The sequence below is a fragment of the Marmota monax genome, unplaced genomic scaffold, assembly GCF_021218885.2.
Source record: "Marmota monax isolate L192 unplaced genomic scaffold, Marmota_monax_Labrador192_F-V1.1 WCK01_AAM20220418_F8-fsc00024, whole genome shotgun sequence".
NCBI lineage: Eukaryota > Metazoa > Chordata > Mammalia > Rodentia > Sciuridae > Marmota > Marmota monax.
This window is the reverse complement of record NW_026695224.1, coordinates 11326139-11398227: the sequence shown is the minus strand read 5'-3', so window position 1 is coordinate 11398227 and position 72089 is coordinate 11326139. Positions and strand designations below refer to the sequence as shown.

Sequence of the window (72089 nt, the reverse complement as noted above, 5' to 3'; positions counted from 1 at the left end):
CCCAGGAGTTGACAGTGGCATCTTAGACCTCATGGTACTCCCTGGGCCTCATGCATAATAAGCAGTAATAACTCAGACATGAGCATTTACTATGTGCAGACACTGTCCTGAGAACTCAATGAGGTTTGTTTTGTTTTTTGGTGCTGGGGATTGAACCCAGAGCTTTGCACATGTGAGGCAAGCACTCTACCAACTGAGCTGTATCCTTAGACCACTTGATGAATTTTAATTCACTTAGCATGTGTCATTATGATCCCATTCCACCAATGAGGAAACTAAAGCACAGGGAGGTAAAGTAACTGGTCCCCAAACAATGTTTGTTGATGACCGTAGCATCAATAGTGTAGCAGAGTGCTTAAAACACTGGCTCTGGAACTCAAAAGACAATGGTGTGTGAGACAGGAGCATCACAGGTTCAAAGCCAGCCTCAGCAATGGTGAGGCACCAAGCAATGCAGTGAAACCCTGTCTCTAAATAAAATACAAAATAGGGCTGGGGATGTGGCTCAGTGGTCCAGTGCCCCTGAGTCAAATCCCCAGTATCAAAAAAAAAAGACAGTGTTATGAATTGGGATTTGGGGATTCTGCCTCTAGTAAGCATGTGACTTTCCTCAGTTTTCTTTACTATGAAGTGAAAATGATGATATTCACCTGAGCAACTTCTGCAGGAAATTATATAACGAATGAGCATTAGTGAAGTGGCAGAGCCCGTGTGTGTGTGTTTGTGTAGGTACCTGCAATGAAACACAATTTTACTATGTTTTATATTCATATATACAAGTTATATCTATATATAATATAAAATTATACTTTATCTCATGTATGTTATACTTTGATTTTTTAAATTATGTACTTATTTATTTATGACCATAAATAGACTGAAAATAAGTCACAACCTTCAGATTTTTTTTTTTGGTTGTTGATGGACCTTTATTTCATTTATTTATTTTTAAATGTGGTGCTGAGAATTGAACCCAGTGCCTCATACATGCTAGGCAAGCGCTCTACCACTGAGCACAACCCCTGCCCACAACCTTCAGATTTAATGTACAAACAATTACCTTGTTTTATCTGGTAAAATGATATATGTTATAAATTTGTCTATGTTATTCTAGATAACTTTCTTCAGGTCATTAAGTTGCTCTTTTGGGGATCACATTAATAATTTCAATATTTGAGGCATCCTTTTTGTTTGTTTGTTTGTTTTGGTACCAGGGATTGAACCCAGGGGTACTTAACCGCTGAGCCAATCCTCATGCCCCTCCCCCACTTTTTTTTTATACAGGATCTTACTAAGTTTCTTATGGCCTCGCTAAGTTGCGGAGGCTGGCTTTGAACTTGCAATTCTCCTGCTTATGCTTCCTAAGCCACTGGGATTACAGGCATAAACCACTGGGATTACAGGTGTGTGCCACTGCACCTGTCTCACCTTGACATTTTCAAAAAGTAAAGGCTGATTATTTGGGGCTTGTCCGTTGTTTCTGCATGATTCCATTCAGGTTTTGCATTTGGGCAGACATCTCGGGCAAGGGAAGTGTAGCATTGTGGCATGTCTGTGGTGATTTTAACTCTGATCCCTTGGTTAAGATGATTCCTGCCAGGTTGTTCTGCAGTAAAGTTACTTCTTTTCTGTATAATTTCTAAGTATCTTGTGGGAAGATACTTTGAGTCTATGTAAATATCTTGCCTGCTTTCACCCAGCAGTTTTAGCCTTCACTGGTAATTCTTGCCCAAATAAATTGTTACTGTGACAGCTGCCAAATGATGATTCTCCTGATTCCATCATTCCCTTGACATCTCTCAGGATTCTGCTTTGGTTGTTAATATCCACATGGACAATGGATTCTTATTTAATGAGCTGTAATCCCTTGCTATTGTTATTTTATCTGATGCTCCAATTATCCCAGTTTTGGCCAATGGATGCCCCTTTGGAACTAGAGCCTGTGTCCTTTTGACATGTCCCCATCATTTTTTGTGAACTTGCTTACTTTCTGGAGAACTAGATGTTCACTATATTTTCCTTATCCATATCTAGAGTCAGCCATTTCTCCAAACAGTCCTAATTCTTTTCAGTGGAGAATTTACATGTCAACTTTAAAAAAATAGAGGAACAGGAAGGGGAGAGGGGAGCAGGAGAAATTTTTTAAAATGCAAATGCTGCAATAGGTTCTAAATGTTTACATTTAATGAGCCAATTGTGTCTATGCCATTCAAATATTGTCTTTCCTGTAAATCTACATTTGCACCTCTTCTAGAATGTGGGTCTGAATGACCTCTACACTCCATAATGGACCCTATGCCATAGGTTGAACATCCCCATTCTGAGAATATGAAATCCAAACATGCTTTAAAATACAAAACTTTTTGAATGCTGACATAATGCCACAAGTGGAAAATTCCACACCTGACTTCCCATAACAGGTCACAGTCAAAACACAGGTGTAACTAAAACATTGTATGAATTACTTTCAGGCTATGTGATTAGGTTGGTGTATAATGGAACATACATGAATTTTGTATGCAGACTTGGGCCATATCCCCAAGTTATCTTGATATATATATATATACACAAATATTCTAAAATCTGGGGAAAAAATTCCAAGTCCAAAATACATCTGGTCCCAAGCATTTCAGATAAGGAATACTTAATCCGTGGCCATGCTCAGATGGGGAGGTGGAGGCAAGTCCAGGGTCATAATACATCTCAAAGAGCTCAGCTCTGGGGTTCTCTGATCCCTGGCCTTGATTCTTGATTCTAGAGCAGCTTTTAAAAATCTGTTTTAGACTGAGACCTCACTCAGCTTTATTTGGGGAAGTTTCAGGCGAGTGTGGTGGGGAAGGTGACTCAGAAGAGCTCAGACTACCTGAGTTCAAATCCTGGTTCCAATAGGTAACTGTAAAATGGGGATGTGGTGTCCCCATCATGTTTTGGACAGGGTGGCATTATTTGATGTAGGTCAGGCACAAGGAGCCATCCCTGGCAAACAAGAGTTTTAAATATGATGTTGGTAGTTATCATGACTTCACCTGGAGGCCACTTCTTTTGGAGAATCTTCCCGTTCTTAGATCATTACTTAAGCTCGCCCTTCAGGATGCCTAACCTGCAAGGATTGGTGCTCCCAGAACTGGAAGTCCTCAACTCTGGCCTGACTTCAGTTCTGAACACCTGCTTATAACTGTGCTTCAGGCACCTGAATCAGTCAAGGCCCTTTCTGGTGCAAGTGACAGAATCCTACCAGGTTAAAGAGAATGAGGATCCACTGGTTCCATGGTGCTTCCTCCACCTTCAAAAGCACGGATGACTCCAGGGACACAGTTAATGATGCCACCGGGATTCTAACTCCCTGCATCTCATCTGGACTAAGCTTTCCTCTATCTTGGTCCTGCCCTGAGGCAGGCTTTTCTTATGTGGCATCAAAATGGTCAGTAGCCATAGGCTCCTATCCCCTGATCTAAGCAACTGGAGCAAAGAGTGGCTGAGGGTCTTTCTCCATAGTTCCACCAAGGTCCTGAGGTTGATGCCTATTGGTCTGCTTGGGTCACGTGCACTTTCTGAGCCAAGCCCAGGCCACATGCTATGCTGGGTCTGTTCCCTTTGCCCCTCCGCAGCTGCTCTACACCTTTTCCATCCTGCGTTGTGCCCTGAGAAGCAGACCCAGCTAGGTGACAAAAGTAGGCTCCTTGCCTTCTGGGTTTAGGTCGGGGTCAATAATCAGAGGCACGTAGGCAGGTGACTAGAGAGTAAGGCAACTGTGAAGTCAAGGTGTGTGTTTTCCAGCTTCTTCCCTCCCAGACCTCCGCTGAGGCTCTGCATGGCCGTCGGAGTTCCCAGCTCCCGCCAGGTGCCTTCTCCTGCGACACCATTCTTCCTGGGGCCCAGTCAATACTTGCCCTCTGTTTCCCTCCAGGCTGGGGGATGATGGCTGCCTGCTCTTACAGGCCCAGGATACTGAGCCAGTTTGGGTTGGTCTCCCTAAACCCTTTGTAAGGAGACCCTTTTTAACACTGGCCTTGGTTACCCAGTTGAATGTGCCACGTGCTAACCCGCATGCTTACTTCTGGGTCACGGGTAAGGTTCACTCCAATTGACCACAAAAGGAGGGACAAAGCATGCAACAAGGCTGTGAATGTCAAAGTCATCTGTAAATGTTGAAGCACCAGACCATGTTGTCAGACTGCAATGCCAGAGGCCCTAGTAATGTTGATTTCCTCCTCCTTCCTCTTGTCAGTTTTTTTTTTCTTCCTGTACCAGGGATTGAACTCAAGAGCACTCGACCACTGAGCTACATCCAGCCATATTTTGTATTTTATTTAGAGTCAGGGTCTCACTGAGTTGCATAGCGCCTCATTTTTGCAGAGGCTGGCTTTGAACTTGTGATCCTCCTGCTTCAGCCTCCCGAGCTGCTGGGATTAAAGGCGTGTGTCAACTCTCCCAGCTTCTCCTCCTTCCTCTGCGGTGCTCTGAGTGATGGAGAGAGGAAGGGAACTGGACCTGGGGTCCAAAGCCAACCAAACCTCCTCTCTCCTATGACTTGCTAGCTGTGTGACGGGAACAAGTCACTGGGCTTCTCTGAGTCTCCCTTATTGCCTGCCTCCCCCATTGTCACTAACAGGATGAGAGGATGGCGGTAGAGAATTGCTGACACCCCCGGTTCTCTGTTCACTGTGTTGTAACCTCAGGACTTGGGGACAGCCTCAGGTGAACTTTCCTTCTTGCTGTGGTTACATTTGTTTCCCTTTGGCTATGGAAGATCCTCATCCTCCGGCAGCCTCTTTCTGCAGACTTAGAGGGAACCATTTGTACCCCCTCCCCACTGCCAGCACGTTGTGCAGTCACGTAATGACCCACGTTTCTGACCTCTCTGTCCCAGCCCAACCCTCAGGAGACTGCAAGCTCCCTGGGGGCAGAGATGCCATCTGCCTGGTCCTTTGCTGCATCCCTGTGCTCAGGAGAGGAGCACAGACCAGGGGATGCTCAGGGGTTGATGCTGAATGAGCAGCTTCAGATGGGAATCAAGAAAGACCCATGTCATTGTTGTTGAGAAACAAAAAGAAAGAAATTTCCTGGGTGGCCGGCCTAGCCATAGGAATAATAAGATCATCTAGACTAGGGGCTTCTTGGGAGACTGAAAAGGGATCCGGCATAGAAAAACTCTGCTCACTGCTTGACCAAGAACACATGCTAACTTATCCCTGGGCATATATTTCTCTCTCAAGGAGTTGCCCCAGGGCTGGTAGAAAGCCAAAGAGAAATTGATCTGGGAAGACGACTAACATACCTCTCAGATAAATGCGCAAGACTCTGTGAGCTTCTGTCTCTTCATCTGAAAGTTAAAGAGATTTACTCCAGTTCCATCTACTTGACAAGAGGTCCTGAGGGTCAAATGGAAAATTGCTAGAATTAGAAGCTCTTGGAAAATTAAGGGGCCAAAGAAACTCAAGGGATGACTAGAACCTTTCACATACAAAGGCCCTGGGGTGTCCAATCTCAAGACTCTGTCCCAGCTCCCTTTCCCTCTTTCTCTCCAATCAATGAACTTTGTGCTGCTTCCCCAGTTGGCTCCACGGGAACTCTGTGCAAGGCCCTGGGTTGAGATGGGTTTGGAAAGGACTTCTTCATTAGGGTTGTCAGAACAAGGCTGTCTATCATCCAGGGCTCCGTGGTGGGTGGCTAATGGGGTGGGAGAGGAGGGAGCCAACTCCACCCCGCCTGCACCGTGAGTCACTCTGTCAACATGCCCTTCTGATGTCACAGCTGGTTCTACCAGATCCCCCTGGAGCTGGGGCCTGCCCTTGCCCTTGCCAAGCCAGAACTCTGGCCCTCCACCCTCCTCCCAAGTCAAAAACAGGAGTCAAACACCAGGCCACAGAACCAGGGCTCCCAAACCTGGCTCTAGTCAAAGGTCTGTCAGAGACACTGAAACAACAGCAACCATCACTGGATAACTAGAGTAGAAAGAGAACACTTTCCCTCCCTGTCTCCCATCCCAAACTCAGAGGAAACCACCCCTAAGAGGTTGGTGTGGAAGATTCCAGATTTGGTCTAATGTATGTTGGTATTTTTTTAAATTAAAATTTTTTTGATATTTATTTTTTAAATGTAAATGGACACAACACAATGCCTTTATTTTTATGTGGTGCTGAGGATCGAACCTGGGTCCCGCCTGTGCTAGGCAAGCGCTCTACCGCTGAGCCACAATCCCAGCCCCTAAAATTAAAATTTAATTTTACAAGTAATACAGAGGGGTTGGGGTGTAGCTCGGTGTAGAGCACTTGCCTAGCATGAATGAAGCCCTGGGTTTGGTCCCCAGCAATACCTCCAAAAATATATAGAGAAATTTATCTTCTTTGAGAAAAAAAAAAAAACATGAAACAGAGTAAAATCTGCCTTGAACTTTACCTCCATCAGAATCCACTCTCATCATGGCCTGTTGGCTGTGACTGTATCTCTTCACACCTTTCTCTATTTTTGTTTGTATTTACATCTATTTCTACAGAAATAGAATACACAGCTCTATTTTTGTGTGCTTTTTTGTTGTTGTTGTTTGGCTGGTTGGTGGTTGGTTGGTTGGGTGTTTTTAATTTGTTAGGTTTGGTTTTGGTACTAGGGATTGAACTCAGGGGCACTTTACCCCTGAGCTATAACCCCAGTTCTTTTTATTTTTTGAGACAGGATCTTGCTAAGTTGCTATGGCTGGACTTGAACTCACAATCCTCCTGCCTCAGCTTCCCAAGTCACTGGGATTAAGGCAGGCACCACCAACAAACACTGACATTGCATTCATTTTTTGCTAGTCCTAGTCATCCTGAATCTTGACAATCCCCCCATGTTGGACAACCCAAAGATCTTGCTGTAGGCACAACATGATATTCTATTAAATGAACATGTCACAACTTAAATTATCCTTCTCCTATTAATGGATATCTAGGTTGTTTCCAATTTTTTCTTTTGTCTTTTGTTAAAAGAAATACTTTTTCAACTCTGATCCAATCCACGCATGTTCACAGTAGTAAGTCAAATAACATTACAAGGTTTATAGACAAAATCAGTGATGTCCCCCAGGACCCCCATCCATACACACATACTTTCCATCACTACAGGCTGTTCCTCTAAGAAAATGATTTGCTACTCTTTCAGCTGTTTCTTCTAGTATTTTCTAGTATATTTCTGAATAAGGTGCAATTTCTTGATGTATCAACTCCAATTGATTGATTGATCAACCCCAGACATGATTGACAGCTTTTCTATTGTGACAGAAGTAGTCTAATGCTTCCCACTCACCATCCCACCCTCTGCCTCACCTCTTTCTGCCCTTCCCATAGAGTCACACGACAATTTTCTGGCTAACTCAGTATTCCCTGTTTACATTATTGTGACCACAGACATCTTTCTTCCTGCCAACCAGTGGTTCTCAATTTTGCACACAGAGCTTTCAATAATCCCCGAGCCTTGGCTGCATCCCACATTCCTTAAGTCAGGCTATCTGGGTGTGGGACCCAGACAACAGGACTTTTTTGACACTTCTCAACTGATTCCAGTGTTTAGCCACAAGTAAGAGCCACTGTTGCTAAGCCAAGTATGAGTACATTATTTTCCTTGTTTAGTGTTTCTCCCTTGGAAATTTTTAGTCTTTTTTCCCCCATCTGCTTTCTCTGTCACGAATTCTTCCCAATAGAAATGTAAAACCCCTCTGAATGCCTGCATTGTCAACCACAACAGGTATAGGTTTTGTCCCCAGCCAGGACCTCCCTGAGTGCCCAGCACCCCACTCCACTACAGAAAGTTTGCTCTCCCTGCGTAGCCCACCACGCAGCTCTTAGGCATCTTTGGAGCTGTGTTCCCTGTTTCCTGGACCCCCATCTCTCCCTCCAAGTCTTCCCTTTGTTCTAGTGATGCACATCCTCAGGGAAGATAGTATATATTCTGAGACCTCAGATGCCCCAAAATGTTTTTATCCTACCTTCAAGCTTGATGGAATTTAGAATTCTAGACTTTTCCTCAGCATTTTTGAAGCCATTACGTTCTGGCTCCTAGTACGACTGGAGGAGTCCAATGCCACTCTTATTCCTGGTCTTTTGTGTAAGTTCTGTCTTGTTTTTATGAAGTTTTTAGACTGTTCTCTTAAACTCCTGTGGCTTGAAATTTTGTGACAATGTGCTCTGGTGTCACGAATCATTTTGATTTTTTTTTTTGTACAGGGGATTGAAGCCGGGAGTACAACATGGTATTACAACTGAGCCACATCCTTAGCCCTTTTTATTTCTTATTTTGAGACAGGTTCTCACTAAGTTGCTTAGGACCTCACTAAGTTGCTGAGGCTGGCTTCAGAACTTCCTGCCTCAACCTCCCGAGCCACTGGGATTATAGGCATGTGCCACAGTTCCTGGCTCATTTTGCATTTAAAGGACCCTTTGAATCTGGAAAGTCATGTTCTAATTTTTTTATTTTTATGTAAATTATTCTTAGAACAGATTCATGTACTCCATTTTCTTTTTCTTAAATTCCTATTAGTTGTATGTTGGACCTCTAAGATTTTTCTTCTTCCCTGTTTTTCTCTCTCCAACTCTCTTGACTTTCATTCTAATTTTTCAAAGGATTTCTTTCTTTTTGGGGGAGGGGGTATCAGGGATCGAATTCAGAGGCACTCACCCAATGAGCCACATCCCCAGCCCTGTTTTTTATTTTATTTAGAGACAGGGTCTCACTGAGTTGCTTAGTGCCTCATTTTTGCTGAGGCTGGGTTTGAACTTGCAGTCCTCCTGCCCTAGCCTCCCAATTCACTGAAATTATAGGTCTGCACCACCAAGCCCCACTCAAAGGATTTCTTTAAATTTTTCCTCTTCTACTTCCAATTGAATGTTTTATTTCTGCTCTCACTTTTCATTGACAAGAGCTCCTTCTTGTTTCCTAATTGCTTCTTGTAGCAGACACCATTGGCATCCTATCTGCACACCTTGGCCTTCCCCCTGTGTGCTGCCCAAGGCTGTTTGCTGTAAATATCTATGACTGTGCCCAAGGACTGTTTTCCTCCAGGTAGCATCCTTGGCCTGAGGATAAGTTGCAAGAAACAATGGCCAATTCCCTTGGAAGCAGTTAGTGGATCCTTGCCCACTGTTGGTACCTCCAAGGCATGTTCTTCCCATCATCTCCCAGAGTCCTCCAGCGAGATCAAGCCTCAGTTGTTCACAGTGATAAATGGCTTAATAATACACCTTTTATTGGTTTCCTTCCCTTCCTTATCTCACATCCCCAAGCCTCAACCAGTGTTTTCCTGGACTATGTGCCAAAAATTATAGTGGTGGAATCGTCGTCTCAGATTTCACTTCTGAGGAAACCCAAACCAAGATACCTTCCTTCACCTTTCAAAATTAGAAACTTATTCTTGTCTTATGGATGCAGCATCTTGTTTTCCAAGATATGGATTAAAGTGAAATCTAATATTTATGCATTTGTTGACTGACTGATTGATTGATTGCAGTTTCCCAGGGTCCTGTGCAGGCTAAGCAAGTACTCTACCACTGAGCTATTCTCCCAGTGCTAACAGTTTTTTTTTTGTTTGTTTGTTTGTTTTGTTTTTGTTTTTTGTTTTGTTTTAAGCTCACTCTTGCAGCTACATGGAGACTTAGTGTGGCCCATATTAACTACAGGTTAGTTTTCTGGGGTTTTTCTCAGTAAGGATTCTGCAATTATGACTAGATATGTGCCTGACTAGAAGAATCTTTGGAACCAAGTGGCAGGAGGGGACAGGGTTTATATGGACTATCGCATATTATCTCTTGCTTTTAGTATAGCATTTCTCCCTGCCCTTTGCCATATCTAGTGTCTTTAGGTCTGGAGTCTCCTTGGTTCCATTTTTCTATAGAACAAACCTATGTTGCAGTCCAGAAGCAATAGTTAGTGGCCTGCAATTTGATAGGGGCCCCAGGTGGTTACTTCAGTATAATTGCTATGCAAAACAAAACAAAACAAAAACACCCTGAACTAATGGAAAGAGCAACATTAGAGAATCACGGCTTCTGTGTCAAGAGTCCCCTCTGTTTCTCCTTTGCTAGTAAAGCAATAAGCCTTCTTTTACCTTTTTCTCAAAACCTTGTCCTCAGTATTGGATTGGCATTGGGAACAAAGACGAACTTTCAGTAAAAAGTTGGTACCCCAGCCAGGCATGGTGGCACATGTCTGTAATCCCAGTGGTTTAGGAAGCTGAGGCAGGAGGACCACGAGTTCAAAACCAGCCTCAGCAAAAGTGAGAGACTAACAACTCAGTGAGACCCTGTCTCTAAAAAAAATACAAAATAGGGCTGGGGATGTGGCTCAGTGGTTGAGCACTCCTGAGTTCAATCCTCAGTACCTGCCCCCACACAAAAAAAATTTTTGGTACCCCAGGTGGGACCCCACTTCAGCTTTCTTGGGCAGGCCTGGCTCTCCAAGAAACCCTACGTCCATGCTGAAGATTCAAGGTGCTGGTGAAGTTGTTGCGAGCCAACTGCAGGAGAATTAGCAGTTAGGTGAGTTTGACTTGGGTCTAACTGGAGGAGCTATTCCTGTGAGTAAAGGGAGGGGATGGAGGGACCATCCAGCTGCTGCCAAAGCTCCTTTTGCTCTGGGGAGCTCCCACTTTTCCTTCCTGGACCGTAAGGGTTACTCCATCGTGGTCCACTTTGAGAAAAAGGAAACTGAACTCAGGAATGTCGCAACACCCTTGGTCATCTGTTAAGTCCCTGGGGTGCACGCAGAGACCCTTGATTCTACACATCCAGTTTCTCTTTGTGGGAACATCTGGTCCCTCTTTGTGGGGACATCTTTGGTGCCACTGGTGTAGGAGTCACGGTTAAGCGAGACTGGAGAACCTAGGGATATTTACTCCCTTCTGGTCTGTTCTAGGTTGTCATCTGTTGGGTTTGGGAATTCCCTCTGGTTGTCTGTGTGTTTGTTTTGATGGTTTCTGTTAATGCCCATTGTAAGACATAGCCAATACTGCATTGATCCTATAGGTAGTCTCTTGGGAAAGATCTTGGCTGGCCAATCTGTTGGTCATGGTTTTGGGGCTCCTCTCTGGTTAGGTCTCTCTCTGTTCCTTGTTTGTACAATCTTGCAGTTGGAGTAGTCTGTCAATGGTAAAGTAAATTGAAGAATGAGCCACCTACAGGTGTACGCCTGTCGAAGATACTGTTTTACTGAAACGATCTGTCTTTAGAATAGCTCTCTGGATTATTGTACAATCTTACAGTTGGAGTTGGTCTATCAAAGGTAAAGTAAGTGGGAGAAATTTGTACACACAGGTATGTTTTAAAGGTTCCCATCTGTTAGCCCTGGTTTTGGTGATCCCCTCTGCATTTTTTTGTATGTTACTGACCCTTTAAGACATGGGCCATGATGCCTTGATCTTCCTGGTAGTCTCTAGAGCAGAGATATGTTGGCTGAATGGGCCACCTATAGGTATAAGCCTGTCTAAGAGAAAGACAGTTTACTGTAACAGAGTCTAGCCTTTTAATGGTTTTTCTGGATTATTATACAATCTTGAAGTTGACATTGGTCTGTCAGAGGTAAGTATATGAAAGAGATTTCTGAATATACAGGCATTTATACAGTTGCATCATAAGGGACCTGAACAGTCAGGAACTAAGTTGAAGGTGCCAAAAGGCACTACCTCGGGTGCATAAGGATAGCAGGACACTAGCTCCAAACTGCGGGGGAAATCCCCAAAAGCTGCCTGGGCTTTAGAATAATGGCCACAGAGAACCTGTCCCCTCCCCTGCCTCCCAGCCCCTATTGCCCACAAGGTGTGTGTGTGTGTGTGTGTGTGTGTGTGTGTGTTAGTTACTGGCCACAAAGGATGTGACAGTAGGTTCCAGCACTCTTAGTGTAGGACCTGGGGACAGGAATAGTTCTCCCTTTAAGATCTGACAGAACACCCCATTTGGCCAGGGGATACCCACCACTGGGGCAAAGCAATTCTTGCTATGACAGAATCCCGTCAAACTAAATGCATGGGGAGACTGGCAGAATAAACAACTGCACCCGGGGAAAAAAGACAGAAACTGGAGCCAACCTTTGTTTTGTAGGCAGCCTCTGCAAAGGGATCTTCAAGGAAGCCTAAAGAAATGATGGAAGGGACTCCCCATTGTGCATCAATGTGCATCGTACAAGAAAAAGGTCCAAAAGGAGTCTCTGGGTACAATTGATAGCGGAGAACCCACGTAAAGTTGATGGCATTGTGATAATGATAAGGGAGACAGATCAGGCTCAAAAATATCCTGTGCTCCAACCCCTTGAATGCAATTTGGGAAAAGAAAGATTGAGCCACAGTTTTTTTATAGGCTAAATTGTCTACCCCTCTCCTGGGATGAAATTTGTTGTGTAAATTAAATGCACAGATAATATCTATAAGGAGTGTTTCAAAAATATGAACTTAAGAAAGGGTTCCAAACTAAAAAAAGATAAAAGAAAGTTATAGGTATGGAAATATATATTAGTATAGAAAATTAGAAGGCAAAAAACATTTTTTGGACGAGAAAGTATATTATCAAAGTAATATTGGACGAGAAAGTAATATTATCAAATAATATTCTTGTGCTAAAGTCCAAGATGAAAGAGGACAAAATTAAGGATGTAAACAAGTTGTGAATGTCTAAGTAAGTCACAGAAGATTTGCAGAAGATAAATCTCAAAAAGTTGTGTTTGTGATTAAATTGGCTATAATTAGCACAAAGTTATTTGAACTTTAATGTACTGATATGAAGTAATCTTAAACATTGATCTGCTTTTATCTGTCTAGATAATTTTCTTTTATCTGTTAGGTTTTATCACTTAGGAAAACAACATCTTAAGGGAATTAGGGTTTGTATCTGTTTTAAACTATTTTAAATGATTGCCTTGTAACTTCTTAGACAAACAACTATTACTTTAGGTTATAACAATAGAGTTGGTACTCTAAATATATGTGACTAGATATAAGTATACATCTGAGAACTATATCTATCTGAGCCTTGTCTAATTGTTATGTAGAAGTTTATAAAATGAAAGTTTATATAGGATTACTGGCAAGGTAACCAATAAGTGCCTTTATACATTGTGTCTTACATAGAAGAGCCACACTGTCATTTGAAGCCCTCTCTTATGTCTGTTTGCTTTGACTAAGTCAATTTCTGATAACTAACACTGTTTCCTAAATGTATAAGAGATTTAAGGCTATTCTTTGATTTTTGTTAACCCATGTAGACCTATGATTATTGTTATTATACCACTCTGGAGTCTAAATTGTACTTTGAGAGTTAAACTTAGTTAAATGTAAAGCTTAGACGAGCCCTTTACCAAGTTGGTGTTCTCCAAACTCAAATGACAGGTAGCAATAGGTAATTTGTATAGAAGTAACACATTTGATTGGTATTTATTCATGTCATTTGAGGTTTTAGAGCTGGATAAAGTAACCTGTGTCAATAAGTTACATATACAATTTTGTATTACTCTTCACACTGGGATAGAAATTTAAATGCTTTTTTAGAAGGTAATAAGGAGAGCCTGATCTATTTAAAGGTGGCTTTGCATTTTGCCACTTTTTCCACAAAAAGAAAGTTAAAAGCTCTCTTACCTTTATTTGATGCATGTTTTGGATGTAATGTTGTATTGTGTTATTTGTCAAGAGCCCTCACTTACCTGAGATAAGGCCCTGCCTCTCACCTTACTCCATGTTAGAATGGCTCCAAAATAGGCTAGACCTGAGCTCATTTAAAGTTGTGTTCAAAAGATTGATTTTTGTTGTAAAGATTACTGTGATCTCAAAAAATAAGGGATATAATATTTAACTAAGTAAATGTTTAAGATTATAAAAATCATTTTTCTTGGTTCATAGCTATTATACAAATTGATTTTTTTTTGCTCTGTTAATTTCATTTTATATTTTCCCTGTAAAGTTTATAACTGTTGCCTGTTAGTGTTTTGCAGAGATACTGCTTCTAATAAAACAACTTGAGTTAATTTGATAAAATAAGCCATCACCTCTAGGATAGACAGTATATAATGCTGAATTCCAGTACTAATACTAACCCCAATTAAATGAAAGGGGTAACTATAAAAATTAGAGATATTGAAGTTAAAACCTGTTACTCCCACTTCAAGACTGGTGAAACTGACCTGCTTGGTGTTTAAAAACCAAAAACTTGGAGACCAAAGTCAAGCAAGTAAAAGGGCCAAGGAAAAAGCAGCCAACATTTTGGCCTTTGCCCTCTAAGGGACCCCTGCAACTCTGATGAGTCACCCAATCTACCAGTTAGGGAGATAAAGAATGTCCCCTAGAGAATGGGCACATTCTGCAAAGAGGAGGATCACTGGAGATGGAAATGTCCTTGATCCTTCCAAGAGAAGCCAGTATGACCCATCTTGGCAGATGGCACCACTGATAGAGGAAAGTTAAAGGATCCAAGAGTCTTCACACATGTCCCCAAGAGTGATCTCTGAGGAATCTCAGCTGACTCTTAAGAGTAGATAGGGGACTGAGGTAGTGGCTCAGCAGTAGAGCACTCACCTAGCACATTTGAGGCCCTGGGTTCGATCCTCAGCACCACATTAAAAAAAAAAAAAACAGATAAAATAAAGGTATTAAAATGTGTATCTTTTTAAAAAAAGAGTAGATAGGAACAAATCAGTTGTGACCAACTTGGTCTTAAGCACCCGGCAGGAGAGTATAGCCTAAACACAGTTCTACATGGACACTTAAAAGATTGAGAGTTCAAAGCCAGCCTCAGAAAAAGTGAGGCTTGTTAAGCAACTCAGTGAGACCCTATCTCTAAATCAAATACAAAATAGGGCTGGGGGGGGGGTGGTATGTGGCTGTGGCTGTGGCTCAGCAGTAGCACACTTGCCTGGCATGTGTGAGACACTGGGTTGTATTCTCAGCACCATGTATCAATAAATAAAAATAAATAAAAATAAAATTTATCAACAACTAAAAAAATATTTTTTAAAAAATATGTAGGGCTGGGGGTGTGGCTCAGTGGTTGAGTGCCCCGGAGTTCAATTCCTGCTACTAAAAAAAAGAAAGAAACAAAGAAAGAAACCTACCATATCCTCATTAGCAATCACTCCCCATTTCCTCCCATCCCTTAGCATCAGTAATCTACATTCTGTCTCTATGGAGTTACCTTTTCTGCATATTTCTATAAATGGAATCATACCATATGTGGGTCTTTTGTGTCTGGCTTCTTTCACTTAGCATAGTATTTTCAAGTTTCATCCATGTTGAAACACATATCAGTAGTTCATTCCGTGTGTGTGTGTGTGTGTGTGTGTGTGTGTGTATGTGTGGTGCTGGGGATTGAACCCAGGCCCTTGTGCATGTGAAGGAAGCACTCCACCACCTGAGCTATATCCCCAGTCCCTAGTTCATTCCTGTTTTATGCCAAATAATATTACAGTGGAGAGAAACTACATTTGACTTAACCTTTAATCCCGATGTGAACATATACACTGTTTCTACCTGTTGTGTATAATGGAAAATGCTGCCATAAACATCTGTTACAGTTTTTTTTTTTGGGGGGGGGAGGGTGCATATGTTAATTTCTTGTGGTTGTAAAGCCAGGAAGGGGTTTTCTAGGCCATGAACTCTGTGTTTGACCTTTCAGGAGCTGTCAATCTGCTTTCCAAAGGGACTGTGCCATTTTACAATTCCACCAGTATGTGTGTTCAAATTCTCTACATCCTTATTAACACTTGTCATTGTTTTTTTTGACTAGTAGACATGAAGTGATACCTCATGGTAATTTTATGACCTTATTTCTCAAAACAGTCTTGCATAGATTCCACTTGTGTGCAAGATTTTGGGCATCCAGAGCCATGGCCATAAGTCCATTAGTATGTGGAGTCACTACCTCAAGTCACTACCTCAGAGATGGGAGCTCACGAAGGGGAAGGGAGTTACACCAGGTCCTGCTCTTGATCTTCCTGCCACATAGGGATCCATGATTGTTGTTCAAGGCAGGGAGGGAGAAATGCGGCCTGGTCCTGGGCTGGGCCCCTTCCAGGAGGGCCCAGACATCTCTAAGGTGTCATTTGAGGGCTGCCCAGAACAAAATGACCTCCTTAACCACCCGGACATATAGTGTGAGAGATTCCACCACATTCACTGAAGTAAGTAAATACCTGGTGGCCTTTTTAAAAATGTGAATCCTACTGGGAGGAGTAGACATTTGCAAGTCAATACTTTATTGTTAATAAGCTTATAGGATGCCAACCCACACCCTGCCTGACCCAACTCAGAGGAAGTGGGAGTTTTGACTCATTGGGAAGGGTGGGGGAGGGATAGGAAGGAGCCCGAGTTGAAAGGAGGTAAAAGTTCCAGGACACAGAAGATGAATGGGGACAAGGAAATAGGAAAAGTTTTCACCTTCATTCACCAAGGGACAGACAGCGGTGGTGAATGTAGTTTATTATAGGCCACACATTATGCTGGGGGCTTTGCATACGTGCTAGGCTTTTCATTCCTACTGTCTTTATTTGTTTGCTTATTTTTACAAATACTTACAAAGCACACTGCGCCACCACCTGTTTCTTACACTTTGAGGACCACGTCCTGTTGGCTAGCCCTAAAAACTGATGCACGGATCTGAGCATTTCTCACCCCCTCCCCAAACACTCTTCTCCTTTACCTGGTTTACTGAAGGTTTCCGGCTCTCACATTGGCAGTCAGAGCAATCCTGAGTTCAGAATGCTCTGATGGCGCTCTACAAACCAAAGTCCTCACCATGGTCTATGAAGTGCTGTCTCCATTATCCCTTCTTACCTGGCCTCTGTCCTCTGCCTGCTGGTTGGCCACAGGACTCCTGCTGTTCCTCTCCACTCCAGTGTGCCACTTCTGGGGCCCTGGCAATGATGGCTGTGATCTGCCTAGAATACTCTGGTCCCAGAGTCTGCATGGTAGATGCTCTCACTGCCTGCAAATCTCAGCTTTAAATGCCTCTTCATACGGGACTTTTCCTAACACTTCCTCCTCCACTTAAGAGCCCTTCATTGCCAGACTGCTCACTGTCAGAAAGGAGGGTTACAAATATAGAAAGGGATAAAGCTAGAATGAATTCTACTGTGTTAGGCTGGAACTGGAGATACAGAATGAACTCATAGCTTCAGATATATAGACAGATAGATAGATAGATAGATAGATAGATAAATGTAGAAATAAATAAAGATGTAAATGTGTGTGTTTCTCTGGCTACTTGAGAAGGCTTAGGAGCAACAATAGGTCAGTAACAATGAGCCCACTTCATGTTCTGATTTGACTTCTAAATGCTATTCCCTGTGAAAGGGAATCAGAACCCCATGAAACAATAGTTGATTCCAGAGTTGGAGCAGGGAACATACAAAATGGGCCTGGAGTATCTTTTGTACTAAAAAAAGGAAAAAAGAAAAAAAAAAAAGGACTCAGAGGATGATGGGACTTGTCAAAAGGATTCAGAAGCTACTTGGGAGGGGTTCTTACTAGCAAAATAAGGGACATTTTGAGCATCAAAGTAACTCATGATAATATTTGATTATAACTCATTGAATAAAAATAGGAATCCATGATTCCATAATATAATAAATCAATAGAAAGTTTGACAAGGTTCAGGATAATTATATAGTTTTGAAAATACCTCCATCCCGGACACAGCCACATCAATGTGTAGAGCAGCACAACAGTTAAACTGTGGAACCAACCTAGACGCCCTTCAGTAGATGAATGAATTAAAAAAATGTGGCATATATACACAATGGAATACTACTCAGCAATAAAAGAGAATAAAATCATGGCATTTGCAGGTAAATGGATGCAGTTAGAGAAGATAATGCTAAGTTAGCCAATCCCCCAAAAAACAAATGCTGAATGTTTTCTCTGATATAAGGTGACTGACTCATAGTGGGGTATGGAGGGGGCGCATGGGAGGAATAGATGAACTCTAGATAGGGCAGAGGGGTGGGAGGGGAAGGGAGGGGGCTGGGGGGGGGGGTTAGCAATGATGGTGGAATGTGATGGACATCATTATCCAAAGTACATATATGATGACATGAATTGGTGTGAACATACTTTATATACAGAGATATGAAAACTTGTTCTATATGTGTGATAAGAATTGTGATGCATTTCGCTACCATGTATTTAAAAAATAAAATAAAAAAGAAAATACCTCTATCCCAAATATGTATTCATTGAAAAGGTAAAAACAAAAACTTTACAGTGGAGAAATCTGGCAGTCACCACGTTGAGAATCAACTAATTGAAGTTCCTATCTCCAGTAATGGGACAAAGAACATTGTGTGCCACCTGGTAGGAGGCTATGAGAAGAACACAATTTTTATTTTTGTGTTTCAGCCAAAGATACATAAGCTGAATTAAATTATTAAGAAACATCAGATAACCTCAAATTGAGTTACATTCTACCCAAAATAATCTATAATCTTCCAAAAGATGCTAAGAACACATGGTTCTAGAATGGTCCCTTTGCTCTAAAGACATGATTGGGGCAAGTGACAACGTTAGAATGGAGTCTTAGGATGAGACAGTCATGGCGTGTAAGTGTTGTGAGAGAATTAAGGTGGGACCCTCTTCCACTCAGCAATGGTTCCAGGTCTTGGGTGGTTGGTTGGTTGCCATGGGTGCCATCTTCTCCCTACCATCTCTCCCCGCTTTCTCAATGGCCACCTCCTTAGGCATGTAGAGTTTTGATTTTCTTTTCGGGCTTGGACTCTCTGGAGTTGACAGATCACCTCTGGAAACTTCTGTTACCCTCTCTGCTTTTGTAGGCAGCAGAGGAGATAGGTCCCCAGAACCAGAGGGCCCATTGCTAATATCTGGGCTCTTCTATCATCTTCCAGTTGATTGTGAAGATTTCTGCAAACATTCAGAATGGCACACTGTCAAAAGCAAAAAGCCCAACTTGTGTTTTCACCATCTTTTAGTTTAAGTTTTCTTTGGGTGGAGCAGCTAGTATCTATGGGGGGAAATAAAAAGCATCAAATCTCAGGCTAAGCTTCCTCTGAAGGAACATTTTGAGCTGAGGTAGGGTCTGGAATCCAGGAGAAAGTCCAACCTCAGCAGGGGTCCTCCATGTTCCAGCTGATCTTTCCAGAGAACAAACTTTTCTTCCTTCAAAATAATGTCAATTGTAATGTGACAAGCAAACACCTTCTATGTCTACAGTCACGGAGCCACAGGTACTGCTATTACTGCTGTGTTTTGTTTGGAGTTTTTCACTACATTTAGAATGAGAGGAAATGCTCAATTGTACTGAGAGGTTAGTGAATAATGATGTAAACTTTGTGTACAAATTTATAACCTACAAAGTTCTGGCCGTCCACCCAGTTTAAGGACCCCTGGGCTAGCATGTGGCAGGTCGAAAGAGCAGAGATAATTGCAGAAAGGGCCCCAGAGAAAGCTCACAAGCAGAGACGATATGGGCTTTAACTGGGGCAATGTCTGTGGGCACAGACAAGAGGGTGGGAGCGAGAAGCCATCTGGAGTGAAAGCCAGTTGGACTTGGTGATGGATGGAATGTGGGAGTTGATGGTGGTTCTGGGCAGTTTGGTTGGGTTATGAGAACCTATGGAAGAGCAGTTTGGCAGGAAGAGGTACCCTGGCTTTGCCAGGGGGTGTGAGTGTCTGCTACTGCAGAGTTCAGCCCACTCCCCCAAATGCTCATTCCCACCAAGTGGAGTGGGTGTCCCCTAGGGAAGTATTACCCTGAAAAACACTCCCTTCTCCTTTTTATCCCTTGAAATTCCAGGATTAAAGATATGTCTCCTAGACATCCTAGTCCTGACACTGTTTAAAATGCAAATCCCTTTGAGATCACTTTTATAGGCTGAGCATCCCTTGTCCAAAATGTTTGGGACTGAAATATTTTGGATGTTGTTAGATTTGGGAATATTTTCATATATGTAATGAAATCTCTTAGAGATAGCACTCGAGTCTAAAATACAAAAATCATGTGTTTCACACATATCATAGCATTTGTGTAGTCTGAAGGTAATTTTATACAATATATTTAGTGAGCCTGTGTTTAGACTGTGACCCAAAACATGAAGTCAGATGTGGGATTTTCCCCTCGTGGCATCATGTTGGCCCTCAAAAGGTTTGGGATTTTGGAGAATTCAGGAAATATATATATTAGTACTGGGAGTGAATCCGGGGGCACTTAACCACATCCTCAGTCCTATTTTTTATTTTATTTAGAGGCAGGGTCTCACTGAGTTGTTTGGCACCTCACCACCCGTTGCTGAAGCTGGCTTTGAATTCGCAATCCTCCTGCCTCAGCCTCCTGAGCTGCTGGGATTACAGACATGGGCCACGGTGCCAGGCTTCTAATTTTTTTTTTTTTTTGGTTAGGGATGTTCAACCTGTACTTACATATTAGTTCAAATGACTTTATTCATATTTCCCTGGTCTATTAGAAGAATTCAAGTTCATGAGCTTTGGGGAATAGATAGGTGTTGGGAAGATGCTAAAAATGTGCCCCCTAGCCCAGTCAGATGGACTGAGAGAAAGGTGCCCCCACTGGTGCACTAGCAGGAAATTTCAGTTCAATGGCTTTGTTGCCTGGCCAGGATGTGTCACTTCTCCTCCAGCCTCCTCAGGCACCTTCTGGATGGAGGACACAGTGGGTCACACTGTAAAGATGATGAGGGCATAAAAGAATCAAATACTGATATTCTTAAGGAGTGTGTGTGCAATGTGCCCAGGTGGAGTGCAGGTCTGCTGGGCTCCAGTTAACACATTTTCTTCACATGCCCCGGATTACAGAGAGACTTTACCTTCTCCTGAACCCACTTCCAGCTTCAGAGAGCCCTCATTAACTCACAAGTTGTTAGGGGAAGGGCTAGGCTCTGTCGACAGGCGGTAAACCTTGAGGTTCCCTCTACTTCCTAATGGTAAAAGTAAAATCTTAATATTCCAAGACCAAAAAGGATTTAATGCATTTCCTTCCAGTTCGTGTCATGCATTTGTTCCATGCCTGCCATCTTACCTATCAAACATTTTGATATACATTTGGTATTTTGCTTTGAAACTTAGCAACACAAAGCAGAAGAGCATACCTTGTATCATATATTCTTTTTTTTTTTTCTAGGCGGTGCTGGGGACTGAACCAAGGACCTTGTGCATGCAAGGAAAGCATTCTTCCCACTGAGCTACATCCCCAGCCTCCGTATATTCTTATTGTAGAAAAAGGCCTGGAAAGATACACACCAAACTGTGGGAGTATGAAAGGCAATGAGAAGCAAGTTTTGTTTTTCTCTGAATTCTTTGAAAAATTGTTTATTAATGTTAAAAAGAAATAAATATTCTCAATACTCATTAAAGATGGTAAGGCAGACTTCACTCAAAGGGGGCTATGGGATAGGTACAGGGATCACTGCTTTGGGGTCTGACTGTGGGGGAGAGAGATTGGGCTCAACTGTGACTACAACAAGGACACATGAGGATGTATAACCAAGGGGCTAGCTATCAAGAATAAGGGGCTTCTGGCCAAACAGACTTGACAGAGTTCTTGCTGAAGACAGGTGAGGTGATGCCAAGGTAGTCAAATACCAAAGGTGGAGAATTTATGCTCAATTTAGCCTGACCTGGATAGTTGCTCAAACTGGATTCAGCAAGGTCAGAGAGGAGAGCTCAAGATCAGGCTGGACAAAAAGGACTCAGGAGCCTGATTGATTAAAATTCTGGTCAAAGAAGAGAGTCTTTATCATTAAGTATGTATGAGTTTATTATTGCTGCTGTAACAAATGATCACAAAGTTAGTGGTTTGAAACCACACAGATTGTATTGAAATGGTCTCTTTGGACAAATGAAGATGTCAGCAGGGGTGTGTTTCTCCTGGAGGCTTTAGAGGAAAATCTGTTTCCTTGGCTTTTCCAACTTGGAGAGGTTGTCCCATGTTGTTTGGCTCATGGCCCCTTTCCATCTTTGGTGCCAGCAATCACATCATTATGATCACTGCTTCCATCAATATATCTACCTCTCTGACTGTCTTACCTCCCTCTTTCACTTATAAGGACCCTTATGATTACATTGGATGGCCCAGAATAATCTATCTATCTCAAAATCCTTAATTACATCTGCAAAGTCTCTTTTTCCATGGAAGGTAACATATTTACAGGATCTGGCAAATAGGAAGTAGGTATCTTTGGGATAGGGGTGGGAGTCATCATTCTGTGCAACTTAAAAAAAAAACTTATTAAAAATCTTATATCATAGCCAGGTGTGGTGGTGCCTACCTGTAACCCCAGAGACCCAGGAGGCTGAGGCAGAAGGATCACAAGTTCAAGTCCAGTCTCAACAACTTAGCGAGACCCTCAGCAACTTACTGAGCACCTGTCTTAAAAAATAAAAATGGCTGGGGAATGTAACTCAGTGGTAAAGCACCCCTGGAGTCAACCCCCAATGTCCACCCCCAAAACAAATCTTATATCATAAATTTTTTCTCATTATTAACAATTTCTCATAATTACCATCTATTTTACTGGTCCCCTTATTTGGGATAATGTAGGTTATTTTACATTGCCATGATAGTTATTTTCTTTATATACATCTTTGGGCCCTTTGGAGAACCCTAAATCAGAAAGGGGTGAAGAAAATGGACTTTGTGAGTTTAAATGCAAACTCTATCTCAAGTTATCCTTGACATTGGAGTCTCAGTTTCTTCATCTTCAATAAAAGGGGGTTCTTACAGCAGCTCCAAACCTACAGATGTTATCTTAGCTTCATCATACAATCCACCTATTTAAAGTGTAAGTTCAGTGGTTTTAGCTTTATGAGGTTTTTGCAGGATTCAATTACACAGAACTTATGAATTGTGTTTGCTTTTTTAGAACAGTTCTCACTATGATGGCCAAATTCATGGGCTCAAGTGATCCTCCTGCCTCAGCCTCCTGAGGAGTTGGAATCACAGGTGCACACCACCACATCCACCTCCAAGGCTAGGGTTTTTGTTTTTGTGGTGCTGTGCATGGGAGGCAAGCACTCTACCAACTGAGCTTTATCCCCAGCCCCAAGGCTAGGTTTTAAGAAGCAGCAATACAAGCTAGAAGCCTGTATGCCTATCAAATGCTTTGGAAATAGACCTTGTCAAGATATATGGGAGTCTTCTGAGTTCTCCAAAATGTATTTGTTTTGGAAGGAATTTTAGTGTTGGATAGAATTTGGGAACATATGCCGCGGTCTGGCTGGGCACAAAATCACGAGCCACTCAAGCAGGAACAAACTTTATTTCCAAAACTCCCGTGAATGCCACGCACGCTGTCTTTTCCCGGGACACACTACACCAACAGGAAATCCCTCCTCCGGAATTCCCTCCTACCTCACTTCCCCAACCAATGGGAACTCTCCTAACTTCCCCAACCAATGGGAACTCTCCTAGGGTGGGCAAGAGCTCCAAAGTAGCAGGCTGAGGTGGACAGCAGGGGTCTAATCTCCAATTGAATGCACATCTTAACATAATCATCATCATCTCAATGGCTTGCTGGCGTCACCTTTCAACCAAAAATGCCATGCGTCATTCCTACTTGGCTATGGCTCTCAGCAAACATAGAAGGAATTAATAGGAAGTTGTTGGGCTGTTTGATCCAAGATGGCCTCTCTTATTTTCCCTATAGAACTCTGAATTACACTCACCCCCAAATGGCACACATGGAATAACTGGGGAGGTCAATACTGGTTTCCTGGCCTGTCACCCACCCTGCAGAGCCACCCACTTGACTCTTCATATATCCAAGTGAAACTCCTTCAGTTTAGGCTGCATTGGTGCCATTTCCAATTGCCCATGTTAATTCACACCACACCAGCTACATGGCAGGAGCTACATGCCAATTTTGTGGGGTGCCCAACCTATCTACCAACAAACCATAAAAACATATTCCATTTGGCTGTGGGAGGACTGACTGCAGGTTTCAGGGCTGAGTTAGTGAAATGTCAGCCACATCTGGAGTGTGTTGCACCAGAGTGGTGTGTGGGTGAATCCTCAGGCATCCCACAGGTGTGGGAGCAGGTTACGTGAGATGGGTGTGGGTTAGGTGACGAAGGATGACAAGAAGAGGCATGGAGGGTGGGTGGAGTCAGGGGTGGGCAAGGGTGGAGGTAAAGAATGGGGCCCTGGCAGGGTTTGGATTTAGTAGTCAGATCAATGGTTTAGAATCGGTTTTTGGGTCATGGCCTCCTTTAAGAATCTGATATATCATGAAGAAAGAACACACACAAACACACACAGAGACACTGACCCACAAATTTTGCTCACGGTTTCAGGGGTTCCTGGAACCTGGAAAGCTTGTTCAAGGGTTGAGATTAAGAATCTCTGATCTGGACTAGTTGATAGGAACTTGGGGGTAAAAATTCTAAAGTAGCATTAAGATTTTGAGAATGTTTGTGTCCTCTAGTGTGCTTTATTTGTTTTCTTCCGTATTTATTTTGAAAAATTTCAAACCTACCAAAAAGTTGCAATTTCAAAGACCCTTTAATTACATTTAATTACATTCACTGTCAACTTTTCCCCCCAATAGCCCCACCTCCCCCTGCGTGCGTATGCTCTCAGGAACTCAAGTTTTCCTGGAGACCATATGAGAATAAATTGCAGACATTATGATACTTCATTCATAAGCACTTGGCATATAACTCCTAAAATCAAGGGGTTCTCCTGCATAGCCACAGTGCAATGACCACACCAACAAAATTTAACATCGATGTAACACTATTATGTAATATATGACCTATATTCAAATTCCCTCAATAGTGTCCTTCTGTTTGCTGTATTCTTTCTCCCCATCCCCGTGTCTCTTCCCACCTTTTAAAATCCAGAATTGAATCCAGAATCATGCGCTTCACTTAGTCTCTTAGTCTCCATTAATTGGGGTTTGGTTTGGTTTCTATTGTGATACTGATTGTTTTAAAGAGTCCAGGATGCTGGTTTTGTCAAATGTCCCCCAATCTGGATTTGTCTGCTTGTGTCCTACTGATTAGATTCAGGTTGAAGATTCTGGGCAGAATACCACAAGGGTGATGTAGCTCTTCTCACCACAGCACATCAGAGGGCCAGTTGGTTCCTTACTGATGGTAAGTATGATCAGTGGTTAGGGAACTTCTAAGTTCCCCTATGTAACCCCCAAGTCATCTTTGGGATAGCATGGTAACCACTGAAGGCCTCTGGCTGTGGCCAGTGACAGATGAGCCAGTGCTGAGCATCCGGTTCTCATGCTGTTTTTACCTTTAAGGTGAAACTTGAAAAGGAAAAAGGAGTAGGCCTCGGGAAGGTGTTGGTGTCCCCTAGCCAAGCTTGGAAGGTGAAAGGAACTGAAAGGGGTGTGTGCGTGTGATGGTCTTGGGGAAGCAAAAGTGTTAGGAGAAACGCCCTGTCCAATAATAATAGCATAACACTTAGTAATCTTAACACCGAACACTGTTTTGTTTCGCTGTGGTTTACCTTTTTAATTCTTCACACAGCCCTGTGAAGTAGATGCCATTACTGGCTTTATGCTATAAAATCTGCAGCACAAGGTCACACGTTTGTAAGTCCTTGCTCTGAACTACATGAAGGGGGAGGGAGCAAGGTCTCATCTAAAAAAAACAGAATGAACAAGGATTGAAGTAGGAGCACCAGGGCTGGGAGAGGAGGTTCTATTCTAAAAGACCCAGGGTGGGCAAGCAAAACAAATGCAAGGCTCAGAAGAAGAAAGTAAGAGTGTTCAGAACTAGAAGGCAACACCATCACATGGGCCAGTTGGGTTGGCCACCCCATCCTCAGCCATCCCTAACTCCTTGTCTGTCCCTTCAGGCTGGACTGGCAATTCCCGTGCTCTCCCTTCTCCCAAACAAAAACAAAAAGGAAAATTTAAAAAAAAAAAAAAGGATTTTTACAGAGACTCAAAGTATCTCCCTACAAATTACTTCTTAGTTACAAAGGGAAAAATAGTAACTTAATAGTGGAGCAACCTGACCCACTCCAGTTTAACGAAATGACCCAAGAGGACATTCAGAGGGTTCTCAGGGAAGGCTCTGGAAAGGGATTTGAGGGAAGGCTCGGGAAGACTTAGGGAAAGGCAGGCTCTGGATGAAGAGAGAATGGGAGGTCCTGGGGTTGAGGGGGTCTGTGGGAGACAGGGCAGGGTCCAGAGGGGAAGGGAGAGGAAGGAGAAATCGGCAAGTGGGGGAGTTTCTGAGTTATGAGCGAGACATGGGGAGGGATTTGATGAGACCAGCTGGGTGACAGGCGGGTCAGAACAGGGTGGGGATGGGAGGTCTTGCGGGGATGAACCTGGGTGACCACAAGGGCAGGGTGGGGGTGGGCGTCTCCGGGCGCTCCTGAGAGGGCCGCGACTCGAGGGGGATGGCTCCAGGGTCGCGGTCTGCGGGTGGGGGTCCCCGGGGCGAGCGGCCGGTAGGACCCAGTAGGCAACGCTGGCTGGGGCTGGGACTGGGGCTGGGACTGGGGCTGGAGCTCCGCTGGGGCTCTGGGGGCCGGGTCGGGCCGGGGGCGGGGCCGGCGCCACCCTGCGGGTCCCCCCGCGCTGCAGGGGGCGCTGTGGGCCCGGGCGGCCCGGGGCTGGGCGGCGGCCGCTCCTAGTGAGCGCGGCCCCTTTTCCGGGTTTCCTCCGCCTCCTCCTCCTCCTCCTTCTTCTCTGCCGCCGCCGCCGCCGCTGCCCCTTTCCCGGCCGGTGGCTGCCGCTGCCGGTGCCACCGCCGCCGCCTCCTGGGGCCGCGAGCCGAGCGGAGGCCGCCGCGGAGTGCGAGCGCCGCCCGCCCCGCCGCCCCGCCGGCAGCTCCAGGGCCGGGCCGGCTCTGCCGGCGCCCCCCGCGCCCCCTGCCCGCCCGTCCGCCCCCGCGGGCCCGGCCTGGCGCGGCCGCCCGCCGCCGCGCTCCTCCTCCTCCTCCGGCGCCTCGCGGCCCGCCGCCCCTTGCGCCCGCCGCCCCGCGCCCCCCGCCGCGCCGCCGCCCTCTGCGCCCCGCGGCGCCCCCCGGTCCCGCCCGCCATGCCCGGCCCGGCCGCGGGCAGTAGGGCCCGGGTCTACGCCGAGGTGAACAGCCTGAGGAGCCGCGAGTACTGGGACTACGAAGCTCACGTCCCGAGCTGGGGGTAAAGCCGCCGCCCCCCCCGCTCCCCGGCGCAAACCGCACTCGAACCCGGGGGATCCGCCTCTCCGCCGGCTCCTCGGTGGGCCGGCGCCGCCTCGGGTCTGGGGTGGGAGGCACAGACCCCCCTCTCGCACATGTCCTCTTCCTCTTCCCTGCCCACCTCCCCAGCCCTGTATCCCGGCTTTGCACACCGCTCGTCTCCAGAGATTTGCTGCTGCTGCTGCTTTTTTTTGCTTTGTGGGGGTGCGGGGGGTCGAGGAGAAGTGTAGGGTCCAGGGACCAGACCCTGGGAGTGAGGGAGCAGTTCCTCCTCCTCCTCACACTTTTGGGTTTCTATTGGGGTGGGAAGTCAACAGCTGTCCCCTTGAGCTATTAAAATTCGCTGCCTTTTTAGTTTTCTGAAATGAGGCTGGGTGGGAGGAAAATTTTTAAAGACGTCCAGATTCACTGTCTGCCTTAAGGATGTAGAATAGGCAGGTGCTGGTGGAGCCACGGGAAGAGCGGGCACCCTCTGGGCCTCCAGGTGGATGCTTTACTTGACACCCTAGATTGGCTCAGTGCTGTCTTCCTGCTCCCATCTCCTCGTTGGGAGCTCTGCAGAATGAAGGGAGCCAGGTTTATGCCGTGGCTTTCATTTAGGGAATGAATTGTGGCATGATATATGGACACTTCCAAATGTTTGATTAGTGGAAACATTTAGACTGGGTGTACAGTGGGCATAGGGTTAGTTAATCCCAAATCCTGGCATTTATTTGTGTCTCTTGCCTTCCACAGTAATCAAGATGATTACCAGCTTGTTCGGAAACTTGGTCGTGGGAAGTATAGTGAAGTATTTGAGGCCATCAACATCACCAACAATGAAAGAGTGGTTGTAAAAATTCTCAAGGTGAGTGTCTTACGAGTGGCATTGCAAATATTTTTTTTTCCACAGGTCAAAAGGACATAAGCTGCTCTTGCCACCTTCTAGAATGAGCAGTGCAAACTATTTTATGTATCTTTTGTCGGATGTCACTCCTTTCCTCCTCCCACCCCATTTTCCTGTGAACTTTTGAGAAAATATGCAGACTAATCTCAAATCCGAGCTGTTAGCTCAGGAACATCCTTGTTCTGAAGTATAAATTAGGGATTCCCAAAACTAATTCCAAAATGGTTATTTGTCCCAAAATAAATAGGTATTCAAAGGAAAGAAAGTCTTTTAATGGGAGATTTCCATCAATCCAAAGGCTCTGTGATTTTTGTGTTTGTTACTTTTGGTTCTGAGTTATTCCAGAAAAAAAGTTGTTAAAAACTAGAGTGGCTTCAGAGATAACTTTGAAGTCCAAATAAAAGGAGACTCCTTCAGTGAATTATCACTTATTTCTTCTTCTTTGGTAATAAAGTTTCAGGTGGAATGGATAGTTAGCCATTCGTGCGGGGGGGAATCTTATTAGGAAGCCAGTTAGCCGTTGTTTATTATCAGCTAGTAAAAGTAAAATTTGGAGCAACAGAAGACTGCAGTTCTAATCACTAAAATGAGAATTGGAACAAAAACTGTCCTAATGTCCGTTTTAGCAGTTTGATGACATGTCTTTTGTTATCTTTCAGATTAAGCATGATCTTAGTAAGCATCAAGAAATAGGTAAATTTTCCTTCAGGTAACTGATTGTGAGGTTTGATAATGTTTTATAGGGTATACTAAAAAGCAATACTTAGACTCTGATGGGTCCTCATTTTTGCCAGATTATTTAATGTATGTACATGTCATTTAGTGAAAGATCAAGAAGACTGAAGGGTACTCTTACATGTACTTGATTTCCATTGTGACGCCTTTTGAGAGGTTCTGTGGAGTAAGAATATGGGATTGAAAAGTTGCTCTTGTGTGTTGGGGCAGCTGTATAATATGAGGGGTCAAGTTTATGCACTCTGTCAATCTCTAGGGCCATCACTAAGCCCATCCAAGTCTAGTGATGATAAATGTTTCCTTTAGTCACATTGTCCAAGGAAGCCATGATTCTTTTATGTATATAAGCATAAATGTTTTTAATATAAGCTGCTTCCAATCGTGAGCAAACATAAATTGAAGTTAGGACACAATCCACATCCCACTGCTGTACATTCAGAAGAATGAATAAAGCAATTCGAGAAAAATGCATAAACTTTTGTGCAATGGCAACATTTTAAATGTAAGTGTGCAGTCTCCTGTGGACTTTGTTGAAAAGAACAGCATTCAGGCACGTGTTTAAATACCAGTGTGTTCATTTAGGAAAGCATCACATTGCTCTTCAGTCATCCTTGTAAGAAACTGCCCTGACATTACATTGAAATGACCCTTGACTAGAACTCTTCTTGCCTATTTCTTCATGTCTCTTACTGCTCATTTCAACATTGAATTGTAGGATCTTTTTCTTTTCTTTTTCAGTGCTAGGGATTGAAATCGGGGCCTTCCATATGCTGGGCAAATACTCTACCACTGAACTACACTCAGTGGCCCCCTACCCCCCGCTTTTTAAAATATTTATTTTTTTAGTTGTAGTTGGACACAATATGTTATTTTACTTATTTACTTTTATGTGGTACTTAGGATTGAACCCAGGGTCTCACCTGTGCTAGGGGAGTGTTCTACCTCTGAGCCACAACCCCAGACCCCCTTTTTTAAAATTTTGAGACAGGGTCTCTAAGTTGCTGAGGCTGATTTCAAACCTGTGATCCTCCTATCTCAGCCTCCTGAGCTGCTGGCATTATCAACCTGTGCCACTGTGCCTGGCTTTTTTTTTTTTTTTTTTTTTTTGAGACAAGGTCTCACTAAGTTGCCCAAGTTGGCCTTGAATTTGCGATGTCCTGCCTCCTGAGTAGCTGATATTACAGGTGTATGCCACTGTGCTCAGCAGATCTTATAAGTTCCACTGTCCTAAAATGAGACTTAGAAGTTGCCTTTGATGATTTGGTTAGTGAAATGTTTTTGTTTCTTTCCTTGATACGACCTGAATCACCATGTTTCCACTGGTGAAAACTAGACTTCTTTATGTTTTTCAAAGCCCTGTGGCATTTCTATCCAGGTTCTATTCCTATTTGAAGGATAGGGTAAGAAACCACTAATGGTATTATTGTGGTTTTGTTACTAAAATAGGTTCAAAGTAGTATTATATTTTGGGTACTGGTACTGGGAATTGAACCCAGTGTGTTTTATCACTGTGCTACATCTCCAGCCCTTTTTATTTATTTTATTTTTTATTTTTGAGGGGATGCTGGAATTGAACTCAGAGACACTCAATCACTGAGCCACTTCCCCAGCCCTTTTTTGTGTTTTATTTAGAGACAGGGTCTCAGCTCCTCACCATTATTGAGGCTGGCTTTGAACTCGGGATCCTCCTGCTTCAGCCTCCCGAGCCGCTGGGATTACAAGTGTGCGCCACCAAGCCAAACATCCTTTTTATTTTTAATTTTGAGATAGGGTCTCATTTAAATTTCTTAGGACCTCACTAAGCTGGCCTCAGACTTGTGATCCTCCTACCTCAGCCTCCTGCATTCATGTACCACTGCACTTGACTAAAAGAACATGGTCTTTATCTGAGGTTATATTCCCTTACTCAAATAAGTTCAAGTTATGACTAATATCTACCATTGTGGTGTTTGGTTATAGGAAATTAAGTCATTAGCGGAGTATAAGCTCCTCAGTTTGGAATATAGAAAAGGCTTCCATTTCATATACCCTGGTTGTTTTTCAGCTGCAGAAGGAACTTAGTGTATTAAAGTTCATGGAGTAACCGAGACAAAGGGTACATTCCTTCAAGGACAGGATGTCTTTTCCAGTAAATACCATTTTATAACAGTCTTTCCATTTATGAGAATGATTGGATTCTGAGTGATCACCGAGAAATTTTATTTCATTTAATTTGCATCTGAGATTTCTAAGTATTTTGTTGATCAAAATGTATTCAAGCTATTAAGAGATTTTGTGAATTTAGGAACTGGTGAGGAAAATTTTACAGGCTATCCTCAAGTGGTATATTCACAGGCTAAAATCTTAAAACTTCCTAATCAGTAAAAAGGTTGTATATTTTTCTGACAAGAGTTTGTTTTGGGAATGGTAAGGATCTATAGAGCAGAGCAGAAAGCTCTGTGTCAAAAGTTTTATATTTTAATTTACTTCAGTGTCAAAAGTTTCATATTTTAATTCTGAAAAATCTATTCCTCAGTTCCTCTGTAATGTAATACCACTTAGAAAGCTATACACAGGCTGTGTGCGATGGCGCACGCCTGTGATCCCAGGGCTTTGGAGGCTGAGACAGGAGGGTTGTGAGTTCAAATCCAGCCTCAGCAATGGTGAGGCATTAAGCAACTCATGAGACCCTGTCTCTAAGTAAAATACAAAATAGGGGGCTGGGAATGTGGCTCAGTGGTCTAGTGCCCCGAGTTAATTCCCTGGCACCAAAAAAAAAAAAAAAAAGCTATCCACAGAAATGAAAACATTTAACCATTTTAGATAAATTTTAGCATTTTGTGGGTACTACCTGTATGTATGGATTTTCGAGCTTCTTGGGGTCTTTGGGATCTTTCAAATTAAACTGCTATTTGGTGAATAGTAGTCAAGAACAACACCATTGTATAGCTTTTTGAGCCAGTGCTACAATGACATGAAAATTCCCATATAATGCTTCCTTTTAATAGTATTATTTTATAACAGCTGGGCTATCCGTTTTTTTCCACAGAAATTAATTCTTGAAGTTAAAACAGAGAATGGTGGGATTAAAATGTTTTTTAAACATGTTTGCTGTATTTACAAATTCTTAAAAATTTTGTGTTGTCAGGAGGTAGCATTGATACAGATCTTTGATGACTTTATGGCGACTGGCAGTCTTTATGTTATATCCAAAGGATGTTTTCTACATACTGATATATTGCTTCCTTCTTTATTTCTGCTTTTTTTCAGAGGTAGGGTTTTTACCCTTCGTTTGGGTATGTGTACATGTATCTTCCTAAAGCAACACATTAGTGGTATTTACATTTTTTGTGAATTCTAGTTTTCACAAATGTCTCATGGTATCAAGAGTTAAACAGTATTATTAAAATATAGTAACATTAAAAATTGTGTGTGGACTAGTCAGTGCTGTTTCTAACATTGGGGTTAAAATGGGTTTCAGATGGAAAGTGTAGTTATCCTTTGTCAAACAGAATCACAGGGTATAGGAGCTTATAAGCGATTAGAACCCTAGTCTGTCTTTTATAGATAAACTAGGACCTAAAGAAAGGATGTGACGTGATCAAAGTTGCATATTAGTGGGTAGAGGCACTAGGTGTAGAACTCTGCATACCTGTCATTTAGTCTTGGTAGATCTGAGGAATACAGAACATTTGCTGAATATTTGATTTCTTGATGTATTGAAGTGTACTGGAAGGATTGGAGAATACTCACTAAAATCAAATGAAATTATCTCTAATTAATTTTTGGAGTTATTCTTCTAAGTATTTGACTTTGGTGGGTTGCTAGTTGAAGTGACAAATAGATGCAAACCCAGAGAGTTGTAGGCAGAGGGTCTCTATGATTAGCATCCCCAGCAACAAGTTTAATATGTAAGGGAAATACTATTTTACTTTCTTCATTTGAAGCCTCAGTGAGCATTATTTTTATGCTTTTTAACCCATTCAGTTTCTCCATGTCTCATTATCACTTGTCAGATTTTGTGGGGTTACAGTTTTATCCTTTTAATATATTAGAGCTTATTTGAAAGTGAATACGTGTGAAAAGAAAATCTTTTTGGGGGGTGGGGGGATACCAAGGATTGAACTCGGGCACTCAACCACTGAGTCATATCCCCAGCCCTATTTTGTATTTTATTTAGAGACTGGCATCTCCCTGAGTTGCTTAGCACCTTGCTATTGCTGAGGCTGGCTTTGAACTTGTAATCCTCCTATCTCAAGCCTCCTGAGCCACCGGATTTACAGGCTACCACACCCAGCAAAAGAATATCTTGATAGAGAGTATTCATTCCTATGTGTGGAGCAGGCCTCTAGATAATCTTTAGATCCTAATTTTAGGATCTGCCATCTCATAATCTGGGTGGTATAGTATAAGACATGTTATACAAGGAAGGTAGAAGACTTGAACTAGTTTCTTCATACCCTTTGGCTGTTTTCTCATCTGTAAGAAAGGCAAATCATGAAATATAGATAAATGAGTAGGTAGATGATAGTGTTTTAATAATCCACAAAATATTTTTCTTTCCTGAGAGAATCTGGCCCAGGAAGTTGATTGCCCAAACTCAGATGTCATCTCAAATACTCAGAAACTGATGTTGAACAATTTAAATTCTTTGTGCCTCAGTGTCCTTTGAACAAACTATGTTAAATAGTACTCTTGCCAGAGGTTTGGATTTGCTGAAGACAGTGATGCATTGAGAGCAGTATAGTATGGTTTGTAATAACAGCATTACAGTTGGACCAAGTGAACGGTTTAAGAGGCAGAAACAATAGTAGTAAGGGTTGTAACATTCACTTGATGAGATTAAGCTGCCTTCCCCCTCACCTCTAATTTTTTAATTGGGGTAACATGCATATAGAATGTGCCATACTTAAAATGTACCCATTTTAAGTCAGAATGCATTCATAATGTTGTGTAACCATTACCACCACCCATCTATGTAACTTTTCATCTTACAAAATTAAAATTGCTCATTCAACAGTAACTGTCCAGTCCTCCCTCTTCCCAGTTACTGAAATGACCATTCTACTTTTGGTCTCTATGATTTTGAGTGTCCTGAGTACTTCATGTAAGTAGAATCATTAAGGGTCTTTTTGTGGCTGACTTATTTCACTTAGCATGATTTCCCCCAAGTTCATCCATGTTGTAGCACATGTCAGAAGGTCTTTCCTTTTAAGCCTGAATAATATCCCATTGTATGTATATATCACATTTATCTGTTTGACCATCAACAGACACTTGGGCTACTTCCACATTTTAGCTATTATGAATAACGCTGCTTTGAAAATGGGTGTATGAGTACCGCTTTTGGAATTGCTGGATCAGAAGGTAATTCTATTTTTAATTTTTTGAGGAATTTTCCGCGGTGGCTATTCCTTCCCAATAGCAGTGTACAGAGGCTCCTCTTCTCCACGTGCTCACCAACACTTGTTACTTTCTGGTTTTTATAATAGCCATCCTAATGGTGTGAGATGATATCTCATTGTCATTTTGATTTTATGCCTTTCCTTTTTAAATTAACAAAAAATATTTTTTAATCCTAAAAATAAATAGTTACCCTTAAGCAATTGATAATGTAATGATAATGATGAGACTTGAAAAAATAGTGAAGAAATTGCTGTGAATGATATTTATTGCTCGAATGATATTTATATTTAGGTCAAGTGCAGTGGGTTTCAGAGATGCTACCAAGATAATAAAACAAGTGCCATCATCCAGGCTGAACTTTGTTCCTTACTTCATCCTTCTTCATTCTTAGCAACCATTATCAATGGTAATTGTTTGATGCAGGTGATAAACTTAATATCTAGTAGGGTCTTCTTTGGTTTGATCTAGAATAAGTAACCCAGTTTTGGAAGTTATAGGTTATTTTTCCTGTCTTGAATTTATCAATCCAAGAAATAAGTTTAAGTGGGATTTTTTTGCCTGTTAATATTTGGAATTTATTGAGGTCACAATTCTTATACTTTTCAAATGTAAGTTTGCAAATTAATTTGTAATTAAATGCTAGTAATTGAAATCTTTCTCAAATCTGCCTTTAAGAGAAAAAGAAAAGCCAGTTGTGGTGGCGCATGCCTATGATTCCAGCAACTCCTCAAGAGACTGAGGCAAGAGGATTGCAAGTTCCGAACCAGCCTCAGCAACTTAAACCCTGTCTCAAAATAAAATATGAAAAAGGGCTGGGGGGTGTGACTCAGTGGTTAAGTGCAAAAAAAAAAAAAAAAGAAAGAGAGCCAGGAGCAGTGGTGTGCATGCCTGTAATCCCAGCTACTCAGGAAGCTGCAGCAGAGGATCACAAGTTCAGAGTCAGCCTCAGCAACTTAACAAGGCCCTAGCAACTTAGTGAGAACTTGTCTCAAAATTTTAAAAAAGGCTGAGGATGTGGCTCATTGGTTAAATGTTCACTCTCTTGTACCAAAAAAAAAAAAAAAAGAAGAAGAAGAAGAAAAGGGAAAAAAGAACTAGGTAAATAAATGGGGCAGATTACAGATTTTGCCAACTCTTATCTTTCTAAGCAGACTGGCACTAAATTTATATTTTGTTTCAACGTTTTTGGATATCAGAAAGGAAAAAGTTCTCCCAAATAGCAAGAGCTGATCATCACTTTGGTAGAAACCTTCTGGAAGACTCCTTCCTTCTTTCCTTTCTCTTTTTCCTCTTCTTCCTTCCTTCCTTTTTAAATTTCCAGAGCGCATGCACAGAAAATTTTAAGTGTTTCTTTCCCTTTAAATATTTCCTATAAATGCCAAAATTTATTTATTTCTGAAACTTGATTTGCTACTTTAATTTCTTTTTTAACTTTTTAAAAATATTTTTATTTATTTTTATGTGGTGCTGAGGATCGAACCCAGTGCCTCACATGTGCGAGGCAAGCACTCTACCACTGAGCCATAGCCCCAGCCCTTCTCTTTTTAACTTTTTGCTGCTTTAATGGACTTCGAGATTTTTTTGGGGGGGATGGGGTGGTTTTGTTTGTTTATTTTATAGTACCAGGGATTGAACCCAGGAATGCTTAACACTGAACCACATCTCTAGCCCTTATTTATTTGTTTATTTGTTTGTTTGTTTGTTTTGAGACAGGGCCTTGCTAAGTTGAGGCTGGCTTTGAACTTGAGATCCTCCTGCCTTAGCATTTTCTGTGCATGGGATTACAGGCATGCACCAGTATATCCATCTGGATTTTGGGTTTAATAAAAAAAAATAGAGGGATTTGGAAAATAGCTAAGCTAATTCAGTTTGAATATTTTCAACAGGTATTCTCTGAACTGAAGTAAATGAACCCTATGAGAGACTTTTTGTGTAGCATACAAGATGAAATCATGAGATCTTTGTGGAAATCATGTGGTTTCTGCATTTTGTGTAACTGGTAGTGAATGGGTGTAAACTCTAGACAGGAGAGTCAAAGCATCTTTATTTCTTTGAAACTTAGAATTTATCTTTTTTGGGGGATGTTAATGAGCCTCTCATAAATTCTGACTTTTTCTCTCTGATTCCATTTGTAGAATTAAAATGGTCTCTTTCACTCCATCTGACTTTCTCAGGTTTGGAAATAAACTGAGGCTAAAGAGAGCTGTCTGGAGCTTGTTCTTTTTTTTTTTTTTTTAATTTTTTTAGTTGTTGATAGACCTTATTTATTTATATGTGGTGCTGAGAATTGAACCCAGTGCCTCACACATGCCAGGCAAGTGCACTACCGCTGAGTCACAGCCACAGCCCTGGAGCTTGTTCTTGATGGGTTGGAGGGAATGTCCTGGGCTGCAGGTCACTTTCCTTTTTGTAACTCTTTGATCTTTTGTCAGCATATGAGGACTCTTAACTGCTGTACTCAATTATGCCACTTTAGAATTGCCCTGCTATTCTCAATCTCTAATTTGGATAGTTTTTGGACAAGTGACATTTGGCAACAAAATATGCTTCAGTTGCTCTGAGTTGCCTTTAGATATGTTGAAGGATAGCTTGATCTTAACCTGGTTGTCCAGGAACTATGCACCTGCCTGACCTGTTGCTGAGTAACAGGAGAGAGTGGAGGGCTTTATGTGGGCAGCATCATAAAGATAACTTATTTAGTGAATTACCCTGTGAGGAGTTAAGGATGCTCTTAGTAGAAGAAGAGGTTGCTTATTGTAAACAGGCTTCTGGCTGTGGGTCTTTTTCCCCCTAGAGTTGTGGATGACAACTCTAGAATTTTCTCACATTGAAAGTTATTTAATACAGTGGTAGCATTGGCTGATTTTATACATACAAGATAGCCAACTTTTATTTTTCCTTTAATTTCGTGATATAATTTTAGACTTTAAGAAAAGTTACAAGTATTTCCATATACCTTTCATTTAGTTCCTCAAATGTTAATGCTTTATCCTTCTTTGTTTTCATATACATACCATGTATTTGCATGTTATGTACATACAGACACATATTTAGTTTTTCTGAAGTGCTTGAGAGTAAATTGTAGCCATCCCTTTGTAGCCATCCTAACTACTTCGGCATGTGTTTCCTTAAAGACAAAGACAATTTCTTACCCATGCTTCCATGCTCAGAAATCGGAAGTTAACATTAATTCAGTGCTTATAGCTAATCTATAGCCTTTGTTCACATTTGCAGTTGTGCCTATAATGTTCTTTATAACAAAGAAAATCTCAGATCATGTGTTACATTCAGTTGTCACATCTTTCATATCTGGAAACTGTTGCTCAGTCCATATTGTGACATTGGCATTTTTGAAGCTTATAGGCTAGTTATTATGTAATATGTCCTTCCCTGGTTGGCTTTGTTTTTGTTTTAAATCAAATTGTGTAGTACTTCATTTTCTGAAAACAATGAAGTTCATAATTATGAAAAGGAGACTAAGGAGTAAAGTGCCTAAGTGGAGATGGGGCCAGGGACACAGCAGCCAGACCTGCTGTACTGGGAACCCTGGCAAAGTAGACAGTGACATTGTCTTTCACAGCTGACTTGCAAGGATGCAGCTAGAGTACAGGTGCTCTGTTTCACAGTCTTCTCCTTTCCTCTTTTAATTGTTGAGAGCTGTGTGTCAGGGACCAACAAAAGATAATGGTCTTCTCAGCAACATAGCAAGGCCCTGTCTCAAAATAAAAAACTTTAAAAAGGACTAGGGATATGGCTCAATGAACTAACGCCCCTGGGTTCAAGTATGGTTAAAAAAAAAAAAAAAAAATGATGATCTCTGGTATATGGTTGTGTTACTGTTCCCTGAACCCCTGCAACAGCTTTTGAGTTCTTGTTTTAACATTTCATACCAGACCCCACTGGCCTCTTGTTACCTATGCTATTGTAACAGTGTTTCAGCGATACAAAACTCCTTTTCCCCTTAGGTTTTTTTTCTCCCTCAGCCACTCTGGAGTACAACAAAAACACAGCATGGAATACTGTGGCATACAGAATCAGACCCCCAGATTTGATTCCTGGCCCCCCTCTACTGTTAGCTGTGACCTCTACTCTGCTGACTCTACTGCATAGAGGTTTTATGAGGATTATATTTACTACTGCCTAATAATTTGAAAATAATGGTGGTAACAGTGCTTACTATATGCCAATCACTGTTCTAAGTGCCTTGTAAAGCTTACTTGATTGAGATACCCTTATTTTTTCAGAGCTGCTTTTAATCTTCAAATTCTTTGGTCCATGTAAGACAGGAAATGGTATGTGTAATGAGAGTATTTCTAATTAATGTCTTTGATTTTTCTATCTAGCTGTTTGATAGCTTAGCAGATAGTAGAGGTTTTCAATCACTACTTATCCAATCAGTTTTCTCCTTTGCTGATCCAACATATTTCTTTAGGAATAGAATCTGTTGGGAAATTTTACAGGCTCTGCTGATTTCAGATTCTAGATATTAAGGAAATGGGAGTGGCAACAGGAAATGGGAGCCAGCAGCTGGGAAACAAGTTTGTAACTTGATGTCAGTGAACTGGTCTTCATTCCTGGAAGTCAAAATTACATGTAACTCATTGGAAGAGCACCCCATTTTGTTTCAGTTTTTCCATTTGTACATCCTTGATATGCAGCTGTTCAGAGCTTGAATACTTTCCATTTGACAGTTATCTAGTAAACATTTTATTTTTTGAAGTGTGACATGGGTGTTCAAAAATTTTAAGTGCCTTAGATATAACTACTTAAACATCTTGACACATAGATTATACAAGTCTGTAAATGATTTAACTTTAAAAGTTCTTGTGGGCAAGCCCATTTTGTGTCAGTTTTTCTCTTCTGATTCAGGCATGCTCTTTTAATACATCCCAGTCCATAAGGTAGCATATGAACCATGTGATTGGCTTACATTGTTTTCAGGTTGTATTTATTATATTAACTTCAAAAGGAGTCTTACTTCTGATTACTCTTGTGTATTTAAGCCAGTGAAGAAAAAGAAGATAAAACGTGAGGTTAAGATTTTGGAGAACCTTCGTGGTGGAACAAATATCATTAAGCTGATTGATACTGTAAAGGATCCTGTGGTAAGTGGCTGATGGCTGAGAAGTGCGCTAATGGACCGGAGGTGGGGGGTGGTTGTTGAATATACAGAGCCTCAAGGTGCACAGTGTGTTTACTGGTGAATAGTTTTGAATACCAGACAAAAATCGAGATGGCCCAGTGATAAGGTAGCCACCACTATTTTTATAAGAATATAAAAGGATATTCAGAAAAACCCTTGTCCTGTGTTATCATTATTTTGATTTAGCCCACAAATGTTTGCTGTGTAGCTCCCGTGAGCCTCTGCTTTTGTCCTTTTTTTTGAAAGCTTATTACTGCCAGTTTGCATTACCTTACCTCACTTAGTAAGCTTGACATTTGAAAACCTGTATTTACACAAGGAAATACTGGAGTATCTCTGTGTGGACACCTGGCATGTAGAGCTGAGCAAGTCACAGCCCACTAACCCCTTGAGGTCAAGAAGCCTGCTGCATCTTATAACTAGTCTTTAATTCCAGAGTAGATGCTACTAAAAGTTTTACCAATCAAAATAGTTTTGTGAAAATGCTTAATTTTTAGCCATTTTAGATGTGCTGTTTAATTTTGTTTTCTCTCCCTGGGGAGTAACTTAGCCTTAAGTTAGGACACCCACACACTTATATATACACATGTACTTTTATATCACTTTCTGTCCCATTTCTGAACTCTGCCTTCTGTACCCCAAATATTTCCATGACTATTTTCTGTTTGTTTAAGAAGTAGGTCTTTGTTTCTGTCTGCTATAGCGCATGTGGTGTAGTAGCTAATATGTATTGAGTGCTTATTGCAGGCCAGGCACTATTCAGAGGATTTAACTATGTTGCATCATTTTAAAAAGCCTCAAACAATCCAGAGGGGTAGTTGCTGTCATTGTCCACATTGTAGTGATAAAAACAAAAGTCTACAGAAGTAATTTGCCCAAGGTTACACAGTATTGTTGAGTAAGAAAAGGTTTTTTTCCGGGCTGGGGATGTGGCTCAAGTAGTAGCACGCTCGCCTGGCATGCGTGAGGCACTGGGTTTGATCCTCAGTACCACATAAAAATAAAATAAAGATATTGTGTCCACCTAAAGCTAAAAAATAAAATAACTCCTCTTAAAAAAAAAAAAGAAAGAAAGAAAGAAAAGATTTTTTCCTGTGGACCCTGGAAAGACCAAAAAGGGATGGTTGTATGCCAAAATGTATCTGATTGTCATTCAAAATATAGTCCATCCTGCATGGTGTTGCACGTCTGTAATCCCAGTGACTTGGAAGGCTGAAGCAGAAGAGTCACAAATTTGAGGCCTGCCCAGGCAACTTACACCCGGTTTCAAAAAAAAAAAAATTTTTTTTTTTAAAGGACTGGGGATATAGCTCAGTGGTTGAACACTTGGCTAGTGTGTGTGAGACCCTGGACTTGATCTCTAGTATCACCAAAAAAAAAAAAAAAAAGAAATATTTATACATATACATCCAACCTGCTAAGTTCAGACTGATTTAATAATGACTAGCCCAGGGCTGTCTAATGTTTGAAAATGGCCTACATTAAAAATGAGTGTTGCCCATTTTTAAGATATTTTTAAAAAAAGCATACATACATGAAAATATGTTTTCAGAAGAATTTTTAAAATGTGAGCCAGTGCCATAACATAGTATACCAGGAGTATCTTTTTTTTTTTTTTTTTGGCACCAAGTATTAAACCTAGGGGTGCTTAACTACTGAGCCACATCCCTACCCTTGCCTCGCTGAATTGCTGAGGCTGGCTTTGAACCTGTGATCCTTCTGCCGTAGCCTCCCCAGCTGCTAGAATTGTAGGCATGTGCCATTGCACCCAGCTCACCAGGAGCATCTTCATTTTTTAAAAAAATTAACAGAATTCAGTATTACTTAGTATATTTGTAATTTGTTAAAGTGTTTGTTTTACTACTTCATAGAACAAATTGGAGTAGATGAAAAGCATCAGGGAATCCTCATCCCCTAAGTTTGAGAGGATCAAACTTAGTCCTGAGTCCATAGAGCATTCTGATGGTCTTGATGAAACCTTTAAAATTTGGGACAGGTGAAAAATCATTTGTTCGCAGCTGCTGCTTGAGCTGTGCATTGTCCTGGCAAAGACCTGCGTGCATGCTCTGTGCCCTATTTCCTAGGTAACTTTCACCTAGTCCTGAAGCAAATGTTGTCAGCAGTGAAGATTTCCAAGATGGCTTTTTGTCGGTGTTGTTTCTATAACCCAAGCCTCTGCTTTTCTCCCGATTTTCAAAACTTATTACTGCCAATTAGCATTATTTTACTTCTGACATTTTGAAAATCTGTACTTCCATAGGAAGTATTAAACATTTTATACTTATTGCTTTAAAGACTATGGTGCTTTTAAAAATTTGATTAAGTATGATTTTTGGGGGAACATTGTCTTCTAAAGTGAGATATTCTAACTGGGGCAGTAATTTCACGAGGTAACTTATTGATAGTTTCACAGATAGTTACATTTTCTTTTGGGGGCCCAGAAAAGATTTGTAATAGATTCCCAAGACCTATGAAAATTCTGTCAAGTGCATCTTGCTTGCTAAACCTAGATGACATGTGTCACTCCTTTTGTAGTTGGCAAATTGAAATATTGCAGAGTGGAAATCTTCATGAAATCAGACATCATAAAAATTTAAGAAACAGACCATCCTTGATGATTGAGTCCCTTTTCATCTTAAATGAAATTTAGAAATGGACCAGTATGGCAAAAACAAATTACATTCATTACTGTCTGAATACCTAAAAAGCATTAATATTTTCTCTTACAGTCAAAGACACCAGCTTTGGTATTTGAATATATCAATAATACAGATTTTAAGGTACGTGTACATTTTCTTTCTGATATAGGGTTGTGGGAGGGTGGAGAGCTGGTGATGAGTACAGCTGGAATTCCAGGACACAGAGGTGCCAGGGATGTCCTTGTGAGAGTAGGAATAACAGATTGGATTCTTTACACAGGAATACAGGGTGCAGAAAGTATTGGATTCTTGCATTTGGTGAAGTTATCACCCTTTGTCTGGCTTACTCTGAGAGTAACTGCCCCTCTGGGTCTAACCTAATGCTTCCTGTTTTAGACAATAGTTTTATGTAGATGTTAACTTTGATTTTTATAAGAAATCTTACATTGCTGATGGGAGGGATAAAGTGATTTAGGGCCCTTGGGGGGAAAGGCGGTATATTGAATTGGAGATGTGAAATGATGACTGTGTGTTCATATACACCAAGCAAGCAAATCGTACTGAAACCTAGTTATTAGGAGTCACTGCTTTAGAGGAGCCCTGTCATGGGATATTTATATTTTCTTATAATGTGTATTGATTTAGATTTTGAAATGTTCTTTTAAGAGCATGGTTTTGAACTTTTTTGATGAATTTCTTCTTATTATTGTTCAAAAACTTTTTTTTTTTTTTTTTTGGTGTGTGTGTGTGTGAGAGAGAGAGAGAGAGAGAGAGTGTGTGTGAGTTAGATGCTAGGGATTGAACCTAGGGCCTTATGCATTTGAGGCAAGCACTGGACCAACTGAACTATATCCCCAGCCCCCAAAACAAACTTTTAACTTCTGATAAGACTTTGGGGTTAGACATACTGGTAGAAACCCATTTTTAGTGCATAATTTGAAAATATAAATAACAAAATATTGGTGTTGATTTTCAGCAGGATTTAAAGGACTGTAGGTGATCATAACTCTGGCACTGAATCAGAGACATGATTTTTTTGCTATAGTCCTACTATCGGGAGTGGTGCTTTGAGTGAAAATATAAATCCTCCGTTTAATTTTTCTTAGGTAACTATTCTAAAGTAAAGTTAGTGGAAAATAAGCAAAAGAAAGAAGAAAAAATTTTCAGTTATAAAGCAATAAGTAGTAAGTTTTATATACCACATAGCATTTTCCATGGGTAACTGATATTCCTGTTAATGTGAGTCACTACAGATGAAATCTTCAATGAACTCTAAAAAGTGGGATGTAAGCTGGGTATGGTAATGCACCACACCTGTATTCCCAGCTACTCAGGAGACTTAGAAGAAGAATCCCTAGTTTGAGGCCAACTGGAAAACATAGTGAGACCCTGTCACCAAAAAAAAAAAAAAAAAAGGCCAGGGAGGGATTGTGAATCTCTTCCATCCCGTAGCAGAGGATTTAGCTGGTAGAGTACTGTGCCATGTAGCCGATCCTGTGAATCACCCAGGTCTGTCAAGATGTACATGAGTGGGAATGTGTATTCCTGTCCTAGAGTGCCAGACAGACTTTGATAAAACCATTTTCCTAATGCTGAAATTTAAAAACTGCTCACAATGCAGCATCATAGTGTATGTAGATCCCTTCGATTAAAATACCTGTGCTTTATTAATGAGTTTTTACCAGCTGTCTGGTCACATGTGTAAAATTTCACAGCAGCAATTTGTGTTTCTTAAAGGTGACATCTGTCTTCCTGGTTGATGTTAACAACATGGAGATCAGTTAGCAGGAATTCTCATTCCCTGGGAAATTGTATTACTCTGGGTGGGACTTGAAGCCTGGGGTGTTTTGAAGAAGACACACATTCTCCTTCTTTAAAAGGTCATTGGGATCAGTGTTTTTTGATGCATACATCTCTGAAAATATCTGTAATTTATCCTTTTGATTTGTAAAGAATTCTAGATTGAAATTCAGAATTTCCTCCGTTTTGAAAAGATTGTTCCAGTATTACCAGTAAAGCCATTCCAGTTGTATCTGACGTGATTTTTTTTTTTCCCTTGAAGATTTTAGGATTTTCTCTTCATTCCCAGTCTTCTGAAATTTCACAATGATGTGCCTTCCTGTGGTTCCTTTTATCTTTTGTTCTGGATGCTTGCTGGGATTTTTCTAAAAATTCATGTTCTTCATTCTGGGAAAATATTTTTAATGTTCTTTGATTTTTCTCCCCTTTCTTCTTTGTTCTCACTTTCTAAAACTCATTCAAATGTTAGACTTCATATCTTAGAAGTCCATTTCAATTTTTGAACCCTTAAAAATAGTCTTTTTCTTTTATGTTTTATGTAATAGCTTTATTTTCTTCATACCTTTTCTCTATTTTTCTTCCTATTGCTTTGTGATTATTATTTGTCTCTATGATAATTGTTTGAAATATTATGGTTCATATTTTGGAGTAATGCTCTGAAAAGCAGTCAGCTTCTATCTCGAGGACATAGCTTAGCCCTGTATCTGCTGGCATCTTAGTCTTAAGTTGATGAGAGCTATGGGGGGTGTTAAGAGACTTACACTTAATTCCTCGTTTCCAGTGTGGTCTTTAAACCCATTTTCTGTTTTCAACTCACTCTGTTTACTCTCTTTCATCCTGAGCCTTTCTGTAGTTCTTCAGTTTGTAGTTTTATATTCTGGGCCTAATTCACTATTGGCAGAATTTTTAGCTTTTTTTGGTCTGTAGAATTAGCTGGACATTTCTAGCTCTGGAGTGTTGTCTCTTCCTCCCTGAGTTCTTGAGAGTTCTCTCTCCTTTTACTGTTATTCCCCCGCTCCTTTGATTGTTATTTTAGAGGAGCTTCAGAAAGAAGCAGAGGTGTTTGATCTGTCATGTTTAATTGGAGGTCCCCTTGAATGTTCAAGTCATGACATTTTAGTTCACTTACAAGATTATTAAATATCAGGTAGTAGGTGTGTATTCTGGAAGAGCAAAATAATGGCAGGAGAGTTACTTTTTTTCCCCAGATAGTATGATAGGCATAGTCTGTTGGTTTAATGTCCTAATGTCTTTTAGGCTTATGTGTCTATCTTACTAGGAAAGTCTCTTTTTCCTTTTTTTTTTTGTTTGTTTTAACTATAAAGGATATTGATAATTGCTTTTAAGGTGTCACCCAGAGAGTTTGTCACTGGCGTAAGAACAGGATAAATCAACAGTGGTGGCAGCTGGGGATGCAGCTCAGTGGTAGAGTGTTTGCCTAGCATGTATATATATATAAGGTCCTGGGTTCAGTCCCCAGCATGGAGTGGGCGGGATACTACAGCTGCAGCCCATTCTTTTTAGTACTTTTTATTGGCACAATTAATAATTAATTTCCTTTTATTGTTAGAGTCCTCTGATTTTGTATCAAGGTTATACTAACTTTCATTTTCTTGTTTTAATCTCTGAAAGTACATATAAGAGAGGTAAATCCAGGTAGGTGTCTGTTAGAGGTGGGAGGAAAAGTTTGGACTGTACATTCCTTTTAAAAATATACTATAGGGGGCTGGAATTGTGGCTCAGAGGTAGAGCACTCGCCTAGCATGCATGAGGCACTGGGTTCGATCCTCAGCACCACATAAATATAAAGACATTGTTTCCACCTATAACTAAAAAAAAAATAGGTTAAAGTCTTTCAAGGTTTTCTCTTCACAGTCTGTTTGGATAATATTTCTAAAGTTATTCACTTTAAACTTTATTGTCATGAAGTTATTGATAAAATTCTCTTTAAGACTTAAAAACTCTATCTGTAGTTAGGCTTTCCTTTAAATTTTAAACATTATCCGTGCCTTTGTTCTCTTTTTAAAACTTTTTTAGGTAAACCTTGCTAGATCTAGATCTCTTACCCTTTCAAAGAACCAGCTTTTGGATTTATTGTTCACCTTTATTCTTGTTATTTTTTGTATTTCATTCTCTTTCTTCTCCTGTCTTAATTGTTTTCCTTCCTTCAATTTTCCTGGGCCTCCACTGGTTTTTCTCTGACTGCTTGAGTTGGAGTCAGCTCATTTGATTTGTTTCAACTTTCCTTGATTCATAATACATGTGCTTAAGTTTATATAACCTCAAGCACCATTTTAGATGTATTCCATGGTTGTTGAACTCTGTTTCTAGATAGTTTAAATTATAAATGCAAATTCTAAACTTGAGGATTTGGATTTTACCTTCTAGACTTTTTCCATTAGAAATTTTATTTTGCCACATTTGCAGTTATTTTTCTTCCTCCCCTTTCTATCTCTTTTGTCTTTTTGCTGAGTCATCTTGAAGCTTCAGATGAAAAGGTATCATCATGATATTCCTCCACTCCTGAAGATGTCAGCACTGGCATCAGGTCATTCTCCTGCATAACCACAATGCCATTCATACACCCAAGAAATTTAATATTTATGATAATGCCATCTAGTATAAAATCCATATTCAAAATTTCACCATAATTATCCCAGTAATATCCTTTCTTCCTGTGAGTTTGTTGGTCAGAATCCAACTTTTTTTTTTTTTAAGAAAATTATTACTTTATTGTTGATTCCTAATTTGATGGCACTGTGTTCAGAGAACATGATACATACAGGTGAACATCCTTAATCTAAAATACTCCACAGTTCAGAACTTTTATAAGTACTCATGTGATGCCATAGGTGGAAAATTGAAATCACCATGAAATAGAGTTTCATGCACAAGATTATATAAAGTATTGTATAAAATTACATTTTTATACAGTCTCTGTGTAAGGTGTATGTGATACGAATGAATTTCATGGTTAGATTTGAATATCCCCAAGGTGCTTTGTTATACCTACGCAAATATTACAAAATCTGAAAACTGAAACATTTCTGGCCCCAAGGATTTCAGATTAAGGGAACTTCAGCCTATATAATGTTGATTATTTGAAATCTGTTCATCTTTGCTTTGTGATTTTAGTGCATGGTCATTTTTTATACCATACTTGTTAGTTCAATTGTTAGCCTTGACTTTTCCCTTATAGGTTAAATCAGGGGAAGAAATGAACTGTAATCATAGGTCATTAACATTGTTTTGTCATTTTCTTGTAAGACTTCAAGAAAATAAGTGATGTTTTCAGTTTATTTATTTGTTCCATTACAGATTTGTTCTAGTTCCCTAAATTTCTAGAAATGTTGGCCTTGGTTTTATTCTACATTTTGGAGGTTACAGGTTAAAAACAGCTAAACTGATAACTGTGATTTAAACACCTCTTTCACTTTCACTTTAAATCTCCCCCCACACACACATGTGGCCAGCCCTGGAAATTATGGACATAGGGCTATGTGAGGGAATGCCTCAAATGACAGTTGGGCATGGGCCTTGATCTGGCCTTGATCTCCTTAAGACACAGCTGCATCTGAAGAGCTGCCTGAACGTGCAGCAGGAATGAGAGAGATCCACTGGTGGCCATCCTATGGTGTCTGTGCCTTGAGATCCAGGAGGCCCTGAGCCAGGCGAGCAAGTTGCAGCATCTGCCATTTTCTTCCTATCTGCCCCCTCTCCCCCCTTTGTGTGGTGGTACTGGGGATTGAACCCAGAGGCACTCTACCACTGAGCTATATCCCCAGCCCTTTTTATTTTTTGTTTTGAGACAGGGTCTTGCTAAGTTGCTGAGGCTGGCCTTAAATTTGGAATCTTCTTGCTTTGGCCTCCTGAGTTGCTATACACCACCACACCCAGCCACCTTGAGCCCTTTAGAGCAGTCCTGTAGTGGAACTGATTTCTAGAGAAATACCAGTGTGTTTGAGAATTTGCAGCCAAACGAGGACCAGTGAATAGTTTTTCATTGGTACCGTCATAATCTTTCTGGAAGCATTGGCTGTTTTTTTTTAATATTTATTTTTTAGTTGTAGTTGGACACAATACCTTTGTTTTATTTATTTTTATGTGGTGTTGAGGATTGAACCCAGGGCCTCACACATGCTAGGAAAGCAATCTACCACTGAGCCACAACCCCAGTGTTTTGTTTCTGATAAGTCATTCTATGATTATATGAGCAAAGCTATATTCCTGCCAATATTTATATTTTGTTGTTTAATAATATTCTACACATAGCTAGAGGGAAAGTATGGTCCCTTTGGAGTTTCCCTTTTGAATTTGTTATGGACTCTTCTAGGTGTTGGTTTTTTTGTTTTGTTTTGTTTTGTTTTGTTTTGTTTTTTGTATGTGTGTGTGTGTGTTAGGGTTTGAACCCAGGGCCTTATGCATGTGAGGCAAGAGCTCTACCAACTGAGCTGTATCTCCAGCCTCTTCTATTTCTTGAAAAAGAGCTTCTGTTTTGTTCCATTGATTAGTGATCATTATAAAAACATGTGCAGAGAACCACCATACTTAGTGTGGAGTAGATAAAGTATATGCTATTCTATATGAGGATTAGAAGAAGGTTGAGGAGTGTGGAGAAAATGCGTGTGGTACCCAGATATAGAGTGGAACCTCAACATACTGGGAGGGTAGGGAGAGTTCAGAGGTCTTGGATCACCAAACTTGTTACCATCAGTTGCTGCAATACCCATCTCCCCTCATCATGTATGTGTGGCATGATACCCAGGGAATGCTGGCATGAGGCTCTTGAAGTGAAGCAGCCTCATGTTTACAACAGTGAAAATTTACCTTGAGAACTTTGGGTTACTGCCATTTCTTGGTCACCCAAGTGAAGAATGTTAACCCTGGGGACACTAGTGATGTTAGTGTCCTTTGACCACCACAAATTGAGAACAAATGGCCTGGGAGTTCAGAGAAGGGTGAGACCACTGTCATTCTGTAAAAATCGGATGGGATGGGTTTGATGTTGCATGTTAAGAGCAGGGAGAGGGAAGAGTAGAGGTAGCCAGCTCAGGTTGTGTGGTCAAAGACGGGGACTCCTGGGAGATGGAATGGAGATCAGAGCTAAAAAATTTAGAGGACGCAAGACTGGACCCTGGAGAGGCCCAAATTTTAGACCCAGGAACTTAAAAGTTACAGATAATGTGTCCTTCCTCCTAGAGCTCCTGAGAAGGGAGGATGAAGTACAGTCATCCAGTACTTTGTGATATATTAGGTCTAAGCACTATTGCATAGCTGATATCTTTTGTATTAAGTAAAATTGATACTGACTAGAATAACTAGAGATATTATGTCAGTAGTCCAAGGACATTAGTTTTTATGCTTTATGCCAATTTTACACAGATGCTTGGTATACATACCACATAATATGAGAGGAAGTCCAAACAAAATAGTTCATATTGGTTTTCTGGAAGTAAAATATTCTAGCCCTCCAAGGCTTAGAGAATTTGATCTTTTCTCTTTCACAGGCTATTTATTGACTTGATGTTCAGTTTAGAACAGTCTCTCTGAGTGATCTTCCTTAACACCCAAGATAGTATCTTAAGCCTGCGCCTGCACATTCCAGCTGTCGGTTGTGGCCGAGTGCTAGCTAAGAAGCCTCCCTTGCAGAACAGAGCAGCAAGAACAAAAAAAAAACCTGAGATTTGGTTGTTATGGATCTGAAGCTCTCCTGAGTAAAAATAGTGGCTTATTTGTGTCACTTAGCTCCAGTGCAGTTCAGTCCCAACCAGGGTCGGCCATCAGCACTGGAGCAGCTTCAGGACACTGCCAATGTACTGGTCTATGCCTGTTAATTCCCTGCCATACCCTGAGCTAGCAGCTGTCTGAGGATGATGAAGTCATATATTCTCACTAAGCTGGGAGAGTTACCTTTAACTAAAAGGGGAATAAAAGTGGAAGTGTAGCCTATTCTCCCCTGTACATACTGATGAAATAACTCCTGTATCATTCTACAGATATATGGTCTTATCTTTCCCCTTTACATAGATACATTGTGTATGTTGTTCTGTGTTCCTTGGAGAGATTCCCTACACTGCTTGAGTCTTTCTTCCAGTAAAGGAACAAGAGAAGCTTCATAAAGGCATTTGGTTAATTTTTATACAAATTGCTGCCTAGATTGATGGGAAAAGAGATTTATTTGGAATTGATTAGATATCAAAGGTAATAGTATAGTTTTTGACAAAAATCTATGATGCTTTTAATGAATCTTGTACTCTCTTAGAAGAGAAATGTTTTTAGAACTTCAATGGGTGGGTCTTTGGATTATCAGTAATAAAAGATTTCATCTGTTTGTCGTTTGGTCTGTGATAATTTTTGGCACTCCATCTTTTTCTTTTTAATGCCTCACTCCACTCCTTTTTTCTTACCCACAAGGCATCAGTTATTGCTTGTGGAACATTCTTTTCCAGCCTGGAATTGATTTGGGGGGCAGGAATGGATGTTTGAAATCTTTTGCCATCTCTGAATGGAAGAGCAACTCATTGTCCTCAAGTTTCTTTCACAAACAGTTCAGTATTAACAACTGTTATGCCATAAACTTCATCAGCTGATGAAGTTCTTCAGAACTCAGTTCTCCAGAGTACACTGTGGTGCTGCAGGGTTTGATTAATTGCAATAAGAATATGAGGACATGGGCTGGGGTTGTGGCTTAGCGATAAGAGTGCTCGTCTAGCACGTACAAGGCCCTGGGTTCAATCCTCAGCACCACATATAAATAAATAAAATAAAAGTATTGTGTCCAACTACAACTAAAAAAAAAAAAGAATATGAGGACAATTGGGTAATGTAGACGTCACAATAAAGTAACTGTTTATTAAAATCACGGAGCATAAAATAACCAAAAATCCAAGTTGGCTTAACTGTTTTCCTCCCGTGGAATTCCTTTTGCGTTTTTGTTTTGTTTTGTTTTTCTGGTCTCTTTTGAAGATTGAAATATTTCTAATATCATTCCTCATCTTTACCATTTATTCCAAATCGGGTAGTAAAATGCCTGTGGGGTTCCTTAGTATCTTAAGCACTAAGTTTGCAGAGAATGACTGACACTTGGGATGACAAGTCCCAATGAGACTAAACTAACTTTGTTTTCTGAAATCTGTTTCAGCAACTCTACCAGATCCTGACAGACTTTGATATCCGGTTTTATATGTATGAACTACTAAAAGTAAGTAACATTCATAAACAGTGAAGTTTTTCAAGTTCATCTATTAAAGAAGCTTTTGAAAGGACAGAGAGACCGCAAGCAGAATATTTCTTGAGGTTTAACTTTTGTGGCCTCCATCATGGAATCTCACACAGAAATTTCCGTTGGAAGGCTGGGGTAGTAGCTCAGTGGTAGAGCGCTTGCCTAGCATGTGTGAGGCACTGAGTTTGAGTCTCAGCACCACATACAAACAAATAAATGAAATAAAGATCCATCAACAACTGGGAAAAAAAAAAAAAGAAGGAAGAAATTTTCCATTGGAACTGGGAAAGATGGGCAAGTCAAAGGGTACAAGGGTCATTATACCAAATATTAGAATCTCATAGTTGTTTGGGTTTTTCTTTGTTTTTTTTTAAAAATAATTTATCATTCCTCATAATTTCATGAGTTAGCTATGTGATTCTTTAGGTCTGGGTCAACTTGACTGGGTCAGGATGGCCCCATTTACATCTGGGATCTCAACTCAGGCAATTGGGATAGTTGAGGTCTCATCCTCCAGGAGTTAGTTCAGGTCCACCTAGAGTTAGTCCACCTAGAGTCCCACGGTAGTCTCTAGGTTAATACAGGGAAAAGTGGTGGGTGGATCTTCTAAGTGACTTACTAATCCCAAACACATTGAAATTTTGAAGCATAACTGGTTGATGGAGGAGTGATCATTTTTAGTTTGTCAAGGTAAACACTTAGGCTAAGAATTCTAAAATGCTATAAACCAGTGGGTCCTAACTTCTTAGGGTCCTGGATCATTAAGAACCTGATGAAAGCTGTGAACCCTCCTGTCGAAGTACATCTATAAATATACAATATTGCCTAAAACTTTAGGGGGATGTAGATCTCAAGAACCTCTGAAAGACGATAGAGATGACAAAGGTCATAATTGAAGAAAATTGCCAAGGTGGGGTTTTGATGGGATTGTGAAGAGTGAATCAAAGTGCTGGTCCTTGGTACCTGTAATCCCAGCAGCTTGGGAAGCTGAGGCAGGAGGATCGAGTGTTCAAAGCCAGCCTCAGCAAAATCGAGGCACTAAGCAACTCGGTGAGACCCTGCTTCTAAATAAAGTACAAAACAGGGCTGGAGATGTGACTCAGTGGTCGAGTGCCCATGAGTTCAATCCCAGTTACCAAAAAAAAAAAAAAGAAGAAGAAATGGATGTTTTCTAACTACTTGCACAGACCACATGACATTAGAGAGAACCACAGTGGTGTATTTGGGGGTTCATTCATGTCTACTGGGTTTCCTTTGTGTGAGTAGAAAGATGAAAAGAGGTAGCACTTGATTGACCCCATCTTTCTCGTCCTTTCTAGACTAGAATTGAAGCTTTAGTGTGGAAGAGGTTTGTAGTGCTATGCCTATGAACTGTCAGGCTAGCCCTTCCCTGAAGGTCTTCCCAGAAAATCCCATGCACTTTTCCCATGGGAGCTATAGTCCAAATCTCACAGGTGGTTATTATTAAATCCAGTATTGAGATTTTGCAGTTTTTAGCTAGCACCAGCAAAATAACGATTTATAACCTAGCACATTGGTCCTTAGGTCAGGCAAAGGAAGGCACCCCTGTAATATAGGTTTTTACAGGATAGCCAGGCAGATGTCATTCAGTGCTCACATAAGTCCTGCTTTCTGGAGACTGGAATAGGGCATGTTTCTTTCTGCTAATAAAGCATAGATTCCAAGTGAAACTTGAAAAACATCTTTCATGCTTAATGGTCAGAAACTGTACCAGATTTTAAAACTGAAATAATTCCCCAAGGAATTTAAAAGCATGTCAGTAACTCCACAGGGAGTCTGACTGGTGCACTTGGCAAGAGAATTAATTACTTCACTGTATTTGTTCAGCCTTTGCTTTCATCGGGTATCTTTTACATCTAGGTATTGTGGTTCTTATTAGTTTATTTCTGTTGGCACACTAAGCAAAACAACAGAATCAACATTGCTAAATTTTCTCTTTGGGGAAAAATACAGGAGTTGGGTAAAGCCAATATTTAACTTCATTGAAAATATAAAAGAAATTGAGGCTGAGGGTCCATGTGACTCAGCAGCTCCCTGAGGCTTTGCAACAGAGTCTGATCTGATTCAGTTTGAGGGAGATCAGCCCTCATGACCCTTGATTTCCTAAGGCACTGTCTCAAAGGCACTTTAGAATCTTGCTACAACTATTGTAAAGCAAAGAAAAATATTAAATTGAAATAGAATGCAAGTGAAGTGAATAAGTCTTAAGTGTACAGAATTTTACATTTTACATAAGTAAAACCTTCATGCAAATGTATATAGGACCATACTATGCAATATGGTAGCTGCTACTCATAGGTAGCTGTTTCAATTAAGTAAAATGAAGAATTCAGTTCTAATTCAGGCTAAGGATGTAGCTTGCCTTGCATATACAAGGCTCTGGGTTCTATCCCCAACACCTGGGGGAAAAAAAGATTTCAGTTTGTAGTCATAGTAGTCACATTTCAGGTGCTCATTTCATGTGACCTGTGTTTACTGTATTGTTCAGTGCATACAAAGACATTATTCCAGAAAGTTCTGTTAGACCAGGGCTGTAGAAATATTATAAGCATCCTGGAAGATTCTCTTGTCCACCTTCCTTTTCATATTTCCTCCTCTGGAGATATTGTTCTTACCTCTACCATCACAGTTTAATATTACTTGGTTTTGATCTTTTGACCAAATAAAAAGCATTATACATTGCACAGCCTTGTGTGTAGGGAAGGCAAAGTCAAGACCAGCTTGTTCTGGAGTGCTGATCCTGGGGTCATTCTCTGGATTATGTGTTCTTTAGTACAGTGTCTGTCTTGGTCTGTTCAGAGTTTCCTATCAGGTTGAGTTTGTCCCCCACAGGGCAGTAGTTGGCAGTATCTGGAACCATCTGTGTTGTTAAAACTGGAAGCAGGGGGCTGGGGATGTGGCTCAAGCGGTAGCGCGCTCACCTGGCATGCGTGCGGCCCGGGTTCGATCCTCAGCACCACATACAAACAAAGATGTTGTGTCCGCCGAAAACTAAAAAAATAAATATTAAAATTCTCTCTCTCTCTCTCTCTCTCTCTTAAAAAAAAAAAAACTGGAAACAGGGCTGGGGTTGTGGCTCAGTGGTACAGCGCTTGCCTTGCACACGTGAGGCCCTGATCCTCAGCACCACATAAAAATAAATAAGTAAATAACAAAGGTTTGGTTTGGTTTTAATGGAAGCAGAGGTGGATATTGGCATCCAGCAAGTAGAGCCCAGTAATTCTGCTTAACATTCTCTAATACACCAGGTAGCACCCCACAATAAATTACCTGATCCAAAATGTTAACAATGCTGAAGTTGTGAAAAATTCCACATGAAAATTTCCACAAAGAGCACTCACTGGTATGCACATGATAGTTTTCATATGATTATGGGCTGCTGTCACATTACTTAAAGAATATATATATCATTGACCTCGTGTGACCTTTAAGTGCTTTTAATACAAGCCAAGGATCCTATCTTTGAAATTTATGGAAATAATTAATTGTGTTAGGAAGAGAAATCTTAACAGATTTTTATGTTTTTTTAAAAAAAGAGAGTTTTCCACATCTCATTAGTTTATTCCTTTGGCAACAACTATGAAAAATAGCAGAATCAAAAACTTTTAAAAATGACTTTCATGGTAGTGGTCAGATACTGTACCAAATTTGAACAAAGATTTGAATAAATATTTCTCCAAAGGCAGTATAGAATATCCAGTAAGCACATGAAAAGACATTCAACTTCATTCATTCATAGGAAAAGAGAAATCAAAACTACAATGAAATATTGCTTTGTACCTATTGTAATAGCTATAATTTAAAAAAAATGAACAACGACAAGTACTGGTAAGAATGTAGAGATGCTGAAATCCTTATTTATTGCTGGTGGGAATACAAAGTGGTACAGCCACTATGAAAGATAATTAGGCAGTTCCTTAAAAGTTAGATGTAAATTTACCATACAACCTAACACTTCTGCCACTAGGAATCTACCCAGGAGAAATGAAAGCATTTGTCTTTCAAAGACTGTGCATGAATGTTCATAGCATCTTCATTCTTAACAGCTAAAAAAGTAGAAACAATCCAAATGTTCACCAGCTAGAATATTCATAAAATGAACTGCAAGAAAATAGCAGTATGAGTGAATCTCAAAAGTATTATACTGGGCCAGGTATGGTGGCTCATGCCTGTAATCTCATTGGCTCAGAAGGATCACAAGTTCAAGACCAGCCTGGACAACATAGTGAGTAGAAATCTAGCTCAGTGTTGGAGCACTTGCCTAGCATGCATGAGGCCTTGGGTAACACACACACACACACAGGAAATCCTCAGTAACTGATACAAAAAGGGATTATGAAATGAAAGAAAGTAGAGTACTGTACTTTAATCATGTCATTTTATTAATGTTCAGAGGTAGCAGATAACAGGTGGGGCATATTTGGGAATGGGGATTGACTGCAAACAAGTTCAAGGGAAATTTGATAGAGGGGGATTCTAAAACTGGATTATGGTGAGGGTTGCACAGCTCTCTAAATTTACTAAAAATCATTGACTTGTATACTTTAAAATCTTTTTATCAATTATAGGAAATTACTGTTCCCTTTGAGCAATAATATTGATAGCTGTTAAAGACCAGCTGGCTTTAACTACTATTTAAGGAAAATATTAATGTTTTTTAATCTAGAAGACCCACAAAGACCAGCCATGTTCATGTCCACATGGACTCTGGAATCTCCTTTGAGCCACTATGAGAGGTGGCTCTGGCTGGGTTCCCAGAACTGGTTTCATCCCCCCCTTTTAAAGAAACTTTCAGCATGGCCCTCTGTAGCTCCCTTTCTATCAGCTGCCCATTGCTGTATTCACAGAGAGTAAGGAGCATTCTCCAAAAGCATGTTTTTCCCTTTCCTTATAGGCAGTAAACTGCTCCTTGGGAGACCATATTCACATCAAAGTGTCACAAACAAAGTAATAAGAATGTACTTGCATTGGGGGGGTGGTAGAGGGTTTGCTTACTTTTCTCTGTGCTTTCTTACCTAATAGGCTCTGGATTACTGCCACAGCAAGGGAATCATGCACAGGGATGTGAAACCTCACAATGTCATGATAGATCACCAACAAAAAAAGGTACCATTACAGCCAGGCAGCAACAAGCCTTCATTAGAAGGCTTAGGACCAACCTAAAGCTGCCCCTACCAAGATGGTTTTTGTAGCCATACTATTTCCTATGACCAACTTGTGTCGCTGTCATTTGTCCAGTCTCTAGCGTTGTTTTCTACTGGGAAAATGGACAGATGACCTGACTGTAGTCACTTGTTTTATTTTGGTCTTAGTTTTCCAAAGGGCCTCAGAAAAAGAAACTACAGCTGGTGGTTTCTGCTTCACTTCTTAATGACCCTCAGACCAATCTGCCTGGCCTTAAAAGTACACTTGGGGCCCTCCTAATTTTGATATCCAACTCTGGTTGTCCCTGATTGGTGAGTAAATGGATCAGCTAGTATTAGACAAGCTAGAGCCGTGCTTCAGTCCTGGGGTGGGCCATGTGTTCCCAACCCTTCTAGTTATTCCTGGAGCTTATGATGAAATCTGAGTGATGGGGCAGTGTGATACACATGTAAGTAGTATGGAAGCAGAAAAAAAGGTTGAGCTCTATTGATTTAGAATGATTTTAAAAAAGCATTCTGAGTGCTCTGCTCCAGAAATGACCTCTTTACTTTTGCTGAAAATGTAATTGTTTAACAGTACACCTGCTCACATTTTTTGTGTGGCTAAATAGTTGTTATCAGAAATGTGATGTGGTCTTGCCCTAGGCATAGGAATCTAGAAGCACTCTTTTCACATGTTTTATTCTGTCATGTTTGTAGCTGCGACTGATAGACTGGGGCCTGGCGGAGTTCTATCACCCTGCTCAGGAGTACAATGTTCGTGTGGCTTCGAGGTACTTCAAGGGACCAGAGCTTCTTGTGGACTATCAGGTGAACTTGGTAGCAAGGCTGCTCTGGGTTGTTTTGGTACTTACTGAGGGCTTTTTCTGCTTTGTTATTTATTTAGTAAGTTGCATATATTCAATTCTCAGTCATTATTCCACCCCAGAATGCTAGTTGCAGATTTTTCTCAACAGCTTTTTTTTTTTTTTTTTTTTTTTTTTTTTAGGAGGAAGAAGTAGTTTTTAATTCTCAACTGTCTGCAAAGTTCACATAAAGACTAGAAACTCAGATCAGAAAAGTGGGTTTCTAACATCCTTGTCTGACTGGTTGTCTTTGTTTCCTCAGATGTATGACTATAGCTTGGACATGTGGAGTTTGGGCTGTATGTTAGCAAGCATGATCTTTCGAAAGGAACCCTTCTTCCATGGACAGGACAACTATGACCAGGTGAGCAGAAAAACATCTGGCTCTTACATGTTTGGGGATGAATGTCAAGAAAATGGTGTGCTTAGAATATTCTCCTTGAGCCACTGCATGTCACTCAGTGTGTACATATAACCCTCTTTTTAAAGTTTAGAATTTCTTAGACTTTTGTCTGAGGTTATGAGGTCCCAACAATACAGATAATGCTCTCTTTCTTATGAAGAAGTCAGGTGACTCCTTTATCTAATAAAACTAGATTCTAGTTATTAGATTGTGATAACCCCATAATTGTTAGTTTCTAGAAGACTACTGTCATAAGTTATGTTCTCCCTTTAAAGGCAGTTTGGAAATATGCATTCATGTGAGCCTCATGTCCTTGAGTCTTTTGGCCAGTCCTAGACTCAGATCTCTGCCTGGTCCCTGGAGATCAAGTGGTATGGAATCTTCCAGTTCCCTGGCCCAGCATCCTCACAGGCTCACAGTGAGTTCTGTGCTCAGTGATTTGGTAGTTTGTTTTGTGTTTCAGCTTGTTCGCATTGCCAAGGTTCTGGGTACAGACGAGCTGTATGGGTATCTGAAGAAGTATCATATAGACCTAGATCCACATTTCAACGATATCCTGGGACAGTAAGTAAGAGAGAGAGAAAGAAAAAGGGCTTTGCCTTACCCAGTTTCAAAAGTGGGAAGGTTAGCCAAAATCATTCTTTCCCTTTCTAGTTACATCAAATTGAAGTATCTTTTTTTTTTTCTTTTTTAATTTGTTTTGTTTGCTGTACTGAGACTGAACCGAGGACCTCTCAGACATGCTACGCAAGCACTGTACCACTGAGCTATCTGCCCGATTCTTTTTATTTATTTATTTATTTTAATATTTATTTTTTAGCTATAGTTGGGCACAATACCTTTATTTTATTTATTTATATGTGGTGCTGAGGATCAAACCCAGGGCCTCACATGTGCTAGGCGAGTGCTTTATCACTGAGCCACAACCCCAGCCCAGTTCTTTTTATTTTGAGACAGGGTCTCACTGAGTCATACAGGCTTACCTCAAACTTAAGATCCTCTTATCTCAGCCTCCTAAATTTCTGGGATTACAGGTGTGCACCACCATAGCTTGTTGCTGTGTGTGTTTTCTTTAAATTATTTTGAAGTATTTGGACACAGTTTATATTTGTCTTCTAGTTCTTTTATTTCTTTATGAGATAATCTGTATCAATAGAAAATGGAGGGCAAAATCATAATGTTACAGAAAAAAGCTTTCTGGTACAGCATATGCATTAATTTTAATGACAAATCTTGGAAAGCTGTGTTTCTTCTTTGAATAAGAAACTGATAGTTTCTTGTTTTCTGTAATAGATTTTTCTATAAGGTAACAAGTATTATAGCATTGAGGTTTTTGGTACAGTGCAGTAGTTTTAAAGGAAATGCTTGATTGACAGTTTTCAAACATTCTTTTATATTTGGAGCTACCATGTTTCTGTGGCCAGTACTTTAAATATGTCTGCTGATTAGCACAAATTACTCAGTTTCCACCATGCCTGACCTAGAATGAATGAAGAACCTGAGGCATTAAAAAAAAGTCAAGAAAATTCTACAAATTCTAAATCAGATGTCCATGTTCTAACTAATTCTGCTTATCTAATTACAGAACACTGTTTTCTGTCAGTATATTGTGATATGACTAGTGGGTAGAGTGGGTACCAGGAAAAATGAGATTTAACAAGTTGTAATCATTGTAGAATTCTAAGATTGTGCTGGCTTTAGCCATAGTAGAGGAGGATTCTTGTTGAGTTTAGTCTCAATCCTAATGTTTCAATGCTTTGTTTTCAGACATTCACGGAAACGCTGGGAAAACTTCATCCACAGTGAGAACAGACATCTTGTTAGCCCTGAGGCCCTAGACCTTCTGGACAAACTTCTGCGATATGACCATCAACAGAGACTGACTGCCAAAGAAGCCATGGAGCACCCATACTTCTGTAAGTCTCCAGGGACTTTTTATGGGGTCTAATTTATTAAAGAGAAAAAAAAAATCTTTCACATCTTTGAGGCCTGTTAAGGAAAATCTAGGTGTTTGGCATGGATAATTCTTGGAACTAGTCCTCACTCATTGTAGTCATTGAAACAACTTTCAAGACCAGATTTTTGATCCCCAAAGGCATTTGCTCATTCACCAGCTGTAGTTCCCTTGAGTCCAGTCTTTTTGGCCACTCCTGTCACCCTGAGAAAGACATTCTAAGTATCTAAAATTTGTTTTCAAATGTTATATTTGTGGGGAAACCTAATCAAAGATTTCTCCCCTCAAAACACAAGTAATTGGCTAAAAGTAGTAAGATAACTATAATGAATTTCTAAAGAAGGCAGTAGATAAGAGATTTGAAGGAAGACCTCACTAGGATCTAACTGGATTGCTTACCTGTGTAACCACGTGTGGTTGAGGTTCTGCGGGCACGTGGCTTTTCCCACTGAATAAAGTGTTTCAGATATACTTTCCCTGTGTTATTAGCAATGTGAGATTTCATCCAGTTAGAGAAGAAAATGGGGAATAAGGAAATTAAGTGACTAGTGACTTACTGCAGTTCACCCTCTGAATCAAGATGAAAACTCTTATTCCTTGAAGTTTTTGTCTGTTGTTAGACCAGCATGCTATCTCTCCCTCTCCTTCCTGCCCCCACCCAGATCCCTATCACCACCCCATTATTCCCAGCCTGAAGGTTACACTGCTGTGGTCTTAGACCTAGGGAAGTAAGTACCAGGAGACAGCAGAGTTAAAAGGTCTTAACCCTTCAGCATTCTGGACCCCAGACAGTGGAATTCAGATGTCCTCTTTACAATTTCTGACATAGAAAGGTGTTCTAACCCTTCGAGGTGGGTCAAATTAAGAAAATTGATATTATACATAATTCATGATCTAGCTATTTTTCTAAATACAAAGTATATTTCAATTTAAAAAATTTTAAGCCACTATTGCTTAAAATTGATAGGCTTCTATTCACCTTTTCCCCTGATGTGCTTATTATTGCACATGCTTTAAAGAAATTAGGGGTTGAATATTATGTTGGTATTAAAAGAAAATAACACATAAATTAGTGGGAATTTTGAATAGTAGGAAATTAGGGTTTTTATGCCTCTCAGCAATTGAGTCTGTCCTCTGAGGAAATAGAAAAATTGACTGTAAGAACAGTTCCCCTGATTCTTTGTGTGTGGTTTTGTGGGACCTAAGTTCTGAGATTTCTGCCTCCCTCTCTGGACCTCCTGACACTGGCTTGCCCAGGAGTTTGTGTGTGTCCATGTCTCACTGTGAAAGGGGCTGATCTGTTGTGACTTCCCCTCCTGCACTTGAATCCTGACTTGGTTGCATTGTGTCCTGCTTTCTTGCAGACCCCGTGGTGAAAGAGCAGTCCCAGCCTTGTGCAGAGAACGCTGTGCTTTCCAGTGGTCTCACGGCAGCCCGGTGAAGACTGGAGAGCGATGGGTAATGCGGCCTTGATGCTTGCCAATAAAACCAAGCACCAAACACAAACCTTGAAGGAAACTACAGTGTGATAAAAGAGAAATTTTAATCATTCCTTCTAAAGGCAAAGAAGAGTAAAGACCTAAAAGTCTGTCAAAAAGACACTCCCCAGTACTAGTCTACAGGGAGCTGCCATTGTGGCAGCGTGATGATGCACATAGTTCAGGATCTGAGGGACTCTCCCTTTGGAATGCATGGGAGATGAGAAACTCGGAGTTGTTGTACATTTACCTTCACTTTACAAGACACCACTATTGAATTAACCCGTTCGGTCAACAAGCTCTGAATATCTGACTTCCTATCTATTCCATTGTGGTCTGGTTTCCTTTTGTGAGAATTCAGGCTCAAGTTTTAGCAAATGTCAGCAGGCTATACTGACACACCAGCCTCATTTATTAAAAAGAGATATTAAAACAGTGACAGTATTTTTTTTTAAGCTCTTTTACAAATTCATGTTTTATGTATTTTTTTATGACATGAGCTCTCCAGGAAAAGTCCCTCATCCTTGCAGTTTTCCTCTTAAGTGTATGCATTTGGGAGCAAACTGCAGTCAATTTCAGAATCCTATGATGTCAGGGGACATCACTTTAAATCTTGAGATGCCATCAGCAGGTCCGTAGGTTTCATCAGAAGTTCCATGCTAAGTGGCTGACGTAACCTTTGAGCTCTCACGGTAACCTTTGTTGATTTGCCTAACCACAGAATCCCATTGCTGATTTTGTTTACTGTGCCCCTCACCTCCTTTTGTAGCCCTGTAAGGAGAATTTCACCATTTCCCAGCGCATCCCTGTGTGTGCATCTATTTTAATGCACCTCTCTGAAAAAAATTACTTTTTTATTGTTCTTTCTTTTTTTCTTTTTTTTTTTAATAACCATAACTGAAGCTGGAAAATCAGTTTTCAGGCAGGTCAAGAAGGGAGAAAATGTCCTATTAGGATTTATTCAGGAAATACTTATTGGAAAAAAAATGTATCCTCATCCTTTTTCCCTCTTTTTATCCCCATGACAATACCAGCTATAATCAGGGTAATATGCATTTTAAGCTCTGATAATGTGAATGTGATGGCAAAGATAAGTCTGGCATGCAGGTACTGACAACATGTGGGCAAGACCATCCTGTAACTGAGAGGAGAGGAATGTGCTGGGGGGTGGGGATGAAATGGAGCTCTTGGAGCCAGTGTTAAAGTTTTGGATCCACTGTGCTAAAGTCCATGTTAACAAAGAAAGCTACATTTTTGTTTAAAAAAAAAGAAAATAGGGCTGATTTAATTTTGGGGACTTGTAACCAACAAGGTTTATTGGCTGTTCCCTGGCCCCCGGCTGCAGACTTATGCCTCAGCTCTGGGGACCTAGCATGTCTAGAATAGAGCTAGAGGTGTCTACCACCACATCACACTTAGGACTTCTTTATTAACTATTTAATAATGCCGTACATTTTTATAAGGTTAGATTGTTTGTTTGAAACATCTGTTTACATTCCATATCCCAATAAAATCATATTGGTATTGGTAGCAGGTCCTATCTCTAAATGTAGATTCTATTTTTGTCATTTGGTCTGTGGAAACTTAAATTGCAAATGAAACTCATAGAGTTGAGTTTATAGATTAAAAAATAAGATTCTGAAGCCAGGAAATACATTCACTTAAGGTTCTCATACCAATACTGCCTGCCTGCATTGCACAGTCTGCATATTGATGTATACATTTATTTTACCTGAAAATTAAAAACAAGATGTTAGTGAGCTCTCAAATGAACCTATTTCAATAAGTCAGGCAGCGAAATTCAGTGTTTTGAATTATCAAAGGCCTCTGACCCGCCCTTATGGGCAGCCTGAACCATTGGTTATCAGGGAGAGTGCCACTGTGTCTTTCCTGCTCCCTACCCCATTTCCTCCTCCATCACCCATGCCTCTCCCCTTACCTTGCTTTTCTCTTGTCTTTCCCTTTCTCCTTTTCTTTTCTATTCCAGCTGCCTTGATCAGGCAAGAGAACCCTGCTGGAGGGGTTTTGTAGAGCCATAAACCTGCTCCTTTCCCTTGGGTCCTCCAGAGGCAATGAAAGCATCTGGAGAAGGGTCATGTGATAGGCTTCTGCCCCTTCTTCCTTTGGCCATGTTTCAGGTGGCACAGCACAACTGACCTGCCTGTCCTGGGTCGGTACTGCAGCTTTGGCACAGCAGTTATCCTTTTGAGCGTGTGGTTTGTTTCCACAGCACCTATTCTTACCTCTCTTCATGCCTTAGACTTGGAGCATTCCTGGCTTTGAAATGCTCACTCCCTTCTGGATCTGGACTTGACACCTAAGCTGTTCTTTCCAAAACTGAAATGAGTCTCATCTAGTCCTAGTCCTCTCTTTCACTGGTCTCCAAGTCCATTTTGTGTCCAGATGGCCCAAGCTCCCCTGAGATATTAGAGTGTTTGCCTGGGTTAGGAGATGGTCTTGGAGAGTCCTCAAGGAGGGTGGGTGTGTATGTCTGTGTGAGTGAGAGTGTGTGTAGCAGTGGGAGTCTAGTCTTACATTTAGACTAAACTAAATAAGTTTACCCATCCAGTACCTTTTAAGTCAGCATATTCTTTTTTAAACTCAGTAATTTTCATTTGTTTGCTTCATTACCTTATAACAAGTTAAAAGTGCCTATGACAAGGACTTAATTCTTTCCTAAAGAAAAGCAAAAAACATGGGGAACAGGGTAGTGTTGCACCGTCATCTCAGGTACTGCCTGTGTTCAGGAACATAGACCTGTAGGGTGAAGATAGAAGGTGCCTGTGCTGAATCCAGGTCAGGGTCTCACGGTTGGTGGCCACAAGTGAGCTTAACTGCAAGGGTGCTTCAGCCAAGGAATTTCAGGGTGTGGGTGGAACTGATGCAGGGCTAACCAACATTCTCAATGGTGACTGTGTGGCAGTTTACTCTCTCCAGGTTCTTGTCAGCTGACTGGTTCCCATCCTGTCCTGTGGCAGGCGGCTGGATAGGAGATGCTGTTGCGTGCATAGTGCGGCAGTATTCTGCTGAGTATTGCTGGGGCTTCTTACCAATCAGAGCAGTGCCTGTGCCAATTCAGTGATCCCCTCGGGCACCAAGCATTCTGCCAGGTCTTGTCACGGGTGTTCGAATGCATCAGTGCTCACCAGGCTTAGAGCACATGTATTCCCATAGAGAGGAAGGTACTCTCAGGCCGATTGACTCAAGGAGACAGAAGAGCTCAGAATCCTGGGAATGTGAAGAGAGTGACTGAGGGGAGGGGCAGGTAAAAGGAATCCATAAGAAAAATGACCTAACTGTAGGTCTTGAGGGAATATCCTTGAAAGGCTGAAATCAGGGGACACCAAGTTCTGACGTGTGCCCTGGAGGAGGACGCTGCCCTCTGGCTTGGGTCCACTGGGCCTTTGAGAGGTGGTATCTTGATTTAGGTGCTGAGTCCCAGAGAGCTGGTGCCAAGGGTCTTGTCTCTGCCCACTCAGGGAAATGGCAAGTTCTCCCAGGTGCTGCATTGATGCAGATGGAAGCAAAGCTACTTTGGAACACAAATCAGTCAGAAGAATTTTGAGATATGCATTGAAATCTAAGAGAGCCCCAGTTAATGGTCTCCTCAGTGCCAGTTCAGACTGATTCGTTAGAAGCCTGTGTTACTGTGTGAGCACCCACAGGGAAGAGCAGACCTCCCTCCTGCAATAAATGAGTGGATAATAACTTGTGAGAGTCACATTCACTTAAGTAGAAACCCTCTGAAAGCAAACTCTGGGTCCTCATGAGACACAAGCTCAGGTTTGTCAGTGGGCTTAATAAATTAAAACTGAAGAATATCCTGCCTTTTAAAACCTTAAGTCCAGAATGGGGATATTGGGGAGGGGAGGTTGCAAGGAAACCAGTAATAACCTGCTTCTGAGCTTTATGAATGTGTTAATGAAAACACCCCCAACCAGGGATTGTAGAGGCTGGGAAGAGATGTGATGGGGTATACAGTGATGCATACTTTTGTGTCAATACTCAACAATGTGCTACAAATGTGATTCTTAACCCTGAACTGCATGTATTGGGGATTGTTTAAAAAACAACAAAAAAAAACTTTGAATCAATAAATTAACAGTTTTTCACTTGCTGGCTCTTCTTGCTGTAAATGGTTGACTAAGCATTTGTGACAAATCTTGACATCCAGTGGAAAGCTTGGATACTCTTCAAGAACCGTGGAGCCTTCTTTTTGCAGAAAAGCAACACTGCCTGGGTTTGATCCATTGCAAGTGACTACTTCAGACACAGTTGGCCACCTCTGTGTATCTCTGGATGACTGATGTGTGATTCATGTGCTACTGCCCTTAGAGGGAAGAAAAATGCCATGTTAAATCCTGTTTTCCTAAATAAAAATGTTGACAATACCCAGCCTTCCCGAGTGGGAGACAAGCCATTGCTATGAGGACCTTAACTTGTATTTCCTGTCTCTTCGGGGAGGGAGGGATAAACCTTGAACTGCAAGGATGTGTATGGTGGTTGCAGATCATCACCGTGCGTGAAGTTGAATTAAAGACGTGGTGGGATTGTTTTGTTTCTGAGTTGCACCACTCAGACACCTGCTTCTTGGGATTGACTTGTTGGTGACTTTAACTTTGTAGCCCATTGTTCTGCACTTGTGAAAGTCTCCCCTGCACCAGTCCTCACAACACATGCAGGCACATGTGAGCACGTGCAACTGTTGAGCGATGATGGTATCTTTTTTATTAGTGTGCTTTTTTTTTTTCCTCACTGATCACTGTGGAATTGGACTCTTGGAAATCAGTGCTTAAAGGCAAATATGGTAATTTCTTAATGTGCTTCGGCAGGCATTCTCAACTTTAATCAATGGAACCTTTACCCAAAGGAAGTTTTCATCAAATAACTGTGTGACAGTTTCCCAAGGGCAAAGTGCCTTCCCTCAGTATTGCTAAACGGCCCTGGGAGACATATCTGTGCTGGCGTCTCACCATCCACTTGCTGTGCCAGATGGGAAAGGAGGACTGGGTTTTCAGGCCATGCCAGGCAGCTGTTTGCTTCCAGCGCAGAGTTGAAAATACTGTCACTTGTTCCCTTATTGGTGGACTCGGCCCTTTTCTCTGAGTACATGCCAAGTCATCTTCTCATTCTTGGTCCCAAGATGTCCTTAATAAATTGGATCAGGTTAAGTGTGATCTGGTGTTGGACTGCTTGACTTGCATGGAGTGGTTATGGGGCTTGACACCAGCGTCCTGGACGCTGGAGAGTCGACTATGGCATGGTGTGTCCAGAGCTCTCCCCTTCCTCTCCAGAAGACTGCCTTTTGCAGTCAAAAGGGCAGGAAGAGGGTACTCTGAAACCTGGAATCATGCAGCGGGTTCTCACTGCATGTTCCTGAAAGTGGCTTGGGGAGGTCAAGCTTGCATTCTACCCCCAGCCCTCTTCAAGAGAAGGAAGCCCCACACAAGTAGAGGCCTGCCCCACTCTGGGTCAGATTGATTAATGCCGTCTTTCCCCTCCTCCCATCTCTCCCCAGGTCTGTTGCGGTACCTCCCACTTTTCCATAAGCAGAACAAGAACCAAATCAAACGTCTTAACGTGTGTAGCGAGATCACGTTCCGTGAGCAGACACAAAACGGTGGCAGGTTTGGCGAGCACGAACTGAAGGGCAGCCTACCACCGTATATCAAACCTCACTTCCGAATGTAAAAGGTTCACATGCCTTGACTTCCTGTTGACTTCCTCCCGACCCAGAAAGCATGGGAAATGTGAAGGGTATGCAAAATGGTTGTTGGTTACTGTTGCTCTCCACGCCCCTTGACGTGTCCTGTGGCCGCCTGTTTTTCCAGCAAACCAAGTTAATTAGCTGACCACAGACACTACAGTGGGGGAATGGGGGCAATATATGGCATGACGGGCAGTTACATATTATTTTAAAAGTATATATTATTGAATAAAAGGTTTTAAAAGAAATGTATGGAGAGTTTTCAGTATGGAAAGGACCATTTAAAAAGACCTGTGACCATGGAGGACTGAGTGACAGAAGATCTTGTGTGCCAGGTTCCAACCAGAGGAAAGTGGGGGAAGTCCCGAGGTGAGGAGGGCCAGTTATAAAGAGCAATGCAGAGAAAAAGGAGTGTTCAGAGGTGTGGAGTGAACCATCCTAGGAGTGGGGCAACCAGAGAAAGGAAGTACCCAGTGGGCTGGGAGAGCTGGCCAGTGGCCACCCTGGGCCCCAGTCTGAATTGGGTGAGTGGCCCAGCATTTGAAGTAGGTAAATATTGCCTCCACTGAACTCAAAAAGATGCCTTAGCCCTTTTTTTTGCTGTCCCTTGGCTTATGTCTGAACATTTCATTCCATGTCCTAATCCTGCCCACCACCCCCTCTGAAAAAACACCTCATCCCAGAGGCTGGTGGAGCCTACTGTCCAGAGGCAGGGGAGGGATGAGCTGGGGGCTGCTCCTGGTCACGTTCTGACGCTCCATGAATGAGAAGTGAACTGGTCCTCCCAAATGGCAAAGAGGCTGGAGTGGAAGCAACAGTTGTATCTGTTTAGTGAAAACAAAACCAGTTTTACAAACAGCTTTGCTGGCTCCCTCAGACCTGGGTCTTACCTCCCAGAATAGCTGTGCCGGGGGTGGGCAGTGAGAACAGTGGCCACAGCCTGGTGGCCACCCAGCCTTGCCTCTGATGGCTGGGCCTGTGTCCTCCCACTGCCTGTAGAGGGCAGAAGAATAAGCAGAAGCGGACACCCAGGTTGGGGTGCCGGCCTAGTCTCCACAGAGGCCATTTGTTCCACACAACACTCCTCCTCTGCTGCTTGTTCTGAACAGCTGTGTGAATCCAAGTGTGGACACTCAGGGCATGTGGAGCAATTATAGAAAAAGGCAAAGAGGTCCCTGTCAGGGCTGCCACCACCACACCACAGTGTCCTTTGGACCAGCTTCTGCCATTTTCAAACAATTCCTCAGGCCTGAGAGCTTGAAATTACCTGCCCCTGGATACCAGCGAGTGAAAACCCACAGGCCACCAGCAGAGGACTTTGTCAGGCCAGTGGGACATAAACAGACTTGGTACTTCCTGGCCCCATCACTGACCTAATTTATTTAAGCTGAATCTTTTGTGGGGCCCTTTTTGCCTGAAGGCTCTACAAATTCTTGTTGGTCTTCCAGATCTCTGGGATGGCATCAAAATACCTCATTTGAATGTGTGTGTTTTACCTACACAGCATGTATGTGTTATCTCCATGTGGACCTGCTGGTGTTTAAGGCCCTTTCCAGATGTGGAGGGTCTTGTACAAACAGGTCCACAAGTGGTGGGCTTGGGGCTTGGAATGTTCGCTTTGCCCTCAATTTCTCCTCCTGTCTTCAACCCTGGCTCTCCTTAACTTTCCAGTATGGAAGTCTCAATTTCCAGAAACTTCTGAAGGATATTAAATAAGCTTGGGTTTTGTGGATGGTTATGGTTGGGGAGGAGAGTGGTTGTAGAAGGAAGCAGAAGGAGAAGTTTTTGCTTAGGTGGTTTTGATTTTGAGAGAAGGGAGCCTGCTGACCCAAGGATCATCTGCAGTTCATCCACAGCAGACTTGGAGTTTCAGAATCACATCTTCCAACAGTCCTGTTTGTGTTTTGGTGGTTTAATATTTATTGCATTTTCCTGGAGATCGAAATAATCCATGCTTGTGGTAAATAAATTCAAATGAATTTTATCATTATCAACAGAAAAGTTGATGAAGCCCCATCACTATGCGCGCAGGTGCACACATGCACGCCCTTTCTTCCGTTGGAGGTAACCACTGTTAAAATTGGTGTGTATGCTCCCATTTTTTCCTATGCATTTACTAACATTGATTTTCATGGTAATAGGAATGTAATAGAAATGTAATTGAACTCTGTTATTTACCAGAAACTTGGCATTTTCACTTAACTGAAAATCTTATTGTGTATGTGTGTAGATCTACCTCACCCCTTTATCACGGAGGCATGGTATTCCATTGTGTGACGGATCACAACTGAAACAATTCCTTCTTGATAGACTCTGGGTTGTTTCTATTTTCAGTATTGCTGCAGTGGGCAAATCTGCACATAAGTTTTTTTGAATTGGTTATATGTGAATAAAATCTTAAAGAGTTACTATGCCATATGATTTTTTTTTAAATGTTATGATTCTGAGAAAGCAGTGTTCTACCCCTTCCACACTCGTACAGATTAGACCTGCCATGACTTTAGTCATGGAGTTCTTGGGGGGTTTAGGCACTTGGGGCCTGGTGCCCAGTGCCTGTGAGCTTTCTGGGGACCTACAGAAATGTTCAAATCTGAAAAACAAGTGATGACTCTACATTAAGAAAGTTGAAAATAAAAATTAAGTGGAATTAAATGTCTTAAAATGGATAATCCTGTGAAATTCATTGTTGTTAAAGTCAATATTTACTTTAAAAAATACTTTTCTCATTCCAGTGAGTTACCATCATAAAATCCAATGATTCCACAAGCAAATTCTAAAGATTTTTTTTAATTACAGGAAGAAATTATCTTAAGTATGAAAAATAGTTTCATTTTAATGTATTTGGAATGCTATGGAAAAACCTTCAAAAGTAAGCATGCCGAGGGCCAGCAAATGTTTTAAAATAGCCCTGGCTAGAGAGGGCCAGGTGGAATGGATGAGCGACATTTCTAGAATATTATTCTTCAGGCTGTTGAAATAATGTGCCTCTCAAATGATTATGCTAGGTGAAGAAGCCAGACTCAAAAAGCTGCACCCTGAGTGATTCCATTTATGGGACATTCTGGAAAAGGCAAACCAGGGATGAGAGCAGGTCTGCGGTTGCCTAGGGTTAAGGATGGCTACAGAGGGTTAGTATGAGGTCATTCTGGGGGGTGCTGCAATCATTCTGTGGCCTAAATGTGATGGTTGTATGACTTGGTGCCTTTGTCAAAACTGTACACCAAAAAAAAAAAAGTACATTTTATTGTTTGTAAACTTAAAAATTCATTTTAAAAAATAACAATAATGTACAGGGGCCTAACAGCGTCCCTTTGGACTTCAGGCTCAGATTAGCAGGAACCTCGTCTGCCCGCCTCTGACTTTTCCTGATAGTCAGGACTGATGGTCTTCCTTGGATAGAAGTGCTAGGACCCGCTTCGGTTGCCAGCTGAAGACTCCAGGCATTCAGGGCACACTTCCGTCTTTGCTCCCAGCTGAGGGACAAACTCCACCTCGTTGCTATGCCTCTCCCTCCTGCCCCCCTTATCAGCAGGGAGAGGTGAAAATTAAGTTTTGCCTTACAGTGCATGGCATGTCTGTCCCTTGTGTGTCCCAAGGGAAGGTTCTCTGTGTTTCTAGACTTGGACTGACAGGAAGGGTTACTGTCCTCTGGGTGTTAGCATCTGACCAGGGTTTTTATGCACTGAAAGGAATGCTTATAACTACTTATGTTTCAAATATGTCTTCATTATTAAAATTGTACATTTAAAAATCTCATTTGTGTCTTAAAGATCAATTTACAAATCTTGTATTCATGGCTGCAAACTAATTGATTTTGTATATAAATGTGAATACTTGCTTAACTTTTGATTGATGGTCAACTAATTCCAAACTTAATGGGTTAACAGTAAATGTTTACATGCTTAATCTAGTTACCTTAAACATTTCAGACTCAATCACATTCTCGATCTGTTTGGTTTGCACAAATATTTTCAATAGCAAATATGAAAAATCTAAAATCTGGTGAAAACTTCCTAAGCATTTGAAAACTAATAAGTCTAAGTCTAAACTCATAAATTTAATAAATTGAAATTTCTAAATGAAAGGTTTTAAACATTAAATTTTCTTGGACATGATAAAATTAAAATCATATCTAATTTCAAATTCCTTTAAGCATTTTGATTTAAGTTCAAAACATCAGATCCTCTTAATACATTAGGTCCTCTTTAATATTTCAAATATCTAAAAATATGATCACCACAATCGGAAACTTATTACCCAATTTGATACAGATTATTGAGATCATGGTTTAGTTTACTTGCCATAATGTCTGTGTGGGGTTTTTTGTTTGTTTTTGTTTTTATTTTTTGGGGGGGTACCAGGGATTGAACTCGGGCACTCAACTACTGAGCCACATCCCAGCCCTATTTTGTATTTTATCTAGGGACAGGGTCTCACTGAGTTGCTTTGCACATCACTTTTTGCTGAGTCTGGCTTTGAACTCGTGATCTTCCTGCCTCAGCCTCCCAGGCCACTGAGATTACAGGAGTGCACCACTGTGCCTGGCATATCTGTATTTTTTGATACCCCACCAAGGGGGACATACTATGCCTCAGCCTAGAACTTCACTATGTTCATGGTCAGATTTCCTGTCTCCCATCCATAACAGGATGGCAAGTGCTCTACGGCTGAGCCACATCACCAGCCCTTTTGTACAAGTTTTAATTGCCTGATCTGCATGAATTGAACTTGTGTACCCACTGCAGTTGCTCTACTGCCTCCTTGGAATCTTCCTCCTTTTAACTGATTACCTTTTAAAAAATCTGACTACAGCCACTTATTAGCGTGGTTTCTCATATTTTGTTCTTATATATCTTTGTATTGAAGGGAATGCAAAACACAAGAACTGTAATGCTTAAAGCATATGTCTGTGGGAGACATGATTTTAGGTTAATTTGGTCTACATGACCTTTGAAATGAACACTGATGTCTGAGATGAACTTTTGCTCTCCATCCATTTATTCATTGACTGCCTATCATGATGATGGGTAGTGTGCTAAGTCCTAGATGCACAGAGAAAGACACAGTCCATATCTGGAGGGAGCATGCACAAACTAAGCCAGAGGAGCAAACCCGTTAATTTATGTTTTCCCTAATGGAATAGGGATGGAATAATCTTTACTGTGACCAAGGTTGTGATCACAATACACCTCAAACCTTGACATGAGGGAGAATGGAACACAGTTTATGCTGATGAGTAGCTGGAAGAAGCAAGCTACTTCCTTACTTTCATTTCCTTGGTCAGTGTGTTTATTTAGGGTCAGGGTCAGGTTTTCATTTTAAGTGGAACAATTAATGAGAGAGCATCATGAGAACAAACCAGTACAATAAGAGACTTCACAGAGCTTTTGTTGGCCAATGACTGGGATATAGCTGCCCTGATTCTGAGCAGAAGAGCGTCTCTTTCAGCTGGGTGGGCTTGGACCTAGAGACCAGGAGAGACAGAGCCAGGAGCCCCAAGTCCATGACTCTGATTCATAGAATCAACACATACTGCATACCCACTTACAAATGCAAGCATTTGGTTTGGGCACCAAGATATATCTCTGAGCAACACAGGCCAAATTTTT

At 41.2% G+C, this 72089-nt stretch overlaps 1 protein-coding gene across 2 annotated transcripts; it reads left to right on the top strand.

The window, feature by feature from the left end:
- Window positions 1–26929: 26929 nt before the first annotated feature.
- Csnk2a2 (casein kinase 2 alpha 2) lies at window positions 26930–66728 on the top strand. Of its 2 annotated transcripts, XM_046434563.2 has the most exons (12): window positions 26930–27080; window positions 27854–27965; window positions 39128–39229; window positions 41997–42047; window positions 50848–50907; window positions 55972–56055; window positions 56793–56903; window positions 57201–57302; window positions 57805–57905; window positions 59109–59257; window positions 60660–60753; window positions 66292–66728. In XM_046434563.2, the coding sequence occupies exons 1-11, from the start codon at window positions 26977–26979 to the stop codon at window positions 60734–60736; spliced, it is 1053 nt and encodes a 350-aa protein (XP_046290519.1). In that variant the 5' UTR covers window positions 26930–26976; the 3' UTR covers window positions 60737–60753; window positions 66292–66728. The 2 variants fall into 2 exon arrangements, with proteins under 2 accessions (XP_046290519.1, XP_046290520.1); XM_046434564.1 differs by lacking the exon at window positions 55972–56055.
- The last annotated feature ends 5361 nt before the right edge of the window (window positions 66729–72089 follow it).

Bases quoted from the DNA above. Each gene is read 5' to 3' on its own strand.
- Csnk2a2 (XM_046434563.2), top strand. From the start codon at position 26,977: ATGCCCGGCCCGGCCGCGGGCAGTAGGGCCCGGGTCTACGCCGAGGTG. The intron at 39,230-41,996 runs GTAAGTGGCTGA...TTTCTCTTACAG, and splicing joins ATACTGTAAAGGATCCTGTG to TCAAAGACACCAGCTTTGGT. The intron at 56,904-57,200 runs GTGAACTTGGTA...TTGTTTCCTCAG, and splicing joins AGCTTCTTGTGGACTATCAG to ATGTATGACTATAGCTTGGA.